Source organism: Xiphophorus maculatus, chromosome 18, assembly GCF_002775205.1.
Source record: "Xiphophorus maculatus strain JP 163 A chromosome 18, X_maculatus-5.0-male, whole genome shotgun sequence".
Lineage (NCBI taxonomy): Eukaryota > Metazoa > Chordata > Actinopteri > Cyprinodontiformes > Poeciliidae > Xiphophorus > Xiphophorus maculatus.
In genome coordinates, this window is record NC_036460.1 from 10,161,438 (window position 1) to 10,233,040 (window position 71,603).

General features: G+C 40.0%; 4 protein-coding genes across 12 annotated transcripts; 1 reads left to right on the plus strand and 3 right to left on the minus strand.

Moving 5' to 3' along the window:
* Positions 1-3,407: 3,407 nt before the first annotated feature.
* On the minus strand, positions 3,408-32,761 carry pax3 (paired box 3). Of its 9 annotated transcripts, none has more exons than XM_023352045.1 (9): positions 32,323-32,761; positions 31,673-31,908; positions 31,481-31,535; positions 30,941-31,084; positions 16,025-16,224; positions 15,306-15,471; positions 13,627-13,853; positions 10,841-11,120; positions 3,408-6,701 (listed from the first exon to the last, which is right to left on the minus strand). In XM_023352045.1, exons 1-9 carry the CDS (start codon positions 32,405-32,407, stop codon positions 6,667-6,669), a joined length of 1,428 nt encoding a protein of 475 aa, XP_023207813.1. In that variant the 5' UTR covers positions 32,408-32,761; the 3' UTR covers positions 3,408-6,666. The 9 variants fall into 9 exon arrangements, with proteins under 9 accessions (XP_023207813.1, XP_023207811.1, XP_023207809.1 ...); XM_023352043.1 differs by having other exon boundaries at positions 13,639-13,853; positions 31,409-31,535; XM_023352041.1 differs by having other exon boundaries at positions 31,409-31,535.
* A 5,771-nt stretch (positions 32,762-38,532) lies between these two features.
* On the minus strand, positions 38,533-43,652 carry LOC106699825 (probable E3 ubiquitin-protein ligase RNF183). The gene has a single exon (XM_023351840.1). It carries the CDS (start codon positions 42,972-42,974, stop codon positions 42,204-42,206), a length of 771 nt encoding a protein of 256 aa, XP_023207608.1. The 5' UTR covers positions 42,975-43,652; the 3' UTR covers positions 38,533-42,203.
* A 1,941-nt stretch (positions 43,653-45,593) lies between these two features.
* Positions 45,594-57,727, plus strand: sgpp2 (sphingosine-1-phosphate phosphatase 2). The gene is made up of 5 exons (XM_005805890.2): positions 45,594-45,913; positions 47,776-47,937; positions 51,992-52,171; positions 56,110-56,199; positions 56,871-57,727. The coding sequence occupies exons 1-5, from the start codon at positions 45,707-45,709 to the stop codon at positions 57,414-57,416; spliced, it is 1,185 nt and encodes a 394-aa protein (XP_005805947.1). The 5' UTR covers positions 45,594-45,706; the 3' UTR covers positions 57,417-57,727.
* An 834-nt stretch (positions 57,728-58,561) lies between these two features.
* On the minus strand, positions 58,562-71,464 carry farsb (phenylalanyl-tRNA synthetase beta subunit). The gene is made up of 18 exons (XM_005805877.2): positions 71,356-71,464; positions 70,888-70,943; positions 70,501-70,655; positions 70,256-70,328; positions 70,042-70,157; positions 69,037-69,187; positions 68,836-68,944; positions 68,659-68,729; positions 68,507-68,568; positions 67,525-67,576; positions 67,370-67,431; positions 66,904-67,111; positions 66,733-66,813; positions 66,553-66,645; positions 65,563-65,680; positions 65,234-65,386; positions 59,846-59,993; positions 58,562-59,502 (listed from the first exon to the last, which is right to left on the minus strand). The coding sequence occupies exons 1-18, from the start codon at positions 71,411-71,413 to the stop codon at positions 58,725-58,727; spliced, it is 2,544 nt and encodes an 847-aa protein (XP_005805934.1). The 5' UTR covers positions 71,414-71,464; the 3' UTR covers positions 58,562-58,724.
* Positions 71,465-71,603: the final 139 nt, after the last annotated feature.

Sequence of the window (71,603 nt, forward strand, 5' to 3'; positions counted from 1 at the left end):
ATAATTTCCCCATTCCTAAACTTATTATCACTTATTGTGCAATCCTCTTTCTTTCTACTCCTTTGACAATGCTTTTACAAAATTACAAAAACTACAAAACATCTTTGACCAGTTACAGAAAATACAACTTAGAAACATTCAATATTTTTGGCTGGTACATTTGTATGTGAGGAGTTTGGACAACAGATGTTGAGATTTTCTACTGATGCATAAAATGAAATCAGATGATAACATGGATACCAGTACTCAGCCTCTGCTCAAGCATCTCTTTCTCTGCCTGATCCCCTCGCCTCCTCCTCTTCATCCTCCTCCTCCTGCCCTGTCCTCTGTCAATCTGTTTTTCTGTCTGGAGGTCCAGAGGTTAAGTTGTCCCCAGCATGTGTTAGTGCTCAGGTCAACAGCAGCCGGGACCTGCGATGACAGAGTGTGTGAATGCAGGGGGGCTGTCAGGGGTTAAGTGTGTGTACAGGGGTAAAGCTGGAGGACGTGTCCCTGTACTTCCTTCCACCTGGTGCAGACGCAGAACAGGAATGAGGATTCAACGGGGTTGAGGAGAACAATTAAATAAAGACAGGAAGAGGTGCGTTAAGCTAATGTTCATTTAGATATAACAAAACCAGAAAATGAAGATAAATGAAGATAAATTGATTAATTCATCTTAATCATATTGCCACTTTAAGAGGAGGGTGCATGATGATGATTTTCCCATGTAAATGTGAGAGGTGCTATCAGATGTTTACTGTGCCCAGGAAGGAGACCAGAACATCTGGGCTAAACCCACACAAGCAGAGAGAGAAACCGTCCAAGCAGCAGCTGGTCAGAAACGTATGGAGAAACCTGGGCCATCAGAACCAGTCCTCACACACATCCAACATGGTGGGAATGACAGAGGCAGCTGCTAGCCTCATTTGGAGGTCATGTCGGATCACAACACCGAGAGAAAAACAAATTCCTTAACCCGGGGGCCTGTCTGCTGCGATGTGAAACACTGGATCACTTGGTGCAACGTGGCTGTGAGAGCTTCACTGACTATCTGGCTGGCTGAGAACAAAAGCGAGAGTGTGTTAGGCTTTTCATATCAAATATTTTGCTTCTCTGATTTCTGCAGAGGGTTCTACAGATTCAAATCTGTCTTCTTGTTGCAGCAACACTATGAGTGCAATAGCAAAGTGTCAAAACACTGATCTAAATATTTTGAATATTGGTGGAACTCGATTTAAATTTTTAATCAAGTGGATTGCATCGTCAGTAATTTATTAATTGCAACTTAATCGAAAACCGTACATCGACAAAGTAAGCCACATTTTCAATTCAAAAACCCCTTATTCAGCTAAATTATTAGATATACAGGCACATGAACATGAGAACAAAGATGTTTATTGTTCAGATGGTATTTTAGCCTTGAAGGGCTTTACTAATAGGCTAACTCCTTTTAGCACATTACAGTGGTCTTTTCCAGCATCTCATCAGTTTTTTCAAGTAAAAATGAACCCCAAGAAGGCCCAGAGAAGTTTGTCACTTTTCTGTTACACAAATGTAAACGTGGAGTTTGCTAAACTGCTGGGTTCTTAACTGGAACTGTCTTCTTTGGTCAGATAATAATAAAATTAAGCTTTAAGCAACAAATGCTCCTGTTGAATTTGGTTTGAACCAAAGGACTTTTTGGAAAATTGCTGTTGAGCGTGGTGGAGGAGCCACGGGAAGACAGAGAGAGTGTGTGTGAGCGCTTTCAAATACCTGGTGATTTCAAATATTCCAGGAAAATGAAAATGTATTTTCCTCTGGGTCTTTCAACAGGATAATGACCCAAAACACCATGCCAACACTCCTCCCCTGGCCATAGAAAAGCTGCTGGGTGAGCTGAAGAGAGGAGAGGAAAAAGGCAGGACTCAGGATCTACAGAGATTGTCTCCAGATCCCTTTGTATGCCTTAATACCAAAACAAAAGTGCAGAAGGGGTACCAACAAGTGTGCCTGCAGCAAAACAAGGATTATTTTCTCAACCTGGGTATGTTTCCTAACTGAATGAAATGAACTCAAACAAAAATCTTTATTTTTCAGCATTTTTTTTAATCTGAGATTATGGCACTGGAATACAATGAACTGAGAAGATATTTACACATAGTTAGAAGGGATGCCAACACATCCGTCTGTTTGTTTATGCCTCAGACATACTGAACTCAGACTGTGATAAATCAGTCAAGCAAACAGTAAACAGCTCATAGAGTTTGCCAACTACAATTTTTTTTTTCTTTTTGGAATTTCCTAAAAAAAAAAAAAAAAATACACACAAATGTATGAAACAGCCGTTGGGACAGAGCATGTGTTGTTTCACAATATTGATATTAAGATCTAATGAAAGGGGAAATTTAGTTTGTTTGATTTGGATTTCTGTCTAAAATATTTATCATTATGTGGCGGTTTGAGACGTCATTAAAATACGTCTCAAACCGCCCGGGGGTGCATTAATGAAATAATGGGCTTCTCAGTGCAGGAAAGTGTTCATTAATTAAAATAATGTCTCAATTTAGGAACCCAACAGGTGTGATTTGTCTTCATCTTTAATGGTATGGACTGATTAAGAAAGCAAACAGTGTGTGTGTGTGTGTGTGTGTGTGCGTGGGCGTGTGTGTGTGTGTGTGTGCGTGTGTGTGTGTGTGTGTGTGCGTGTGTGTGCGTGTGTGTCTCAAGTGTTCTCACATTAGCTGAATTACTCAGGCTCAGCAAACAGAGCTGACAAGACTATGAGTGATCCTCGGCGTTGTTATTGACTCAGACTTTATTTATAGAGTGTGTGGTCCTGCTGCACAAGCTGCGCGCGGCGGCGCCGCCCCTCCGAGGCCGGCCGGCCGGCGAGCAGACGCAATTAATCAGAAGAATGTTATAATTAGGCTCAACACCCTTGGGCTGCATGAACACATGCGCTCACAGAAACAACACTATAAGTGAATAGAAAGTATGAATGCATGTGGAGCACAAACACACACAGAGGGGGCCTTGTGGATGTGAGCTCGGTGTATGGGGTTTTGGGGGGTTTCGGAGGGTGCTGGCGGTTTGTACAATATGCTTTAAGGCTCGCTCTCTGCATTGAGAGGCTGCTAAACAAAAGTTAGTTTGTTACAGTAAGTATGGGGAGAGGAGTATTAATAAACACCATTGCAGATGTCTGCATCCGCGAGAAAGCCTGCTGTGTCCAGTGGCAACTCTAATGTCTGTTGATACCAGGCCTATTTCGGTTTGAAAGCTTCACATGAGCCGCCTTCAAAAGTACACATTTATCTCTGAGTGCACTTTCATTCGTCCTTACAGGGGAATCTCATTCGCTCGCCTTTCTTCTTCTGCTGCTGCAGCAGGAAACGAAGATAGCACAAAGAGTCCATTTAGCAAAAGAAGACCAAAACATCAGCTATTTTCAGGGGTTTTCTTTTATTATAAATAGAAATTATAATGCGCTTGTACACATGACATGACGTCACATCGCTTTGTCAAGTAATACAAAAAATATATATCATGGGAATGAAAGGGCTGTGTCAGTCTGTGCAGACCGAAGGACAAAAACAAAAGCTCTTCTGGAAGTTTTATAGGTGAAGTACTTTTGAAGCCGCCACTTTGTTGGACAGCGGTGAATAGTTTTCCATAACACTGCTGTCACACACCACATAAAAACAATAGATATGTACAGCTCTGCTCAAAAATGTGCACCCACTTATCAGGACATGAATACCATTTTAGTTTGGATTTTTTTCATGATGCAGCCCAATCGTTCTTTTTCAGGGAAGGAATATTTCTCTAAATGACACCAAGATACAGAGAAACCAAACACTTTTTATACCCACCAACATACTCCCCTCTTACATGAGGCTGAATATTTGGCCACTCTTCTAACTCTGCTTAATTTTATAGCACAATCAAGTCACTATGCTACCTTCAGTTGTTATGAAAATGGAGTATAGAAATTTGACTTTCTGTTATAACTGAATCTGACGCCTTAAAATGGGCCTCCGTCTCTTTAAGATGCTCCAACTCTTTCCATACTGCTTTCTGTACGTCATCACTGCAATTCTTCTCTATGATGTTGTTTACAACCAGTCTTAGCTCAGCAGACGTGAGGTTACACCAGGTGTTTGCTAATTGCTGCTGCCGCTAGTCTGAAGGAGTGGGAGAGATTTTGTGTGAGAGGTGTTTAGACTTTCCCAAATGGCTGCCATGGGAGATTCAATGATTTGTTAAAAATGCATAACAGAATCAAAGCAATTTTTTGGGAGGTATGTTGATTTTACATAAGAGACCCCCCTTATATTCAAACACTCAATGAAAGTTGGACACATGAAATTAAACAAACATTCCATTGGCTTCTGAATAAAGGCAGCAAATACTAGGCTTGTGTGATGGTGCCACCCTAAGCCTAGAGAAAGTATGAACTATGCTGAAAAGCCGAGTCTGCGCCAATTTAAATGACCATTATCATTAGGGGAGTGGTCAAGTTCCCAGTCTCTGTTGTAGCTGGAAGTAGAGGATATTTCTCTGGTTTCTCTGCAACCTGTTGTGGGACTATGACCAAATATTAGGTTGGATGTACAACTGGGGCCTTGATGTATATTTTTGACCCAGTTTGGACTGAAGAAAATTTGCAATAAATTCAAAGTAGTGCACCCAGTTCTTGTGAACAGTTCAGTTTCCCAAAATGAATCAGACATTCATATCCACAAGTGCATACGTAAAGCTACAGTAGGCAACTTTACTAAAAATATTTTTATTTATACTTATTTTGTTAAAACTGTCACTATGTATCGACAGTAAAATATGAGTTAAGACAATCTGAGAAAAATATTGATCTAATCTGCATCCTCAATGTGGTCCTACTGCCATCTGAAAATAATACACCGCTCGGTAAGAAACAACCAATCAGAGTCAGGTGAAGGATCTTAGCGCTGTCAATCATGCTCTTCTATGCACTGTTCACACCCTCCCTCTTGCTCTCTGCTAGGCTACAGCTCCTTCTTCACAGTGGGGCCTGCCATGTATACACAGGCTAGTTAGCATGGCCTCCAATGACGGCAAATAAACATAATGTTAGATTGTTTTGCCGCCAGTAGTGCAGCTGCATACACTAGCATGATTGACATCGTTAAGATCCTCCTCTTGGCTCTAACTGGTTGTTTCTGACAAAGATGTGTATTTCTGCAGATGGCAGTCAAACCACAGGGAGGAGGCAGAGGAGCTTCATTTTTTCCCACGGATCATCTGTCTCATAGTCATGACAAAATGACTGTTTTAACAAATGCATAAAGAATATATTTTTATAAAAGTTATATACTGCAGCTTTAAGACCAGGACTTTATGCATCAGAAATCGAATCAGCATTTATTTCCTTTGCAAACTGCAAGAAAACAAATAAGTCAGAATCAACACAAAGTGATAAACTGAAGAATTTTGGCTTTGTGTTTCTTCCATTTTACCCCTTAGTCCTTTTTGAAACGTTGCCCTTCAGTGTTAGAAGTGTTGCCTATTTGTTTTGGACCCAAAAGCTTTTAAGGCACACATGTTCAAAATTTGATCCAAGGTATGAATCCAAAGTGTTTCTTAAGACTCCCAGACATGTATCTTATGCATGTATTTGTCTTCAAACAGCTTTTAATGGGAGGGTGGTCTCTAAGATATGTGATATTGCACTTTTGGTCAGCTGGGCAAACGGCTGCCTTCAGTCTTTAACGCTTTCTGTTTCTCAAATGTCCCTCAGTCGTGACTTGTGACCCGTTTGCTTTCTCTGAGCAAGACGGGACCTTTAAAGGTTTTCTTTTACGCTGTGATCGATCTTGCTTGTCCCCTCCACCCCTCCCCACTCTTCTTTAAAGCTACTTCTTTTGCTGCCCTCCACTGCCAGCTCTCTCATCTGTCACTCTCGCCTAAGTCACCCTTTGACCTCCTCTGAGTTGCTCTGAAAAACTACAAAAGGCCGGGACTTTCGGCTTGGCGTCCAAAAACACCAGCAAGACAGAGGGACGAATGGAAGCGGAGACAGAGAGAGACGGGGGACTTGAGGGGGCAGGGGGGACGCTTGACCGAACTCTGCCTGTTGTACAGCTGGAGTGTACATTAGGGCGTCTGATACTGTAGAAGAAGAAAAAAATCCCCAGATTCATTAGCTTGTGTTTGTTTTCATTCTCTCTGGAATTTCTCTCCATGTGTGGGGTGTGGACATCTCAAATGAGTGAATGTAACAAAAATCAACTGAGCCCCTTCCTTTTCCTGCTACGACTGGGGGGGATTGATTTGAAGATGATATGTGGAATTTTACAAGTGATGATGCAACGTTCAGGTATGTAAACAGTTCCCATTAAGGTAGGCTGCCATACCGAGTCGGGTTTGGGGTCTTTCCAAAGATGCCACAAGCAGAGACACTTTGTGATCTTTGCTAATGTCAGTGGAAAGTGCCTCTCTGCGGCAGATGCAGGAATGTCTACTATCAGTGTGCAGTCTTTGCTCTAATATTCTATCTTATGATCCCTTCTTTTACGTTTTTAAAATAGTCTGTCGCTCCACAGAGAAGATCCTGCAGCAGGGAAGGTGTCCTAATAAACGAAAGCAGTTTTTGGTCCAAACGTTAAGGCTTTTCAGTCGCTGTACACAGACACCCGTGGACGTGTCCCTCTGTGAAGGGGCTGATCAGGTGATCTCAGGCCTCAAATAAGGAAGGGCACCTGTGAAAGAGAATGGAGAAAGCAAGTGTTAAAGAATTCCCTGTGCAAAGGAAATATTAGGCAGAAAGATGATAAAAGAGATATATGGCTGCCATAAATTCTGGGCATGTGTTTTAGTTCCGCTGACATGTGGCTGTTGTTAGCATAGCATCTGACAAATGTGATTTGGAGGGGAAGGTCAGAGCAGGGTGATGGAAGAGTTGTGAGGAAGAGGGAAAAATAGACAGCACAGCACCTTACATAAAGTATTCACACCCATGTTTTGCTAAATTACAACCAGAAGCTTCAATGTATTTTATTTGGGTTTTATGTGACACACCAACACAAAGCAGTTCAAAAAGTGGAGCTAAAACAACACAAAGGACTAAATACAAACACAAGCCTCACTTTTCAGTTCTATATTTGTACAAATTTTTGGAAACCATGTAACCTTTTTCTTCCACTTCATAAATTTGAGCTGTTTTTGCCTATCATAAAATTTGTGTTTAGAATTAAAGTTTGTGGTTATAATTAAAGCATCAACTATGAGGAACTTCAAGCGGTGTGAATACTTTTTCAGAGCACTGTGGAATTGATGAAGTTTGGGTTCGTTTTATGTGCAATAGACGAATTAAATATTAAATTTAATGCATCATCATTTATTAATCCTGACGCATGTATTTAAATTCTTCTAGTAGAATACAGTAATTAGGTTATTCAGTAAAGGCTGTATATTTATGCATTCTACGTCAAGCAATAGTGACGTCCAATAGTACCAGACCTCAGATACATGACTGGAACGTCATTGATTTAATCTGTATTCCAATTTTTCATTATTTTTCCATATTATGCAATAGAAGGCTATGTTTTCTCTGATGTTTCCATCTTGTAAAGCACTTTGAAGTTTGTATAGCTGAAATGTGCTCTACAAACTAGCTATACAAACTAGCTAAAAAGGCTCCTGCTGTGCCTTTTCAGGAGAAGTGAGCTGTTTCTCTACAAAACATTGGAAATGATGGTGGGAAGATTTTTATAAATCTAAGAAGCTGCAAAATGTTTACAGTTTTTTATATTGTTCAATTGTACTTCACCATTTTGAGAAGATAACTGGTGTAAGTCATTATCTTATGAGGATCATGTTAGCCCACTGATGAATATGACTAAATGTTTTTTGGAAATGTTGATCTGTACATTCAGAACATTTGATACTATGTTCAATTCTACAGTTTGTATGAATGCATAGAAAACCGTCTGCTTATTTGTTCAGGTCCAGGTTTTGTTTTAATAACTTTATTAGAACAAAAATCCGACTGATTTATTTAAAGTAATAAAATATACATAAACCTCATGAGTTTTAGAAGAAATGTCTCAAATGATTGGTTCGAAAATCTTGTTTGATAATTTGGGTAATTGCTTTATGAAAATTGCACAACTTCACAAATTAAGCATAGACAAAATATCTAATGGCTGCCCTAACAGGAAGGTAACCTTTGCAAAAGACTCACTGTAGAGGAAAAAAAAAGACATCTATTTGGCAACAGTGACATTGCCTGACTAAAAACAAACAAGTGTTTCATGGATTGCCGCTGTGTTTTCCATGAGGCAGCCCAGTGAGAGCTCAGTTATGGTCCAGTTTCTGACGGAGTATTGGAACCTGGAGCGGCGCTGCTTCCCCAGCTGACCTCAGTCCGACCACCTGTTTCCAATAGTCGACCTGCCAGAGGCTGTTAGGATCTGTCCACCCCCAGAAAAGACCTTTTCCTACACAGCTCCAAGAGCCGCGCACCAGCTATCCAGTCGCACTGATTAATCACATCAAGATGGACCGCTCAGCCATGCAACGCTGCGGAGAAGTGTGCGAGTGTGTGTGCTGTCCTTTATGCACACACGGCCACACTCTCATTCTCTTTCTTCTGTCCACATTAAGATATCTGACCGAGATATTTCATTAGACATTTGCTGCTCTCGGATATTAAGTTAGTTATTCATTTGATACCTGCAGCCACATGGAGGCAGGCGGAGGCGAGCTCCCCACTCTCTTTGAAGGTCCCGGTTTTGTTGAGGTTGCTATGGGGTCAGTGGATGAACCTGATTGGCCAACCCCCTGCGGACCACAATTGGAAACGCCGGCCGTTGTAATCATGCTGTGACGGAGAGTGACGTTGTCCTCCGAAGTTAGACGGAGGCTTGTTTGAAGTTGATTTGAGTCCTTTAGCATGTGAGTAATGTGATGTGAGGGAGCCTCTGGCTGCAGGGATTCTCTGGGGGGAAATGCTCTAAGGGGGGCCAGCAGACAGAGCTGCAGCCTCGCTTCACCCTGATGGGAGCTGACTCTGCCGTGTAACCGAGCGTGGAGCTCACTAACAGCGCCGGGACGTTTACAGCTTATATTGAATCAGCTCTGCACAATTAACTCCAACACTTGAGAGCACATGACAGGGTGGAGGAAGAGGTACAGGCAACGCGGTGGACGCAGACGATAGAACTGAGGCACATGATCACACTTTCCCCCGGCTGGTTTGCTTCAAATATTTTATTTTCAAGATCTGCAGATTTCAGCAGAAAGCTGGACCACAGTGTCATAAACAACAGAAACAATTGGCTCAATATTGATGTTGTTACATAATCTCTGAGGACTGAGAAAAGTACTTTGTTGATTTATGTTGGTGGAAGCACAATTATTAATTAATCAGAACTACAATCTGACTTCAAGACATCAAAATGCACCATTCACTGCGGTCACTGGTCTACAAAAAAACAAATCTGATTAAAAATGAAACAGCAGATCTTATTATGGCACTGCATACATTTTGTCTTTGGCTCTGCTTTCTCCATGTAAATTTAAATAAAATTAGGCTACGATTTATATACAGAATCAACATGACTGGAAAGAACTAAACGCAGCAGTCGTTTCAACCTAATTTAATTTAGCTGTTAAATTAGCATTTTTACTTTAAATAAATGTACGGGTTTGGCATACAATTTTACTCAGCTTTGTTTTACTTTCATATTTCTAAAAGTTACATTTTAGTCTTTTGTAGGAAAAAAAGAAGAAATAATCTAATCATCAAACCAAGAGTGATTGAAACGGTTCAGGTTGAAGAAGCCGTGATTTCCTCCAATAAACTAGGCTACAGGAGGAAAATGAAAATTCTGCTTTTATCAGTTTACAATTTGCAGATTCACCATGGAACAAGGCGATTCAAGCATTGGCCTAAACAAAGAACTCAACATGTTTAATTTTTACTTTTAACTCACTTTTGAAGGAATTAAGCTTCTTTTTCTCATCAGAAAGAATTTAAGGTTTGCAGAGTTTTCTGTTCCTCCTCAAAGGAACATCAGTTAACGTCTGCCACTGAAACTGATATCTTACAAATGTGTCCTGATATTTAGTTTTTATAGACTTCCTTTACGTTCATGCTTAGTTTGGTTTGGAACAACTAAAGGGATGATTCAGAAGAATATTGTTTTTAACGTTATTTGAGCAACATAAAAATGCATTAATCCTGAAATTTTTAAGGCATTTATTTTAAGAAAGAAGCAGTCCTGTAGCAGTCCTTACATTGCATTATGAAAGATGGATTTGTGATTGATTTATGTATTTCCACAAACTTATAAGGAACAAGAACTGCATGATATCAGGGAATCTTGTAATTCTGAATTTATTGCTGAATATTGCAATGGAGAAACTGATTATAATTAGCCCACATTTTCTTGACACATATTGATATTGAAATAACAAATGCTAACTGTAAAATTGTATAGCACTGTATGAAAATACACGTTTTTAATACAACCTAATTAGTCAATTAACATTCATTATATACTAATGATTCACCTAAATAGAAAATAAATAATTTCTCGTTATTTTTAAATCCATGTTTCATTTTTCTTCTGCTTCACAAGAATCAATTACTTTGTGTTAGTTTATCACATAAATTTCCAATAAAATACGTCACAATTCAGGATTCTTACATCAATACTTTAACGAGAAATTTGCTTGCATCTTTTTTCCTCTTTGATTTTTTGATTTTTTTTTTTTACACATCAATGAATGTACAAGAAAATCTTCTTATATGTTGATTATGTATTTATTTGAATTTGCCAATGCAGATGTCAAGGTATGTAGAGTTAAAAAAGGGGACGTTTATTGACCTTACTTTGCCCGTACTGGCTGTACTGGTAGGACGCGACGTGGTCCACTGTGTAGCCTGGTGAGCTGTAGGACGGGGTGCAGTAAGACTGGGAGCTGGGCAGGGAGGGCAGTGCTGACATGGAGGGAACACTGGAGAGACCCTCCAGACCCTTGATGTGGTCCATGCGTTGGCTGCAGCTGGCGGCCATGCCACTGGGGGGCTCCAGGCCGCCTGTCAGGGGGGAGATGGCGTAGTCGCTTTGGGGCTGGTGTGGCACGCCGCCTGGGTTCAGCAGACCCATCACCTGATTTTCAGAGAAAACAATTACGAGATGTAAAAAAAAAACCCTTTTTTTTTTTGCTGGTTTTGATGGTTCTGATACACTTAATATATTTATTTGTAAATATACAAGCACAGAAGTGAGTGTACGTATCATAAGCACTTGGATACACAAAGGAAACCCCCTGCCGAGGACATCAAAAGACTCCCAGTGAGTCAGTTCCAGACAGAGATCGCACCAGAGAGGAGGAATTAAACAATTTGTCTCTGATCCATGGCTCCACTTATTCTAACATTCCTTTTTGACGCTGCTCCAAAAAGCCGTGGCACAAGATAGAGACTTATCTCTGAGAGAGATACGCTAGGAGAGATAAGATAAAAGCAAAGATCTGTGTGAGCTGGGCTTTGTTAACCAAAGAATAGATTTGCAGTTTGGAGAAATCCTTTAGCTCTTGACCTGGTCTTTATTAGCGAGCAGATAATCAAATTTAAGGAAACAGTCTTGGCCCGCAAAGGACGGAAAATAGCCGTGGGTCAAAGCATTACAGCTGCTTCAAAACAGACCTGAAAAACCACCAATGACCCAGTGTCACTTATCAAATCTACCTGTCCTTCATTAAGGCGCTCTGTGTACCATTATTAAGGAAGTGAGACCAACTCTGTCTTATTTAAAGCTGAATCTTCTACCTTCAAATGTAAAATATCCCACCTTTTTCTAGCAAAGCAAAGGCCTCCAGGCTGACCTAATGAGAAGCAGGTACGCTGCTCTTTGCGTCCTCTCAGCCCCTCTAAGTGACACATTATTCAACATCCACACACACACATGGTCCTGCTTAAATCATTTCCCTAGCAGGGGAGGTGAGTGGAGCAGTCCATGTTGATTTTGAGAGCAGAGTTGTGTTTCCTCCCATGCCTGCTAACATTTTCCTTAAAAATTACCAAAATTTTGAGGGGTTTGTTTAAGCAAAAAAGCCAGCAGGAAAAACTGCTACTTAAAATGATGGGTGCTTGTATGCTGCCTTTCGTTTTATCTCTCTCTAGCTAAACCCTTACCCATCATGCCTCTCTACCTGTGAGCCTCTCTCTTTCTCTCCCAACATTCAGGGTGTTTCGTTTTGGAACGATGCCGTTGCCAGCGGCCTAAATCGACACAGCTTAGCAGGGAAGAATGTTGGTATGGAGGGGGGGAAATATCTGAGACAGGATATTCCTTCTTTGCTGTATGAAACATATACAAATAAATTAGAACTTTCTGCTTTCACGAGGAAAAATGCTGAGGCAAAAATTCTAAGAATGCCATCAGGAGAACTTTCCCTTGAGGCTGCAGAAAATGTTCAGCTGTTTGTCCATTCACAACATGGCCTTCAAGCTCTTACAGTGCCTTGAATGTTTTATACTTACGGTTGTCAGATTACACACCGCAACATCATGCTCTGATGTATTTTCTTGAGATTTTGTGTCATTAATACCAACAAAACAGTATTTAATTGTGAAGTGAGAGGAAAATGATGCATAGTGTGTTGTGCATGTAGAGTATTTTTTTTGCCTCCTACAGCTCCTTTGTAGAATTGTCTTTGCTCATGTTTTCACTGCTTCCAAAAGTTTTTCCTTTAAAGCACTGAAAATGCTGAAAAAGCATTACTGAACAAGCAGAAGTACATGGAAACAAATGACTTTTTAAACTAATCTATTCATGAATGATTGGTTTTATTTGTAAAACATTTGAAAGCCTTGTTTTGATACCTCTTAACAATTATGCACTACCTTTTTGTGATCGAAAAACCAGCAAAAAATGTTGAGACTTGTGGGAAAATGTAAAAAAGATCAACAGATGTAGATACTTTTCCAATGAAGAGGAGAATGTTTTAGAAGTATGCAGGAACACTCGCATAATCAAATCTTTGAACAAAGTTTGCTTGGCTTGTTGGCATGCTAGAAAGAAAAAAAACAGTTGCTGAAAAGTAGTCTCAGCCGTGGCGCTCAACCATGTCGTGTAATATTTGTGTTAGAGATGTTGCGAAACCCTTAACTGATCCTGTGAATGTTATGGAGATGATCAATTATCCCCAGAATGTGGATGTTTGTCCCTGTAACTATGCCAATCTGCATGAGTGTGTCGCTGTCCTCAAACTCTGTGGAGTCAGACCGCGCCGAACTGAAATCTCATTTTCTGCCTGTTAGGGTCCCAACCTCTCTGCCTCCTCTGCTGCACCCGTTGTCTAGGTGCCGAGACCTTGGGACTTCAAGCCTGGATAATTGACTGTAATTGTCTTTTCACTTCTCATTTGTCACACAGTGATTTGTCCTCTGTCCTATAAGAGTCATTGCACTTTTCTCCTCCACAGGGGAAGTGCTAATCAGTCAGTGAGTTCAGGACTTATTCTGCTAACTTGTTGTGTGACACAATCACAAGTCTGGAAAAACACCCAACATAATTCTTTTATGTGCTTCCAAGCTCAGATTATACTTTAAAACTGTTGAGCATGACATTTTTCGTTTTATGACATGAAGCAGCTCATACATATTTGTACCTGGTGTCTCACCTGTGGAGAGAGGCCGTTTCCTAATGCGGAGTTCATGGGATTCGTCGGCCCTCCTGGGCTCACGAAGCTGTCCGAGTAGCCTGAGAAGGAGTGACGTCCGGAGGCGAGGCAGTAGGCAGAGCCGCCGTCTGCCTGCACTCCGCCAGCGGAGGCCTGATGGCCGGAGGAAGGAGGCAGGGGCTGGGGACGGTGCACCGTGCTGGGAGGCTCCGACACTACAATCAGAGATTAACTGTAAGGATTTTGGAAAAACATGCACTTTCTTGTCTATCTTGCCAATTAAAACAGTGCAGATAAAAATATATAACATAGCTTCTAAATTAAATAAAGATGCAATGACGCTGCAGCATCTCTTCAGAATAGTTTTCAGTTGTCCAGACTGCCACAGGATCTGCGAGATTAGTCAGGTGTCTACAGGGAGCCTAAAGGATATTAAAAAGAAAAAGTTTTCCCCAGCTGCAGTCTGGTCACTGTGCTGGCATCCCATAACACCACACAGCAGACATATCAGAGGCTACGTGCACAAAACAGGCAAATTCAGCCCAAATACGCTTTTTTTGTCCAACTTTGAACGGCAATCTGAACGGCCCAATTCTGATCTTTTCACACACAAAAAAAATCTGATTTCAGCCACTTCCATATGTTGTACTAAATTGAATACGTATATAGTTTTCAAAGCGTCTGCAGTCCCAACGGTCATGTCACATTTTATCCGACTTTTATGTTATTGATATGAGACATGAATCATAATTCTGCTCCAGAAGAAGCCAGATGCAGTGAATCTGGTAGTTAACACTGGCTGAAAATTATAATAATGAAAATTTGAAACTTATTAAAGAAATCTGTCACTCAAGTAAATCACATCACAAACAGACATCTCAACATAAGTTTGCAGTCAATACTAGGCCTGCCAAGATAACAAATTTTACTGGATGAGAAATTGTTCCTGACATTCTTGCAATAAACGATAATATTGTTTTGAGACCATTTTCAAATAATACATTAAATATAGTGTAGTAATGCTAGCTCACCCTCTCAAAGACCAATAAACTATCATTTTGAAAATAACTCATAATACTGGAACTAGAAGACATTTTAAATATCCAGAATAAAACATAACCAAAAAAACAAATTAAACAAAAGAATAATTTTATAAATTACCACATAAATTATGGTTTCACACAACTGTAAACATAAACTAAATGGATTATGATATCTCTGTAAATAAAATTGCCCTTCAAAAAATATTAATTATCAGAATGGAAATTATTGAGCTTGTTTTAATTTATCATGTGATTAATTAATTAATTGCTGATTTGACATTCTTAGTCAATAGTACTCAAAAGGCCATTGGTATTAGTTATTAGTCTTTATTAGCCTCCTTCATCTTGTTATGATATTGTAAAAATACTTCTGCTAAGCAAACTGTTCAAATTCAACAATATTTCTGCACATTTTAGAAAGCCAAAAAAACGGACACTGCATATCACCCTGAAAAACAACATCCACATGGGTTACATGCAGCATCATACAAATTCTAAAACACTATTAAAAACTGTCATTATTTTGTGTTGGTCTATCAGAATCACAAATTATGAAAAAATTAAAGAAGTGTGAAACTTTCCACAAAAATCAAAAGCCAGTGATTGTTAACAGTTGTCTCATACCCTGTGCTATAGATGATGGGGAGTAGGTGCTGTCAGAGAGCTGGTACGGTGGGATGCTGGACATGGCTGTGGGGGGGAATCCACCCGGGATCAGGTGGTTGAATGCCATCAGCTGATTGGCTCCAGCTTGCTTCCTCCACCTCGCTCGCCTGTTGCTGAACCACACCTGGAAAGGACGGGCAGTTATTTCACTTATATTTGAGTTTTATTTGCTGTTGAGTGTGTAATGCTTTCATACTTCTCAGAGAGTGAGAAGCTGAAAGGGAAAGTGTAAGACTGTGTGAGAGAGAAAGTGTGTATCATGGCTGGCTGCACTGACTGACATGCTGAGCCCATATGGGTGTAGCTCCTGCTGGGCCTGTTTATGTTTCCCATATGGAGCCTGTGGAGGAGAATTTTCTGGACCCTAGATCATAAATAGGAAGGTCCAGATTGGGCCCCTGAGACATCAGGACCAGAACCTGACTGTGATTTAATGTGATGGAGCACATAGAGCGCAGCAGGTTGTCCTTAAATGCTGACAGAGTAAATAAAGCCACATTGCTTATGTCTGAATGTGTGTGATAGCAATGCCTGCCATCAACAAGTGTGTGTTGGTGTTAAAAGCTGGAGATATATTTGCAATCTTTCGGTTTATACTAGAATTATTCATATAAATTTAATTACTTCTGAGTTTAGATGTGTCTTATTGTCCCAGAAATAGTTAGAAAAGTTCCTACCTGTACCCTGGCTTCAGTGAGCTTGGCCCTCTGAGCCAGCTCCTCCCTGGTGTAGATGTCTGGGTAGTGGGTTCTCTCGAAGGCCCTCTCCAGCTCCTCCAGCTGCTCGGCTGTGAAGGTGGTCCGACTGCGCCGCTGTTTCCTCTTAAGTGGTAGATCGGGCTCCGACTCCACGTCGGAGCCTTCGTCTGAGTGACTTGCTGTTCAGGAGAGAGGAAAACGGATTATCTCTCAAATATCAGATGTTTAATGAGCAGAAGGTGACTGCTTCTGAACTGGTACGACATTTAGTGCTCCTCACTTTAAAAGAAAAAAAATTAGTTTAAAATTTCAGTGTGCATTTACTCTGTCCCTTTTGGTAGTTGGGAGTTAAAACTAATCTAATCCAATAAAAAATAAATTTGTTCTGTGTTACACACATGCCCAAACACCTAATAAAAATACTGTATATTCCCAACCTCAAGATTAATCCCATTGACCCAAATAATGTCAGCACAACAGGTGGATTGAAAACCTTACAGAAAGACAAATTATTTTAATCCTGTATGACAGGAATAAAATTGTGACTTCAATATTTAGGGGTTTATGATCTAAAGCACACAGACTAAATCCAATTTGCCTCTCATATTAAAGATAATCTGTCCAAATCTTACAGGTTTGTAGATTTCTCATCATTTAATATTGAGGCAACAGTTTTCACTTAGTATAATTTAATAATTCAGGTATGAAGTTCGGATTAGGATGAAATCTACCCTCTGATTAATGACTACACTGCAAAAACACAAAATATTTTTTACGTATTTTTGGTCTAGTTTCTAATGCAAATATATTAGCACACTTGAAATTGGATAGAACTAACGTACAAGTAACTTTTCAGAAAGATATAGGCTCTTGTTTTAAAGAAATAATTCCTTAATATTGATGCAAAAGTACTGGTTCTACTGGCAGATTATTTGACGTAAGTAACATATCTTATATTCTATGTCCTATGTTAATCTTGTCTTATTTCAAGTGCACTGAGATATAGGCACCAGAAACTAGACAAAAATTAAGATTTAGTGTTTTGGAAGTGTCCATTTACACTGTATGTTACTAGGGTTAAGTTAAAGCATGGCCTCTAACCCATTGTGAGATTCACGCACTGGGTATGTATTGTGCGTCTTATTTCAGTATCTCTAGTACTTTGATCAGCTTTGGTTACTGGTTTAAAGTGTTTTACATATAAAGTGTTGTGTTATGAGATGGATGGATAACAAAGCACACAGATGGACCACAGGACTGGAATTTTAGAGATATTTCTCCATAATTATGATCATTTCATCTCTACAAGAAATTTTCTATCCAGACTTTTCCAGATTGTGTAAGACCGCTGCTACATTTTTTTTTTACCAAAACAAAAACTTTATACCAATTTTAAAACAAAAGATTGTCACTGAACAAAACTTCTAATTTATGGTTGATAAAAAAAAAAATAACAGATGCAATATAACCTGAGGCTTGGTGATGTAATGTGCCTTGGCAGCTTTTGTGTTTTATTTCTTTTCATTTCTGACTCAGATCTGTGTTAACACTATTGTGAGATCTTCTCTGTAATCCAGCAGTTTGGTTTTTAACTACTTGAAACACTCCATTGGCTTCCTTCTCAGCTCACCGTGGCCAAAGCGCCCACTTTTTGTGCTACACTTAATTAATTCCCCCTCAGCACAGGGGAAGTTTTGTGTGCAACACTGTATTAGTTCCCCCCTTGGAAGCAACAATAAAATACAAGAGAATCCAAATAGCTCGGGGCCCCTCATGTGAAACTGATCCTCTCTTCCCCTTTGGCGATTTTCTCCTCACAACACCAAAAGCTGTGGGAGTCAACTTAACTTGTATTAGGAGCAAATTGGTAAAGAAACTTTCAAGCATGAGCGGCCAATACGTAAAATATTTTTGAGGTGGGAGGAGGGACAAAATTGAGACATTGGCTTAAGCCTCCTGCAGGATGTTTTTGTTGTGGTTTTAGCTGCGTTATGCTGCCTGAACATGTCGGCATTTTAACAGGAAGGACAAATGAGCAGAGACTCCAACAGGTGCAAAGAAAAGACAATTTGAAATCACCGCAGCGGTTTACGGTTTCATCTCTACGCTATCAGCTGTTTCTGGATCTGTTTCAGATGTGGTCATCACAGAGCGCCTGTAAAACCTCTGATGTGTGGGGGCCAAATTTTTCCTCGACTTCTGAATGACTAGGCTTTGTGCTTTAGATGGTGAGGAAGGAATTCAGGGTGTGGAGTTTTGGACAGGACGACCGAAAAACAAGAGATGAGGCCTTTTGTAGGCTCCCCCTCCAGTGCCTGCATAGAGGAAGGTCGCAAGGAATGTCCACCCTGTCCTACTCCTCCTCCCCCAATCCCACCCCAGCATGCACGTTCCTCAGCATTTCACAGGGATTTGGGCCTTGGGAAAGCCGAGGCAGCCCAGGAAAATCCTTAATCGCTTTGGAATTACCCATTCGGTTATGACAGCTACCGGGGTTTCTAGAACTTTTCAAAAGAAGCGACAGAGTGGCACCTCTCAAGTCTTGGGAGACTAGCAGTGATAAAGTGCTTTAGGGAGAACCAAAGCGGGCTCATTAGTTTCATTTCACTTGACTTTGGATTGCTGCATCATGTGATGTCAAGAGGCAGCATTTATACAAGAGGCTGAGCTGAAAGGAAAACGATCTGTGGCAGGAAGCCGAGCACCAGACACAACAAATACTGCAAAACGAACAGAAAAAGAATCGGAGCAGTATCGCATTCACCGGACAAACACTTTGTGTGCTTTGGTGCACAACCCTCCTTAAACAAGCACCACCTTCTCCTCTCTTATTCTCCCCCCTCCTTGTCACCCTGTCTTTGTCCCCCCCCAATCTCCCTCTTTTCCACCCATATTTCTCTCTCCGACTCTCGGGCTCTTTGTTGCTCTACAGAGCTGAGGTCTTTGCCGTCGATTTCCACGCTCCATCTGTGGAATCCGTCATGGCTCCCTCAGCCCTTCACAGTGGAGGCCTGTCACCTGCCCCATGGGGGAGCTTGGGAGGTGTTGGAGGGGGCTCGGGGGGAGAAACATAAAGAGGCTTCGCAAAGAGGGTTAGGGTGGGGTAGATGGGGGCATAGCCTGGGGCATTGAAACCCCTGCCTTACTGCCCCCCACCCCACCCAAAAGAGAAAATTCTCTGCTAGCAGAGGGAACTGTAAGAGCACCTGAGGGGGGGAGTTGTGGAGTAAGAGGGGGTTTTGTTATGGTTGTAAATGTACCCATGAGGATAGACTGTCAGGGCATCTGTGTTGGTTTTAATTGAGCATTTAGACACTAAACAGGGAGAAGCTATACTTTGTGTATTTTCTTTAAAACTTCCAAATATTTATCTTTCAGTATTTAAAGAAAACATTGGAACATGTTAGCTTAAATGTGCATTAATACCCCTTGAGCCTTTCCTAATTGTTGTCACATTACACCAACTAACTCCTAAGCTTTTTATTGAAATTTTGCGATAATATTTATGTGAGAAAATTAAAGAGTGACATTTCTATTTAGCTCCATTCAGTTAATTTTCTTTAGGAGCAATTTTGGCTGCAATTGCTACTTTAACTCTTTAGGATCACTAAGACTCTTAAACATTGCTCCAGAAATAAAGATAAAATTAAATAAAAAAATTGTTGAATCTTTTTCATGAGAACCAAAAAAACTTAAGCCCACACATAACAAATAATTCTAAATTTTCAGAATTTTTAACACCCTAAATGCCAAACAAAATATACATAAAATACTTTTTGCATCATAAAAGATAATGACAAATACATAAAATAAAAGCAACTGCATTTGAATGGGAGTCAAAAACAACATAAAATACTGCACGGCCAAAGGTCGACATTACTTCAAATGGCCCACGAAATTAAGAAAAAACACCACGAACACACACTCCTTCACAGAGTTTGTGCAATTTCAATAAACACAGTGAAAGTAAAACTAAAATGTAATTTGACAAACTCTAGTTTATAAAATAGCTGAAGCTCAGTAAGATTGGATTGAGAACATCCGTGAACACCTTCAAAGCAGTCTAGTCACTGATTTTCAAATGGGATGGAATTAGATCTGGTACTTGACTGATCCAGTCTGACACGTGGAAATGCATTTATAAATCTTTCCATTACAACTTTGGATGCATGACAGGAGCATGGAGTTGGTTCTCTGCCCCAGTTTCAGGTCTTTTACAGCCACCAGCAGGATTTTTCCCCAGGATTGCTCTATATTTCCTCTATCTACTATATTCCCATCAACTCTGAACAGATTCTCCATTCCTACTGAAGGAGAGCATCGATACAGCATGATGCTGCCACCGTCATGCTTCACTGAAGGGACCAAGTATTCAGTGTGATATGAATGACTGGCTTTAAACCACACATTGTGATGAATATTATGATTAGCTATAAAGACCAACAAAATGCCGAAGCCACAACCAAAGATAGAATGGAAATTTATGCTAAAACAAAATTAACACTAAAAAGGAGTGTGTGCTAAAACAGAATTTAATATATATATACTGTTAAATATTGTTATAAGCTTTATGGAATTCATACTAAAACAGAGAATGTATGCTAAACCTCTATTTATGCTAAACGAATTTTGATAAAATGGAATTCATGTCAAACACAATTCCTGAAAAATTGAATTTATGCTAAACAGAGGTTATGTCAAATGTTATTTTTATCAAAAGGAATTGATATTAAAATGGAATTCCTGCTAAAAAGGAGCTTATGCAAAAACGGTAGTTATGATAAACGTGCAAGCATGATTTCTGCAAACCTTCTGTTGTGGCTTTAGTTCTTGTCATGCGGCTTTTACATTTTGTTGACTCTTTTAGGCCATTGTGAATTACAAACAACACATTTTAAATTATAATTTGTAAAATAATTGTGACTTCGCAATTATTCATCACTTGATGTTAGTTTATTACTATGAAAAGTTTGGTTGTACCTTAAGAAAACCATATGAATTCCTTAAAATACAGCAAATGTTAAAGCTGGTTGTGACAAGGAAGCAACCTAATCAACCCAAAAGCTTGAAGTTCTCTACAACTTGCTTAAACGGGTAAAAGACACAAGGAGTGCAATACTCCACATCTATTACACAACACAGCATGCAACAGTTTTCCCCTCATCCTGCATGCACTTTAGGGCTACGATAATCATGTCAGCCCTGAGGCGTCTACTATCAATTAAGTCTCTCCCTTTTGAACACATCTTTACCCTTATTGATAATGGAGTGTGATGTTGAATCAGCAGCAGTATATTAGCCTGCTTACTCCAACATGGAGGAGATGAAGTTTAGCTAAAGATATAGTGGTGAAAGCTTTTCTAACTTATGGTTTCACAGAGACCTGCATGCCATCATCGTCTCGCTATCCCTGAGATCTGATTGTATCACTTTGGCACCGCCACATAGCCACGGCGAATCAAATTATCCACTCTATAGTTTATATCACTTCCTGCATGTATATACACCCTAAATCTTAAAATGCTGTATTTACACAGCTATATATATATATTTCTTCTCCAGGAAAGAGCATATGATTCTCTCGTCAGTTCATCCAAATATGAGAAAATATGGGCCTTAAAAGAGTCAAATGATCTGAGTACGAAAGGGCCTGGAGAGACGGCCTGGGTGAGCTGCGGAGCATTAAGCTGCAAATAAAAAAGGAGGTTGCTGTTGGGGGTTGGAGGAGAAAAGAAAACTGTTTAATTTAACCAAACTGAGGACCTGAGAGGCACACAGCACGAGGGGCTCTGAGCCAAAACAACCTCTCCTGAGCCAAGGAAGCCCAAAATGGCTCCCACCATGCTACGCCATCCCAAAGGAGAGGAAAACAAGGAGGAGAAGTAAGAGGCGAGGATTTAGCTGCAACAGTCTATTGGAAAGACTTTCAGCATTGACAAATTTCTGAGAGGCAGAGTGGGGGGGTCGAACAGGGACACAAAGGCTTAAATATGTCCACTGAGACACGAGACAGTACAGACCGAGCATAAATGCATGTGTGCATGATTGTGGGGCCGCTGGGAATTGGCCGACCATATGCGTGTTATTTACACCACAGTTTGGACGTACGGCTAACTCATCAGAGGCAAAGGTTGGAGGTGGTGGGGGGGGGGGGGTATCTTGGTTAATAGTGAGGGTAAATCAAGCTTCTGACACATCTCCCCCTTCTCTCCACCTACTTCTCTCAAAAAACACAGAAAACAAAAGGCAGAGGAGACAAACGCAGCATTTATTTGGGCGGAGACGACCATGCTGCCTCCATTCAGGAGCTGTGGGACTAAGTGACTGGTCGACTGCATTAAACAGTACATAGAAGTCAAGGCAGGCAGATGCTGGCCTGGATAATGGCTTTGCTGACAGCTTACGGACCCATCTGTGACGCTTTCTGCTGGGTTAAGAAAAACATGGTGCGTGTGGGTCTACATGAATTGTTGTGTGTGAGTGGGTGTGTGGGAGGAGGAGTGGTAGGATGGTAAACTCACTTGACTTGCTAAGAAGTTGCTACATTGACAGCTGCGCTGAAAATGAGAGAATATGCATCCTGCATGGAAGATGAATATGCAGAAAACAGTTTTCATAACTTCGAGGCATTTTCACGTATATCACTTTACAACCAGAAACCTCTGAGTACTTTGTTAAGATTTTATGTGACAGACCAATATAGAGGATAACTGTGAAGTAGGAGAAAACCAACTAATGATTTTCTAAACGTTTCAGATAAATCAGAAAAGTGTGACATGCATTTGTATTTCACTCCCTTTAGTTTGATACTTCCAAACAAACTTCTGTCCCATCAACTGTGTTCATAACAGTCCACCTATGCGTGAATTCACCTTATAAATATAAATGCAGCTGTGCTGTGAAGGCCTCAAAAGCTTAGTAGAGAACATTAGTGAACAAACAACAGCATAAGGGATATAAAAAAGCAGCCGACAGGTCAGAGAGGAAGTGATGGGGAAGTTGAAATCAGGGCTATGTTGTAAAACCATATCCCAAGCTTTGAACAGAGAGGGCTCTGTTCAATCTACCCATCTGAAAATGAAAGTAGGACGGCACAACAACAAATCGACCAAGATCAAATACCTTGCCTGGTGAAAAACAAACAGTGCACATCAACTTGAACCAGGGCTGCACCTAATGTCATATGAAAGCTTCATGTTGAGGGGCTGGGATGTTGGATGGATGAATACAACTATGGCCACACTTTTCAGATTTCCCTCTGTAAAAATTATCAAAAGTAATGAATAATTTCCATCTTTTTCAGAGTTATGCACTACTTTGTGTTGATTTAAAATAAAAAAAAATGTTTGTGGTTGTTATGTGAAAAGATTTGGAAAAGTTCATGTAGTGCAACTGCTTGGAAAACGCTGCACATGTCCTCACACACACAAAGGCAAACTCTCATCAATCAAAGCCTTGTTACATGACGACAGTCTTAAAGAGTCTGCTGCTGTTAGCGGGGACTTCAGGGAGTGTGCTTGAGGATGTTGAAGGGTATGAGGAGGTGGTTACCTGTCATTTGTAGCTAAATGTGTTTCTAACCCTGTTTCCTGTGCAGCGCTGGGGGAGAGTGACCTTACCGGGACCCAATGACCCCAAAGACTTCTTCTATCTAAACTACAAAAAAAAACATCCCAGCAGCAGACAGAGGGGGACATGTCACAAATCCAGTTTGCTATCACTGCCATTTTTATTTGTTGATAGATATAAAGGATGTTTGACTTTTTCTCCCTTTATTCCAGAGCCTATAGGCGATCTTTTTTATGCAGCAGAGTTATCTCCCACAGGCATTTGCTTGAACAGCAACATACTTAAAACAGAGCAATGTGCTGCAAAGTGGTGCGTTCATTTCATATGGGTGAGGGGAATTCTGATTTTCCTATTTTTTCTACCTCTGGTCTCAGATGGTAAATATTACCAAGGAACTCCTGGTTTGGCAACAAATGTTGGAACAAGAAAGTTCCTGTAATCAAGTTTCAGAGAGTGGTGAAACTCTAGATTCAACTGATTTAATTCTTCTTCACAGCATTTTGTACCTAGGTTTATAAACAAATAATGGCATAAATATGACTGTTTGAGAGTACACCTATGGGTTATCGGAGAAGATATTCCCACATGGGATGACTACTACATAAACATGCTTTTTAACCACCGTTCTCCCACACCCTCAGAAGGCTTTAGGCTAATTAGTTAACAAAGCTCTGAAAGAAAGTCAGGCTTCATCAGTCAGATGATTGACAGCTGCCTGTCCCCCCATCAGCTACGTGGATGCTGCGTTTACTGCCCCCTCGTTGGCCTCTGCCATCTCTTGACACTCAACCCTGACCCCGGTAAGCTCACTTGCACGTATGCACACGTTAGAAACAATTGAGCTCACAAACAAGCAAACGGATACATGCAAGAGAGATTCTGCCTTACTTTTTCTGAAACACACACTCACCCAGATGTAAAAACAACCTCTCTCCCCCGTCCACCCCCCCAACTGAACTGTTGGGCCTATGGTGCATACTTGCAGCAGATAAAGAGGGGCCTTATTTGAAAGCCAGCCATTCTACTTGACCTTCGCCGAGCCTTTTCACTCTTTCACTCCCTTCAAACCATCTTTGGGGCGCGCTCGCCGCTCAATGTGGCTCAGTCCGTCGCGGGTGAAGACTGGGGGCACTACTGCAAATTTATTTGGGAGGGGGTGCCCCCAAATACTCCCTCAAACACGCACATGCGCCTAAACACACGCAACCTCTCTGGGCCCCACCCTTTCAGAAAATCGTTCTGACTTCAAAGTTGGTGTGCATTCATTAATTGCCCTTTGAATTGATATCAGAAGGTCACAATAAGAGTGTGAAAGCAAAAAGAGGCTTTAATGAAGCATAGAGCAGCCATTCATTTGCAGATAACTATGTTTTCATGCTTGGATAGTCATCATGCAAGGCCTTATTAGAAGAGAGGGAGGGGTGCAGAGGGCTAGGGAGACGGAGAGAGCCCCAGGGTAGAGGAGAGTGATTTGGTGCTCGCCACTTGGCCCCTGTGCCCCCCTTGCCCTTGTGCCCAGGGACTCTCTGAGTGACACATTCATCCGTTCCTTGGACAGACAGAGCCCTCTTCACAACACATTTGGTGGAGTCCAGTAATAGCCAATAGCTATTATAGGACTCATCAAGATCTTCTTTTTTCCTGTCTTTGTCAAATTTTGTTGGGACAAAAACAGCAACACTAAAAATACCAGGGCCATCAGTTTTAATATAAGTTCATTTGCTGACAGCTGTCCCAATTACACAAATGATTGGTCTGAAAAGTGCTTCGAAATGTCAAATAAACTTTTCTCTTGTCTGAAACCCAAACATATTTGTTTAAAAAAAAAGCTTCACGGTAAAAAAAGCTAAAGGCAGAAAACTGCAAACATGTTTTCAGACTGACAAATTCCACATTAAACAGTTTAAAAAGGTTGTTTTTTTTTCTTATTCCAAACTTGGAATGCAGTTCCACTGACCTACAGCTTTTGATGCAGAACAAATGTTCAAAAACTAAAGGATTATTACATGTTCAGAACTCCAGAATAGCTGCATATGTTTGTCATTTCAAACCCGGTGGCATGACAATGTAATATGTATACCATTATCATATTTTTCTATTTCCAAAAACCTCCACTGTGCACATTTTTCTTTCCAATTTGTACCATTAAATTATCATATTTCTATACCCTAAAACTTTTTTGATGATATGACAGATAACGTGTAGAAGGGAACTGATTTTTGTGGCTGTGTAGAGAAATGACTAATGCCGTGATTCCCCTCCTCCACCTGTTGCTGAGTATTGCTGTTTAAATAGCTGCAGACAAGTCGCTTCATTTTTTCTTGCTTAAAGGGAAGGCAAATTCATATAGATTCGTACAAATATTGTAGGTTGCAAAAAGTGATGCGGAAACTAAAGAGAGCCATCCATCAGTATTAACAAGAAAGAATTATTTTAAAACTGCAGAGAGGATAGCCTAAAAGCTGATATAAAGTTAGACTTGTGTTACAGTATAAAGAGCAGAAAATATATATGTAGTAATAAGTACTTGAAAAGTACAACACAGTTTTTTTATTCTAAAGTTTCTGTATCAGAATCAAAGTAAAATGTTATAGTTAGCCTTATAACCACTGTAATGCTCTGCTTGGTATTTTACTATTGCAACAGCAGTAAAAATGTATTGCTTTACTATTTTAAATTAAATCAATTAAATCAGTGTGTTTTAAATCATTGTGTAAAATACTGCTATACCCTATGCAGTTGGAAATTTTGATTTTGACTTAGTTGTTTGCTGTATAACGGCTACAAATTAGTCTACAAATGCATCCATTATACTGTATATGTTCTTGGGTGGCTGGGTTTATGATTCTTAATGTTTTTTATATAGATCATTTCTGTGTCAAAAACTATGGAAAAAATGCTCCCAGAAAACAACCATTCATTAGCAATATCATCAATCAAAATTGAGGTTTAAATGTCTCCTGTAAACTTTTTCATCACTAAAATAAATCTCCTCACTTAGCTCTAAACCTAATCTTTGCCTCCTTGTCTGCTCCTTCCTCCTCTAGTTCTGCAGGTTCTTCATATTATTTCATCTCCTCTGCTGTGGCACCAATGTGGACTGTGCCCCCCTCGTACCATTTGCAGCTCAAGGTCCCACACCCCAAGTGGCAGAGGAACCTAAGTTTCTCATTCAGTTGCATTATTTACACAAACAAAGTCCCGCTCTGTTTCTGTGACAAAGCTGGCTAAATCTTTATAGCTCTTTCATGTATTGTCTGTGCACGGTTCCCTTTTGTCCCTGAGCTACTGGCCTGGGGTTGTGGACACAATGAGGCCGGCAGAATGGAGGCAGATTGAAGGAATGTGCCTCAATAAACCTAATTATGACATGATGACTGCGCTCACCATGGTAGGGGTTTTTCAAAGATCCTGGGCTTATTCAATTAGCCCTTTCCAGGATCCTCTTTCACCAAAATAAAGTTATCCCTTTGACTGTTTGCATTGCAGAGTGGAATGTGTGGACATGTGTGTGCATACAAACGGCCGGGGTAAATGTAAGTGTATTGGCGCTCGACAAGGCTCCTCTGTATTATCGGGCTAATTTCACCTAAGTAAGTTCGGACTCTCAAAGATACACTGTGAATATGTGAGGCAGGAGGAGGGTGGAGAAGGGTGGAGGCGGGTACACCATGTCTGTTTTAATCATTAACTTTGTCTTCAGGGTTAATTACCATGATGTTAACAGTTTGCCAGGGCCCTAAAAGTGGGCCTGGAGGGCCAAAACTGTTGTCAAATAAATCTAAAAATGAAGCGGGGTATATAGGTTTTTGAGACCTAAAGTCTTCCTGTTTAACGCTTAAAGAATTTGTAAGATGTTACTGTTAAATACATTTATATTATTTAAGTTTAAAAGCAAACTTTGTATTATTTAGATATTTTTTTACTTAACATAAAAAATTATTTGTAAAAAAGTATTGTTTCTAATAAAAAAAATCAACAAGTGACTTTCAGACCATGATGTTTACACATTCTGATGACTATTTAGGCCACTGTGTATCTCTTTAATTATGTACAGCTGGTATTCCATTGCCTAAAGGAGAGAATATGCTAGTTATCATCTGGGAAGATAATAGGCTCCTTGTTCCAAAGTAAACAGTTTGAGCTCTCGATGTAAAATCAGTCCCAGTGAAACAAAACATATGCATAATTAACCCGCAAATTGACAATACACGCCCTAATAAGGTTCCTTTACAAACTAGATTGACTTTGCTTTGTGCGCCGTGGAGGATGCAGCGCAAATATAACCCGAGCTGTGCGCCGCAGGCTCCGAGAGACACACGGAGAGCGAAAGAAACAGAGGGAGAGGGGCGGTGTCGCTCTCCAGATGAAAGTGCGATGAAATAAAAGAGTCGATTTAATCTGCTTGAAGAGATTTAGGAGAGCAAGTGGGGGTAGAGGGGAAAAGGAGCGGCTGGGAGGAGAGGGGAGGGCAAGCGGCTGAGTTTTCGGAGCTGTGCGCATGCAGCGCAGAGGACGGGCTGCCCGGGGCCCCCATTGTCAAGCTGTGCTACGGGCCAGACTGGGGTTCTCCCCGGGAGAACATTGGTCCCTATTCACCGAAAACACTCGGTAATGCCCCCACCCCCCTCGGTCATTAAAACGAGACATGGCACAATATCGACATCATTTAGAGGACATTATTAATGTTTGAGAGGCCAAGGCCAGGGCACCATCAAAGGATCAATGATAGCTCACGAGTTACATCAGGCTGGAGAAGTTCTCTTTGTTTTGTGGACCAGTTGAGAATGGCTAACTGTGCAATTATAGTGTTTATTAAAAGCCACGAGGGCAATAATGTCTTTTTTTCTTCTGCAATTGCTTTATTTTATCGAATTTTATTGGTGTCTCACAATGAATTATATACACTCTAAATAAGTTCGTGTTGGCTTTTAGAAACAGCCTTCTTGTTAAAGCTTTGTGGCCGATTTCACCAGCTGGGATTTTCATGCGCGCCACTGTTTTAGGGGGTGAGCGCGCATCTTCGGGCTGTAGGTGGCTTTCACAAGTCTGAATTGCCTAACTGAATGGCAGCGGGCTTCTTAAGGCGAACCCTAAAAGAAAACATTTTGTAGATGAAAATAGCCGGTGAACGGGTCCTCCGAGCCGTGCCGGGGCAGCCGGAGCGCTTCCTGAATAATTCATCCTTCATTGCGGCCTCATAATGTCTTGCGTCGGGTTTTTTCTCTCCCTCTTTCTGTGAAACTCTCCTTTTCCTTTCTATTCCTCTGGCTGAATATTAAGCAGGTCGCCTTCTTCTCCTTCTACTTTAGCGGCGGCCAAAGCTGTTTCCAAGCTGGCCTTTTGTCCGCGCGCAGCCCAAGCGTGAGCCTCAAATGGACTCGCGAGCCTTTGTCTCCCAAGTTCATCCGCGAGCGTCCCGTTGTGCGCGCGAGGCGTGTCTTTGTGAGGAGATGGAGACCGTTGAACAAATGTTTGATCAACTCATCTGGGGGACATTTTGTCTCTTCGAACCAAGGACCTTTATCTCTCCTCCCCTACTGACGCAGGAGCAAGCGGCAGCAAATGCTGACATTTGGCGCCTTAAACATATTTGACCAACAGATCAATATTTTGGGAACAATATAGTCTTCACTTTGTTGCTGACAGGGGGATCTGCTTGCACCATAAGCTTATTAAGCTACGTGTTAAAAGTTTTTTTTCTAAGCTACTAGTCATACACTAAAAAATCTGAGTGTTACAGTTAAACCAACAAAATTGTGGACAATTTGCATGTATTTTATTTGAGAATGATGTACATCAATATTTCAGAATGGGAAAAAAGAGGAAATGTGATTCTTAGAAAAAACTAGTAAAAGTTTGACAAATTCTAATTATCAAAGTAATTGTGTTCATTTATCTTGTTGAAAACAGACAGAATTAATATTTGATGTGAAACTGACAATTTCACCTAGTTTTGAAACTATCAGTGAAATAGGGCTAAACTATTTAAACGTATTCTAAAATGTAAACTTCAAAGCTAGGAAGCACGATATGCTAGCAAGCTTGACATTAGCACTGTGGCTTACTAAACTGACAGATTCTTATAAATATAAAAGCCTTACTGTTCTATACACAACATTTGATAAATTACATTTAACTTGAGTGAAATTCAAAAGATTTAAGTAGGACCTGTTATCAAAATAAAGACGCGGTGAAAACTAAATAATTATTTAACAAAACATTTATAAACTAATATTTAAATAGTGTCATAATCTTGCTTAAATTTCACAGAGCTGATTTTTTTTCCCCCAGCTGGATATAAACTAAATTAAATTATTTTAAGCTAGCAAACTCTGACAGACTCATTACCCTAACAGTTTTCCCTCTGTCAGTCACAGCAAGGTGTACATGTTAAAAGATGTATGTTTGTAGAACTGTAATATAATATGGAAATTACAGAATGCCATCAGGCAACACAAATTTCCACTCTAGTGGTGCAAGCCAAGCATAAAAAAACAACGCAATGACATTCAAAAACAATCTAATTTGCCCTAATGTAGCAAAGTTTGACGAAATGAGTGCAAAATGTCAAAATATCCCACAAATCTGGAATAGCTACTTGTATTCAGCAAAAGGTTCAATCTGCAATTTCTGAGGGTTTTCTCTGGCATTTTACTTGTTAATTTTTTACTCCTCATAAAAACTTACTACTTAGAGTCACTAGCATTAGCAAATATTTTCTTTCATGAAAACAGTTCTGCCTTTAAAACTTTTTCCACTGCTTGTAACAGTTTGCAGCCCTAATAAAAATTGATCTGGTCTTCAATATGGATTTCAAACTATATAAGCACAGCAATAAAGAGCAGTGTGATTAGTTTTAATAATGAATGAGGAAATTAAATGGTTGATGGGTTTATAATGCCACACTAGAACATTACAGAATATATGCTGAAAGGCTATACAGACTTACTGTAAAGGCCATTCATTTACTGCTTTTAAACCACTGCTCAACACACTCACACAGACAATCACGCACATGCATTCTCCTCCTTCCCGCACAGAGCCATCGCCTGCTGTTTGATTTACGGTATAGGGCCTCATGGGAAAAGCATTAGTGAAGAGAAATGATCGATAAAGAATTCCTCACAAAGGTTGACCCACACTCTTTACCAACATCCAGCAACTTTAAGCCACAGCTAGTGAAATATTACTAGTCAAATATTCTTCTTCAAACTGCTTTGCTAAATGTGGTGAAGTTTCACAGAAGCCTCTCCAATAATTAAATTGCAAAACAAACGTGAACATTTCGCCAAGCCAAAATATAAACTCAAGAAGTAAACTCACATCTGTCTCCCAAGATGCCTTCAATGCTGTGTTTGGCTCTCCGTTCACTGTCCTCCAGCTCCTTCTTCTCGATCTCGTCTTCCTCTTCTTCTTCCTCACCTTTCCCCCCAAACTTAGTCCTCATGATGCGACTGATGGAGCTCACTGCAAAAGCGGAGGTTTCAAACAAATTGATGATGTCACCATGAAAATAAAGATTAGGTGAATATATATGTAAAAGTAAAGAATTGTGCTGACAATTGGATTTACACTGACGAAGAATTATCTAAAATGTGTATATATTTATGTAAAAACGATCCTTTCAATACTTTACTGTTTTATTTGTATTATTATTTTTTTTGAAACAAACAAATTTTAAAAAGTAAGATAAAAACAGGTACTTAAATTATGAAAAATAAATTAGGCTACATAACTTTAAAAATTCTGCCAAAAATTACGTGAAATTCTTCTCTTTTTTTCCCTTTTTACCTGAAGGAACGTTGTTGCGGTCACATATCCCATCCTTCAGTAATTTATCCCGAATCTCCCAGCTAAACATACCCGGGTTTTCCCGCTTGTATTCCTCTATTCTCCTCTCGACGTCCGGCGTTGTTCCCTGCTTTAAACACAAGAGTTGTTTTATTTGCTGACCAAACAAGTAAGCCGTTTTACAAAATCAACAGGTTATTACGCAAGTGCATGCATAAGTTTTACTTTGATAGACTGGAGGTAAGAAAATATAAATGAAATTACCTTGGGTTTGCTGCCTCCGATGGCTCCGGGTCTGATAGAGCCCGTCTCCTGGTACCTGCACAGAATTTTGGACACGCAGCCGTGGGAGACCCGGAGCTGTCGGGAGATGACGCACGGCCTGATCCCGTGGTGGGCCATCTCCACGATCTTGTGTCGGATGTGGTTGGGCAGAGGTCTGCCGTTGATGAAAACCCCTCCGAGCTGGTTGACTCGGCCTTGACCCAGCGGGGTAGACACTGTAAATTTAAATATTAAAAATATGAGGGGAACTTCTCAGGATAGAGCCCGGTCACTTCGGGATCTCTAATAAAAAGCTATTTATTTTGGAATAGGAAACTACTTGTAGCACTTGGAGTAATAGATGTTTCGTCAGTGTGTAAAAATGTAGCTTATCTAAAATCTCAGCAAAGCAAACTGTAAAACAAGGTGGACAGAACTGGCACGAAGTTTCCACAGTTATACCAATCTGAAAAAGTGTATTTAAGAAATAAAGAATCGACTTAACCGACACGTTTTAGTTCACTTAAGTCCTTCTTTTAGTCTTTACATAACCATTTAGGCACAGAGTCCATGACTGACTTCTCAATAGAAAGTTTTTAAAAGTCAATTTTTTTCCGACGTCACTAAATCGACATTTTGACGCGCTTTACCTTCCAGTGGGAAGCCGCTGCGGGGGTAGTTCTGAGCCAGCGTGGGTCGCATCATCCTGGGTATTGACCCCGCCAACGCAGTCATACCTCCACCACCCCCACCGTCTGCACCGACCTCCTCTTTTCCCGGGGAGGGCTCTCTCCTGCGGCGAACAGCAGCAGGAGTCGGTCGGTAAATGGAAAAATCTCCGTCCTTGTGAGAAGTTAGCACCGGTTAGCCTCGGTAGGGCTTAGCTGAGCTCCGGGCTACAGCTAAGCACCGGAGTATCCCGGGACAGCAACAGCCCCCGAAGGAGTCAAAAACTGACGTCAAAAAGATGAAATTTGGTTTTAAGGGACTTGAAGGGCGTGTGTTTCTCAGCTTAACGGGTTCTGTTTTTAAAGACCACATCAACCAGGGCGTCGTTTCTATGGCGAGGATGTTGTTGTTGTTTGTTGACACCGGTTCGAAGTGAGAGTGGGCAATCAAAAGTAGTGGAGGTTCTCCCCTGCTTGTCCAGCGCTCACGGTTGTGATTGGCTGAGAGACTTACGAACGTTACGCAGGGGAACGCTAGGATTGGCTGAGGCATAAAACTTTTTTGTCCTATCAGAAACGCAGTCATAGTTGCGCTGGACAGGACAGGGGCGGCAATTCACAGAGCGCAGATCTATACATAAAGTTCACTTTTCAAGGCACTGGGATACTAGAAAAAAAGATATTAGGCTTGTGCTGTGTAAAATGATACAGCACAAGAGATGATAAATCAATTAAATGTTTGTTTAAATAACTAAAATAATGTCTCAAGTGTCGTGGAGTATTTTTTTACTCAATTTAGATGTTGTGAATTGATCTTTTTTTTATGTAATTGCTTTATGGTGAAAAGCAATAATCATTAAAAACAATTTTTTTTGTTGATTTACAAAGAATGGTAGAATACATGTCTTCTTTTGTGAATTTTGTCTCTAACTCTCCGATACTACACACATGGGTCATGTATGGAATTTCTACCAACTAAAAATTGGAACAGATCAACGTTTTAAAGTCCAACAAAATTAATGATTTAGTCCCAGAGTTAACATTTAGACCAATAATTACTGCTGCAAATTATTTATATACATTAACATGAGCGCAAATTGCAATATTTTCTCATTGAACACCACGTAGCTTTGTGAACTGATTTATGAACGCAAAAAAGAGAAAAAAACATAAATCAATTAGAATTCCATGCCGCCAATCTGTGCGTAATATCATCTCCGAAGTGTTTACGCGTGCTATTGCCCGCGACCTCTAATTTGTTTCCTCCCCGTGGCCTCACATATATGACACAAATGGCGACAAAGAGCGTGCACTTCAAGGAATTTATTGTGGTTCTTCAGAGTGCAGCACCAACCAGCGAGGAACAGTCTGATGGGGACCATGCGCCTCAGCAGGGTATGACGCCAGGGCGGCCGTAAAGCCTGTCTGGCGCAGTGCCACTTTGGAAAGGAGGATTTATTTTTACGCCCTTGCAACTTGCCCCCGAAAGATGTCTAATAATCAATATCGTCACAAACAAAGAAGTTGTCTTGCGTTTGATGGGGGTCACGGGTCACAGCATCCTGTATCTTTCGCGGGATCTGACTGATGCAGTGGAGTGCTCTCGTACATGCTCTGAACTGGCACAAAGGCTTGCTTTAATTCACAAAAAGGCAAATTTATGAACAGCAATAAAAAAAAATAAAGTAAGATTCAAGCTTACTTACCAACAAGCTTATAAACCAACATTTTTAATGAAAAATGTTTGTTGGACTGAGCCTGACTGAGCCGGTCCAAAGCTGTCTGGGAAATTAATCAAAGTTTTATTTCAGCGTCCGTCAGTAACTCCGCACCGTATTGTATTTTATTCGATTCATGTTCGGACTTTCCTACATAATTTAGTTTATAACCAAAAAAGTAACATCAGCCACACAATTCATATATATAGCCCAGAGCCAGGACTTTAAAAGTTGCATGTTATCAAGGTAGTATATGACATTATAAATAAATACGAAAATAAATGAAATAAGCAATATTTCAAATCAATGCGTTCACTGAGACTGAGGCTATTGCCCCCCGGCCCCTTTCGATGATGCCACCGATGTGTTGAGACGTCTGCAGCCTGTAGAAAACTGGAGATTAAATGCATCTATTACCCCGTTCAGTGCCATCATCTTATACACTGAAGCATATCTTAAACAATCGATGACAAGTTTGCATTATTGCCACTGACTTGTTCAGTGGCAGTCTTCCCTGAATAGTCACAGTTATGCACATTGTGTCGTGAGATCCTGCAAAACCCAAACACCTGATCGAGTCTCTCCGCTCACCTGTGGAGAGTCTACAAAGGCCTCTGTCATTCACCCTCATTTACCTAGAGGAGGTAGTGTCCCCCAGACTCAGTGGGTTTCAGTCAACACAGCCCCGGTTTGTTGGATCTGGGTAGAGAGCAACTTTTAACTTGTTATGTTCGCTGTCAAAAACCTGCGCGGATAATGGAAGGAGAGTTAAAACTATATAGGACTAGGCGCTCTTCATCTGCTAAACGGAATCTCATCGCGTTTTATTTTCACGGGTGGAGTGCTTTATCGTGTGCGCTTGTTTTTAATTTCACATTTTGTTTGATAATGTTACGGTGCTTGAGCGTCATTTCACTTTAACCTTTTGAACGAACGATAAACGCAACATTTAAAAGCTAAACGGTAAGAATGGTTTGTAAAAAAAAAAAAAATCAAAGAGAAATTTTCTAAATTATCTTAATATTACAAAAAGAGGGAACCGTGACTGTGTAGGCTGACGAGTGTGGCGATCTGAGAGGGATTTGACTGAAACTAGATATTGTACGAACTGAAAAACACGCACATGCAAAGGGGGCAAATAGAAAACAGAGATAGAGGCTTGATGCTCTTTTAAAAAGCGACACTGAATCTCCGTGTCCAATCCATTACCGGGGGACGAAACTCAAAGTCAGAAATCTCTGCTGATGAGAAATAAATGAGTTGCATCACATGCTCCGCGGAGGAGGACATTCAAAGAATGCTGATTGAATAAATCAATTTCTTTTACACATGCTAATAATAATTCACAAAAAAAAGGCAGGAAGCGGACGTCGTAAAACTGTAACTTCTCAAAGTTTACCTAAAAATATTTTTTCTCTCTCTCTTAGAGGTCGATATTTGTGGTCTTCTAAATTTTTAGCCTGTTAATACTGACCATGATGCGTTTACTTTTTTAAGAGTAAGAAACGAACATGGGTGTCTATCAAAGCAGAACACCAAATATTGGTCTAAAAACTATAAATCACTATATGATGCGTTTAGATCAAATCATTAAAACCTGTTCAAGTCAGTTTCTTCATTACACCTCATAGTTGTGGTCTCATATATTTCGCCCCTACAAAAAATAATTGAACAAGAACATATAAAAGATAGTCAAATCTAGAATTATGATGATTTTTGACAAAGCGTTAAATAAATACCAAGTTTATTTGTTGCACTGTGAGCCATGAAGCTCTCACATCTACCATATAATCATGAGGTGAAGCATTATTTGCTAGCCAAAGTTAGAGGTGGAGGATGTAGGAGTATAAGGAAACAAGTTAATTTCAATTTACATGTTGAGACTTGCAAGTGAATGTGAACAGCTAGTAAATATATCATTTCATATATTTTCTAGTATTGACGTAGATACGACTTTCAGTTCAACTCATGTAACGAGCATATAAAAACTTTGCAAATGTAACAATTTCACTACTTATTATTATTGTAATGTTATGCTTTTTCAAGTCTGAATCCTAGAAAAATGTATTTTGCTGCTTTAGTCACATCTGCTTAATTTTCTCTCTCAGCACGTTTTAGTATTTGGATCATGAGAACCCCATTATGAAAAAACAGGATTGGTTCTTTGATCTTATTATTATTATTATTAAAAGAAATCTATCAAATAGTTTTATATTTTGGGACCAAGACAGATAAGTAGAATGCAATTTAATTCTAATTTAATTTTAAGAATAATTAGGACATTTAAAAAAAAACTGCAACGAGAAACAATTAGCATTCTTTTCACATCCCAATTACATTTTACTGTGACTGTAGAAGGCGCTGTTTCAACCATACAGATCAACTTTGTTGTCCCATTTACTTTTGACAAAAGAAAACAAATGAACAAGAAAATATTAAATAAACACATAAGTAAAATATTGAGTTGGAAGAGAATAAATATTTGCTTTTTAAAATGTATCATAGTTGATATACTTACTACTCGTGGGAGGTGTCAGAATAGTTGAAGATGGACAGACTTAATTTGCTTCTGCAGGTGATTATATAATTTTATTAAACACATTTTTTTTGTTAAGTTTTGTTGACTATTCTGCAGGAAAGCTAATTTCATGTTTGAATGAATTTTAGCTAGCTATCTATGTTTTTAGAGAGACAGACAGACGGACGGACGGATGGATGGATGGATGGATGGATGGATGGATGGATGGATGGATGGATGGATGGATGGATGGATGGATAGATAGATAGATAGATAGATAGATAGATAGATAGATAGATAGATAGATAGATAGATAGATAGATAGATAGATAGATAGATAGATAGATAGATAGATAGATAGATAGATAGATAGATAGATAGATAGATAGATAGATAGATAGATAGATAGATAGATAGATAGATAGATAGATAGATAGATAGATAGATAGATAGATAGATAGATAGATAGATAGATAGATAGATAGATAGATAGATAGATAGATAGATAGATAGATAGATAGATAGATAGATAGATAGATAGATAGATAGATAGATAGATAGATAGATAGATAGATAGATAGATGGGTGGGTGGGTGGGTGGGTGGATGGATGGATGGATGGATGGATGGATGGATGGATGGATGGATGGATGGATGGATGGATGGATGGATGGACGGACGGATGGATGGATGGACAGAAGGACGGACGGACGGACAGAAGTTAATGGCTTTACATGCCAGAGGTTCAAAATAACAGGGCCTAGAATAAAAACTTGGGGGACTCCACAGGAAAAAAGGCAATGCTTTAAACTGTACATTTCCAACATGTGTATTAAGCATAAATAATCACTGACATTTTATTGAGAACTACTTTTAATAATTTAACACTGTCCTAGAGTTTATTCATTTGGTTTACCTCACAGACTTTCACATGGTTCCTTTCATTTATCTTTTTACAGATAGTTTGTAACCTACACAGTAAAACAGTGGTTCTCAAACTTTTTAGAGCAAGTATTACGTCGTCGTCTGATATGTTTTTCAAAGTAGGATCATGTTGTCAAGAAATTCCATTTGTTCTAAATTCACTGTAGTTGGCTTCATTTTCTTCAGAGAGTTCTCGAAAGATCTTCCAAAACACTCCCTTCTATTTGTATCTTTTTGTAGCAAAGATTGATGTGCTTGAACAACTCATCTTTTATTTTTTTGAACATCAAGTCCAAATAATTATTAACTTGCTTGCTATTTATTTTCTTAATAGCCTTCAGCAACATTTTATTTTGCGTATCTCAAAAATGGCAGCCTTACTTGCACCACAGTTTGAGAGCCTGATCACACACTATTTTCTTGCAAACATACCTGGATACAACAGCCCCCACTTCCAGTAAATACAGACTTGCTTATACACGGTTGATATATCATGAATGTGGCATCTTTAATAAATGCGTCATGCTGGTTTTGGAACTTTTCGGTTAAGCCCGAGATGTGACGCATGCATGCATCCGCAGTTAGCTGCTGAATAGTCCACCCAGGCTTTTATCTGTCCTGCTCATGAAAAGCTTGTTTTATTTCAGCCAACAGGGAGGCCTTGTATGAACAAGTATGACTAATCTAAGAGATATTAATGGAAAATTAGCATTTAGCTCACTCTGAAAAAAAATCTGTTTGCACTTCATCAAGCTTGTACCACCAGAAGTTTACTCTGCATGAAAAATGCAACCACCCTGTTGCCTGACACTAGAAAGGGATTTAACTTTTTTTTGTTTTTTTTGTTTACTAGCATGTAACATCCTTAGTCATCCAGTAGGGGGCACATTTGATGCACAGCAGGGAGCTTAATGTGTCAAGTTGGATCATACTCAGTTTATTGTGAACCACATTATGTAAGAGCTAACATGAGAGAAAAAACTGCCTAAGTAACAGGCCTCTCCAACAGCTGTTGTTTTCATTCTGTGGAGAGACAAATGAAACCAATGTGACTGGTATGCATGTTTCCTTTATTACTGAAATGTGTTAATGCATGTAAATCAGCACATAAAGAACATTTCTCTGTGCAAATACAATTGGAACTTGAACGACAACCACAGACTCTCATAAAAACTGACAATGTTTTCTAGGTCCTCAGAAATAAATACATTATGCTTACATTGGTCAAAGGTTTTTACCCCATTACTTGTGTAAAATAAGAGGGTGAAAGTGCATCGTACTTGTTGGGGAAAGGTCGAGCAGGCTGATTGAAGCAATAGGATTGGCAGGGCTCTAGCTCAATAACCATCAATAACCATGGGAAACTGGCTTTGCTGTTTCTCTCCTCCACTGCAGCCAGGAATACTTTCAAACAGAAAGGCTCAGAGAAAAACATGTTAGTCTCACAATTTCTCAGTTTTACATTAATACAGTTCATGTTGACATTTTGTTTTAGATTATGAAGCATCAGAATTGTACAATCACAAAAATAACACCCTCCGGTTTAGCCCACTTCCATCATACTACACTGTCTGATCCTGATCCTGTTGTATTCCATGGAGACTCAAAGTGTATTCCAGCATGCAAACATTTAAGGTGGAAATATTTTCATTTCACCATCTGCAGGGTGTTTTTATAGTTACCTACCAGCTTTCAACATCCATAATCCTACTGCATTTATCTAAACTCAGCCACATTCACTATAAAAATGTTTTGGGAAGGTATTACCTATTAAATTTTATATAATATATAGCTATAGTTCAATCAAGGAAATTAGTTTGTAAATGTAATGGACGATAATAGCAAAATGCTAACATTATCTAGTTTATTTTGGTAGCAAAGCCTACATAGTCATTTTAAACTCAATTTTACTAAATATTTTGATTAAGCTAACTCTTCTTCTTCATCTGGTTCAGTATCTAGAAGATACCTATCTGGAAGGGTGTTACAAATTGTGTTGTCAATTAAATGTTAAAAACTGCAATAAGACTGGTGTTGGAGCAAGAATTAAATATTGCATCCTGCTAAACTAGGTCAGCCACAGTGCTAATGCTAAAGCTAAGTAGCTAGCATGATGAATTTTGTCTTGAGGCAGTCTTTGCCAATGAGTGACACAATGAGGCGTGGTTGTAAATGAAAGCCACAGCATTTACAATGTTTTCAAGTGTTTGATTACATTTAAAATGTATCACTACTTCAATAACATTTTATGCCTGAATCTTATATTAATGTGTTAAAATTATATTAATGTGAACATGTGTGTGAATGGAAATGACTGATTTCATGTAAAGGGTCTTTGAATGTCCTGCTAAAATAAGTCCGATGCCATTTCATAATCCAATTTATTTGTTTGTAAGCTTCTTTTTAAAATTGGAGAACAAAAAAGGGGAGCAAAATGATGTAACTGGTTAGAACGCAACTCATTTAGTGGATCGACTACATTTTCTATCTACGTGACGTCTGCTCAGAAATATTCATTTAGATTTACACAAATCAAGTTCAATTTTACCAGTTTTTTTTAAAAAAAATCATTGCAGGTAACGGCTCCTCATTTAGCTGAATGATAAAGCTGAGTTTCTAATCCTGAGGTTACGACGCAAATTAGAGAAAAGCTTTATATATCACCTTAAGAGAACGGATTCAAAATGTTTATTACCATTTTATGCTTTAATAAAAAAGTATAGTTATTTGTGGTTTCTTATTAGCAAGGTGGACAAACCAGAAGAGCAAAACAATCTAAGCAATTAGTTACAATTAATCAAATTTAACTGTAGATTTTAGAACATGTTTGGAAGTTGTTTTTTTGGCAGTAGAACTTACATGATTTCTATTCAGAAATACTCTATTACACAAATTGTTTACAAATTGTTCAATTAATTTTACGAGCCAATTTGACCAATGGAGGTGATTAGGCTCCCTTAATACAGATCAAAGTGGCTGCATTGATAATACGATCTGTGTTATGGATAAATATTTATAACACAAACCATCAATTTTTTTTAAAGTCAAGAGCTTTTTTTATTTTAGCTACTATGATTACGCTGATGATAAAGTCCAACTTGTAAGCTGAGCTTTCTAACCTCAGCTTTCTAACCTTTCTAACCGCATTGTCAACAAAAGGCTGGTCTTAGCTGGGGTGGTCAAGGGAAAGGACGACCTACCATTTAAACAAGTTTATCTTAAAAATTAGTTACAATTTTGCCAATATAATTCAATAAAATAAATTCAAAAATTGTATTTTGTTTGATAATTTGGGGATAGAAAAAATCTTCTAGCTAGCCCAGACATAAGGGTCAGGTCGGAGAATCTCTTTGTTTTCAGACAAATTCAAAGAAATTAATTCTAACATTTAAAGCCGCAATTTAACAAATTGAAGAGTTTTTTGTAACCACAAAAATTAAACCTGTTGAATCAAAAGTTATCAGTTGTATTCTAACAGTCTGTTGTTTGAGTATAGCTAATAGGGTTCCAGACCTACTGGGGAGTGAACCAATTCAAAACCGGCTCACTGCACCTGTAAAGGTGACACAATTCTTAATTATGGCTTTGGAGAAAAAGAAGAGAGGTGAACTTGGAAGCAGCTGAAGTGGGAATCTTGACTGCACCTGCCCAACATGTCTCTCCTCGGAAACAGCTTTTACATTAGTAAAGCTTTTACATTATTCTAACATACAAAAGGGTGCTATACGTCGGAAAACCCTGTCTTTAACTTCCAGAGTGTGAGTAACAGATGAGAGCAGATGAGGGAATCCCCATTTACACCCGAGCTTAGACGCTGTCTGATTCTGATAGCAGTGAAGTTTAACTTCATTTAGAAACACGGTGAGGCACAAAAGTCAGGAGACAACCTGTCTCTTTCATTATAAAGTAAAGAAAGGAATAGAATGACCTCACATGCACTAAAGTAGCAAAACACGGGTTCAAATTCACAAGTTGTCTCTTCGTTTTCCTTTGCTTGGAAGAAGTGGGCAGTAAAAACAGTACCATCCTGCAAGATAAAGGTAAAGCACAAAGGAAGGTCTCTTAAAAAAAAGGCTGATCACGTCAAACATCCTGCAGCAGTTGTCCATACCTCTGACCTATTTACATGATTCCGTTGTGGATGCAGCTTAGCTGAGATCCGATTTAAAGATGCACCACATAAACACACAGTAAGCATCCATCAAAACCAAACCCTTTCAATCAAAACCCCTAAAGTGAGCGTATCTGTACAATAACACTGGTGGGTGTTTCTGAGATGTGACTGAATCACTGTGGACAGTTATCATACAGTGAGTGGCATAGTGGGGGTAAATGCATATTATATAGCTAGACAGTGACGGGAAGGGTACCAAACCCAAATCTAAGTACTTCATGGTTTTTTTATCAAACCAAATACACCCCAAAAATCTCATCAAAGTAAGAAGTTCAAGCAGCAACACGTCCAGTCAGCTACCACCTCAAAGTCCAGTGCATAAGCTTAGGAAAAATGATTATCAAGGATCAAGTTGGCCTATATTGCTCCAAACAACATGAAGGCCTTTGGGTGTTTGCTATACTGATAAAAGGCCATTTCCCCTAAAAAAAGTAAAGGGAGCAAGAAAAAAAAAATTGTTGCCTCCTATGTACATGGTCTCACAAACACACACACACACACAGCTCTGGTACATCAGAGCCAGCAGCCAATCAGGCGTTCCTCCTGGAGTTACTGGTAGCGGACGCGCGGCCTGTCTCATGGTCAGGTCTGTATTTGAGCCAGCAGATGAGCCACGTGACGACCACAGAGAACATGGCCAGGATACTGGCGACCGACAAACAGATGGGTCCGGCCGGAGAAGGGGGGATGCTGTGGCTGTGCACAAAAATCAGGCCCATGAACAGCAGCACCAGCATGGACAGGAACGAGAAAATCACGCACACGCAGCCGGTGGTCAGCGCCACCCTCTTGCAGCTCTGACAGCTGTCGTAGCGCACCGAGTCCTGAGAGAGGGTAGTGGCCGTGGACACCGTGGTGGAAGCGGTCGCCTGGCTGGCGCCGGACGCGCCCGACGCCTCCTCACGGCGGAGGGCGACCAGAGCCGGGTGCAGAGGCGGAGGGTACGGCGGCAGGGCGTCCTGCGGCAAGGGGTCCGAGTCGATGTAGAGCGGGAAATCCTCCGTCACCTTGGTGTTGTTGGGCAGGTTCTGGATCCGGTAGTCCGGGACAGGCGTCCGGTGGCGACACACTGGGCAGCTGATGCGCCATGGCCGCTCCTCCCGGAGGTGAAGCGTGTTCAGGCACTCCTCGCAGAACGTGTGCAAACACTCCAAGATCTTCGGAGCCCGCCGGTCAAGGTCGAAGTAATTGTAACAGATTTTACACTCGTACTCCTCATAGGGGAACGCCGGGGAGGCCTCACCGGGGGGCTCCGCTCCGTTTGATGGCAAGTCTACCTCTGCCATGTCATCTCTCGCCATTCACGTTCTCCGGTGAAAACAAAGGGAGCTGGCGGACAGATGCTGATGACGGTGCACGTCTCTCCTGCTCTCTCCCTCCCCTCCACTGCTTTCATTGAAACGCCATCGTCGCGCGTTTCATTAATCCCCGCTGCTCGATCCAAACGGCCGGGATCCCAGTTAGAGACGGTGATTAAACGGCTCTCGAGCGGGGGAAGATGATGTAATGGCGGTGACTCCTGCGGAGCGCGGGGCGCATCATCCACTGGGTCCCAGCAGCATCCCTCAGTCCCGAGTGCGTGTTGTTGTTCTCAGAGCTCCAGCAGCCAGATTACGTAGACGCTGCGTACAGTGGGATGCGCTCATTTGGGGGTGGGGGGAGCCACTTCATTGTTTCCTGGAACAAAGAGCGTCAAAACTCACCCGACTGTATGGCAGCAGAACGTCAGCTTCGTCCAGCTGTTTCTCCGACACCTTCTCACTTTGACAGTCAGCGTGCCTCTGTTTACTGTGTTGACGAAGCGCAAACACCAACTGAAAATGAAAATGAGCAATTAATCAAATTGTTTATTCCGTTAGAATAATTTCCTCTCAAATTAAATGGTAATTCATATGACTGAATATGTAAACATCCCAGTCTTTTAAGCCATGAAACCTAAATATTATATGCGTTACATGGCAAAGAAACCCCTTTAATCTTTTCATATTTTGTCCCAGGACAGAAATTTCAAAAGAGGCAAGAAGCACATTATTGAGAAATACATGGATATATTTTTACATCATTTTCAAAGTATTTTTTTCTTGCAGTGTAAATCTGAAAAGTGTGGTGTGAATTTGTATGCATTTTACTGCAATTTGCAATAAACTTTATATGATAGCTTCCTTCACGGTCAAACTGGGGCTTCATAGGTCACTGGCAAACATTAGCGACTGGGTAGGTTTTATTTAAAGGTATCAGACTGAAAGTGTTTGAATAAATATGTACCATTTTCAGATTTCCATTTGCAACAAAAAAAGGAAAATAGATGATCATTTTCTCTGTACTTCCTTATCTCCCCTTTATTTAGTCTGTCTCATAAAATCCCTATAACACACACAGAAGTTTGTGGTTGTAGACTGAAGGTGTGAAAAAGTGCAAGGGTACAAACACTTTTTCAAAGTACCATGGCTTACAACAACACCTCTGGGGGTTAACAGATGCTGGAGCAAAGGACAGCTGCAGCCAGTTGAATTCTGATCTGTTTAGGGACAGAAGAAATACAGCCGAGCAAATCTAAAAGGACAAATGGATGATCACTCGAAGGAACACTGCAGCCATTTTAGAAGCTAGAGAAGCTGATTATTCTACAGAAACTGAGTTTGTGGTCTGATCCGATTAAACTGTCCTCCAAAATAATATCGAGTCATAACTTATGTTGTGGTAAGCAGCTGTGCGTGACGTGTGCACACCCAGCTGTTCGTGCTGAGGTTTATTCTTGGGGACAGAGAGGACGTGTTATAAATAGTTATTAGTGTCTGATATGAGGCTTCACACTCTGAGGTTAAAGTTCTTTGCTGATATAAAGCCTGAAAAGGGTAGGAGTAGTTCTGCTGCTGTTAAAACAATGAAATAATGAATAATGAAACAAAGATGCTTTGCTTTAGTATCTGCAACATTCTATTGTGATAGCACATGCATAAAAACAAACAAAAAACTTTACAAAGTGTAACATTTAATGCTGACAGTACTTCAGCTGAATAACAGTCTAAAGTACAAACCTGTTCTGGTGATTCTCTTTTTCTGATGCTTTGATTTTGGATGGGTTTGTATTTATTGGAGAAGGCTAAGAGACATATGGTGACGTTGGAAGAGTTGCTCAGATCCACTGCATCTGTCCTAAGGACAACTGTGAGTTATACATGCAATAAATCTGTCCTTTTCTGGACGTGTGGCACGAAGGTAGCAATGCTGAAAGTAAGCCAAAGGAAGTTCCATTAAAGTTTAAGCCAGATAAATTTGAGTGCTCTCTATAAATGTAGAATTCAAACCTTTTGGCTAACACTGTCTGTGTTGGAAAAATACTTCTCATCACTTTGAGCACATTATACCTTCTGTGAAACATGGTGGTGGGAGCATCATGCAGTTGGGAAGGTTTAATTCTGCAGGCAGCTGGATAAGAGGATGGGAAAAGAAAAAACAGAGGCAGAGAAAGACGTGAGACTGGGGTGAAGTTTCAGCTTCCAACAACACTAAACAGGACAGGGAAATTAGTTATGGATGGATGGGAAATAAAATAAAATAAAACAAACTTGAGACTGGGTTGACAGAACACATTCCTGCAATACAACCCAAAACAAACAATCACAGCTACAATGGGGGAGCTTAAGAGTAAAGCATCTTTATGTTATATAGTAGAATAGTCAAAGTTCAGACCTAAATCCAATTAAGAATTTGCAGCAAAACTATCAGTCATTGGCGTATGTTTATGAATTCCCACGAATCCCTGCAGCAATATTAGGCTATAAATACTTTCCACTTGCTACATATACAGTTTATGACATCACCTGAACCAGCCTGGTATAAAGGTCACATAATCACAACTACAGACTCACAGCTACTGGTTGATCCCTGTTGTGGCCCCGCCCCCGCTGAGCTCACCTGTGACACAGCAGCCGCACCTACCCGGGATGTTCGCTCTCACTCTCCGTGATCTCCTCTACGTAAGGTAGATCACCCGCATCGCTCACCGACACTTCCTGCCTTCTCACCTGACATGCAGGAGCTGATGGCCTACCTCCAGGATCCGGAGCTTGTGGCCCGGTTCCAGAGAAAATGCGGGCTGTACCTAGTCGAAGGGTCGAATCCGGGCCCCGGCAGGAGCCGATCTGCGAACGGAGCCCCTATCACCCAGGAGAAACCACGTGGGCAGCTGCAGGGAAGCTGGGACCGGCAAGACAGCAACTCAAACTATGAATACAAGGTCATTAGATGTCTCTGCTAATATGTGTTTCATTAGAAAAGAAGAGAACTTGAGTTTGTTTACACGTAGATCCTGCATCGGGTACATTAGAATAAAAAAAGAATAAACCAACCGGAGAACACATGCTTAAACAAAGAGTCAGGTTTTGCAAGCCAAAGTTTGACTGGCTTTTCTTGTTTGTCAGGTGTTTGCTCCTCCTGCGCAGCAAGGCAAGTTGTGTACGGGATGTTTATACTTTTTACTTTCATATAAAAGGCTATGTGGTCTATATTAGATGTATTAAGCAAACATTTAGAATTGAGTCAATAGAACTCAAGTATTAGGTGTATAGATTTTACTTGGGCAGATTTTCTGAGGATTTCTGAGAAGACACTTAAGTAGAATGAGATTTTAAAACTGTGCTTACTAAGCAACACCAATTATGGTTCCAATAATGTTCAGATGAACTGAGTGAAAATAAGAAAACACAAATTTGATGGTAGTTGTGTTTTTTTAATCGATACTCTGTTGGGCAATCCACACAACCAATTATAATAACCATTATTGTGATACAAATTGAAGTCATTTGAAGGAATTGTTGAATTAAACACCATAGTAAATTAATTTTTGTGGTGCGTGTACAAAATGAGGAAAAAGGAAAAGGGTGTAGCCACCAGACCGTGGGCTGGTTGCAAAATTGGATTAATGGATCTAATCTTATTCCAATGATTCCTCTGCTGGCTTTAGCTGCAGAGTTCTATTATGATTTATGTCAGTCTGTGTAGGCAGGGCCAAATTTGAGTTTCTCCTGGTGTAACAAATATTGTACATATTTACAAAATCACTGTATTAACATTATTAATTAAAACAATATATTTCTTATGCAGCTAAGCATGTAGCACATTGTTGACTTCCCTGGTATATAATGGCGTGTAAAACTTGCATAAAATGTGATTTTGATTGGGCTACATAGACCCAATCAAAATGACATAGCTTCTCTGCCGTACTCATAGAAGTGTTATAACAGGTGACTTTTCTGTTCGGAAAACACAGCCGATGATTGTCCTTTATTTTCAAAACAGAAATATTCCTTAACGCCCAAAATTGTCTTTCTTTTGAGAGAAAAGTATGGTATTTGTCTCTCAACCAGCTGACTGGCAGTGCACAGCAAGGAGAATTTGTGTATAGGACAGAATTTGGAGATTGACGTTGTGTAAGAATTACATACAGGAAAAAAGCCGTTTTTATTAGGCAATTTTTCTTGGAGTCAGATCATGTAGCAGTGTTGCAACTATTGAGTGCTAGTTTTGGTTGATAAATCTAGTACATTTTTGCTTTTCTTTAACAGACACACCAACATAATAGACATTGACAGCCAGATTAAATAATAATAATAATAAAAGAACAGTTTTCAAAAGGTAACATCGCACATTTGTCAAAAGACATCTTAATGATCCCCAAGAGTACTGGAAAAATATTCTGATACATTTGGCATAAAACTAATGCAGAAGTTCAGAAAAAAAGAACATCAACAGTCAAACATGGTGGTAGCAGTGTGATGATCTGGGAGCAGGAAGTCTCCCTTTGAAAGAAACAAAAGGAAGGTTTTGAAAAATCAAAAGTCAAATTCTGGAATGAAATCTAATTCCATAATTCTTCCAAAGAGATGGTAACAAATTAAATCATCATTTTAAAACTCTGGAAGGTTACTTGGGTTATCTTTGTTAAAATGTTTTATCAATCTAAAGCATTAAACTGGGATCAAAACAGTAAAATTTACTTCTTCACAGAAACATTATGAACTGGAAGTCAGTGATTTCTAAACCTCAACTACCTAATAGTGGGTAACAACCCAAACCTAAATGTGTGTTTCCTCTGTGTAGGACTGCAAAAAGCCTCAGTATGAGGTAAGAAACCGGCTGCTCCACTTCCTCTTCCTGTTCTCGGCTGCTCTAGGTCATGAAGTGTTTTACATCACCTGCTTGCCCTGCATACACTGGAATCTGGACCCGTTCCTCTGCCGCCGCCTTGTCAACATGTGGACCGTAAGTTTCAGCCAAAGAGAGATCACCTCTGGCCGTGTGTATCTGTGAGATAACCTTAGCAGGCACAAACACAAACCATCAGGATGATGTTCTCCTCCTTTACAATGCTGCCTTTCTTCTTGTGTTGCTCTGTCTCCTTCTCTTCACCTTTAAACCTCCTTTCATCATTTGACCTCCTTCCAGTGACCTGTCTCTGACACCATCAAGGCCATATATCCCCAGGCCAGTAGGCAGGGACACAAGGGCCAGCTAGTCCAGGGCCCCTGACATAGCAAGACGCATATGAGGACACATCAGTGCCAAAAGACCGCTTGGCTCTCTCTTTTAGATGTTTATTGAGACAGTGTCCTGCCCTGTATGACAGGAGACCTTGGAAACATGTCAGATGAAACCTTCATGACATTTTCAGTGACACACAGGCAGTCATACTGCCTCACTCCCTCAATGTGTGTGATGGGCAGCGTGTTTTTGTGCCCTTCATGTCCCTGCCTCAAGCGCTTGGTGGGTGCCCTGTGTCTGAACCCCTTGTTTGGCCCCCCAGGAGGAAGAGAGACCATTCTTCTGGTGCACCACGGCCCCGTGTGACTCCATTTCAAACACACATAAACTCCAACACACATATATACTTGCAATCTCTCTGTCGCCTGCTAAACACACTCATTGCCCTCCCTCTAGTTAGGCATTACCAGCCTCTCTCTGTAGAGCGTTTTATTGGCCTCATCAGCGTTTGAGCTTTCTCTCTCTGGACCAGCCATTTGCTCTGTTCTGCCCTGGGGGCTCATCACCCTGCACCTCTCACTCGCTACAGCGCCTTGCTATTGTGATGTTGGAGTTATCTAAGGTTAAAGCTGAGCTACAGCTACACACACAAACACACACACACACACACACATTTCTCTACTGTCCTTTAATGTTCTTTCTTGGTTTTCATCACAGGTCGACTTTGGTTGACTTAGAAAACAGTAGTCATGAGAAACTATATAGTCAAGAATTGCATTGTAGTTTTGTTACTTTAGCATAATGCAATTGAAATCATGCAAATACTCTGCCAGAGGGAATATTTCAAAGTATGCTTGCAGGTAGTGACACTAGAGGCCAGATATATTAAGAAAAGCCAACATTAATCCAGGATTCTGGTGTATTTAAAAAAAAAACAATTCTAAGCAAATCTAAGGGATTTTATAAATATGATTTCTAAGTAGTGTATTTATTTATACAGTGGCCCAGAAGGGCCAACAAAAATAAAAAGCCACAACGGTCAGAAGTTATGGTAAAACACAAGTTATAATAAACTTGCTGGCATAACTTTGATTTTACCATAACAGTCAGAAAATGTCGGAAAACTTCGCTGTATTTCCTGCAGCACTCCATGTAAAATTTTCCTCAAGCAGATTGTCTTATGCTCCTGTTTCTACTTTTATGTTTTTTCTTTGTGCTTTGCAGTGCTGTCTTTTTCTTTCTATATCACAATGACGTGGTCGGACTTTTAAGAGACAAACTCAGAACTTTGAGAAAGAAAGCGTGTTTTCTGGAGTAAAATCCAGTTTCACCATGGATTCTGTAGTAATCCATAGTGTTTTGCTTTTCGTAACAGTTGTTAAAAGAAATGCACTTATTGTTTTACAAATGTCAAGGATTATTGGAGAAATGCACAAAAGCAACTGAGAAAAACCGTAGTCATGTCTCATGTCTCATGTCACTGTGGAAGAAAAAAACACCCATCACACATAGCGTGTCTCCAGCCTTACAAATAACGACCTGTTCACCCCCCCCCCACCGTCTCAAAATATACACACCCGACAGTCCTATCCAAACGCGGAAAGATCAAAGTCTGAATCTGCTCTCGGCTCGATCAATATACTTATTCACAAAGTCAGACAGTCTTTAACTCTTCCCTTAATGTGCGGAGTCTGTCTGTGGGGTCAGGCCTTTTGATGTGAATGTCACAGAGCCATCAATGAGGCAGCTCAATGTGATGTTTGTGTGGAAGATAAGGGTGTCGCATCATGCTTTTACTCGAGCTGGCCGCCAGATTCAGTGTGTGAGGACAGAGACACACTGTCGTATGGATTATCGTATGAATACACAGTGGCAATGTGTGTGCTGAATGGGCTTGCCATTGTCCGTCCCTTGTTTATTGTCTGTTTTCTGTTAGGAGTTGTGCATGTAAAGTACAGATGAATATGGTAATAGGACATTTTATATTCAGAAATGACCCAAGGGCAACAAAAAATGGAAAACAGCATCTGTACATAACAAGGCTGCAGTGAATAAAAGTGCAACATTATTTTTTTCCCCTTTAGTTTCAGTTAGATTGTCAGTGTTGTGATTTTACTGCAAATTTATGGTCATTGCAGTTCCTTAAAAGATTTGTAGGTGTTAGCTAGAGTGTCATAAGTTTAGATTGGTGTTGTAACAACAACTGTCACCATCAAATTTGAGGGTAAAGTCATTTTGAATCTTTATTGTTGCCACACACTGCTTACACATACCACTACAGAGTAACAGACTGGAAGGAGAGAGGAAAAGCATATTACTTTTTCATTTCATACATGAAAACAAATGGAGAAGACACTCTGTCTCAGAAATATTTGTACTTTTGTTTACATTTTGGACTTTAATCTGAGCAATTTTACATGGTAAATTGTCCTGCATTTGGTACCTGCTTAATAAGGTAGCACCTTATTAAGTCAGAGGACTCCAAAGCGCTTTATGCTGTCCATGACAGAGTTTCCTTCCTGGAACTCCTCTTCATAAGATCCAACACAGGCAATTTTGTTTTGCAGTTTATGGAAACTGTAAAACTCAGACTCTGATTTTCCATTGTTAGTTTTTGTGATCATTTATTTTTTAGCTGACTTAGTCTATATCATAACTGTAAACTCCAATGGTTAAAATGTTATCCCCTCTACTGTCTTCAATTTCTAGCACTGACCCTGCATGACAAGATTTTTTATAGCTATAAAAGACGGAGATTGGTTTGTGAAAAAAATAAATCTGGCTGTAGTCCCATCTAGTATTTATGCGAGGAGTCAAGCTGAAGTGTGCTATTTTTCAGGTTTTGTTTCCTATCATCATCGCTTACCCTCAGTAATGCCCTTGTGGCTAAAACAGAACGAATCTCTGCAGCCTGCCTTCCTCCTGTTCGGTGTCTGCCTCAAGTCCTAAAAAGCTCATTGTGTCTCCACATGAGCAGAAACAGTGGATCAGTCGAGGTACTTTAATGTCTCCTTTGCCATGGTAACAAAATCTCGCTGATTGCTGTGTCAAATGGGATTGTAATAACAACCTCTCTGTTCTTCTCCTTAAACACATACATTACTATCCTGCTCCCTCTGTACTCACTGCCTTCCTGCTCCTCAATAAGACAGCCATTCATTAAATATACAAGGCCTGGCTTTAAATAAACCTGGAGCCGGAGCGGGCCTGCCTATCCAGTGGCATATTCTCATGAAAGAGAATATGCATCAGATTTGACTGGGCGTAGATGCAGAGACGTACACCCACATCCACCCACACATGAATTCACCTTGCTCTGGTCTTTTGTCAGATGAAGAGCATAGTCTCACCCAAAGATGCTCAAAACGGTGTGTCAGCAAAGTCTCCTGTCTTCAACTCTGTTTCTTATAATAGATTTAGTTACTGCACATTTGCAGCATCAGCACTTTATACTGTGTGGGATCTGCACTTTTGTGCAGCTTAATCCTTGAGTCGGGATGTTGATTAGATATTTATGAGAACTGGAGGTTAGTTTCAAAGCAAATGGTCATCAGGATTTTTACTTTTTCAAAGATCTTTCTTCCTTCATTTCCGCTTTCTGCTTCTTTTTACTCCTTTATGGCCACTAGCCAGAAAGGTTAATTGTCAAAGAAATATGGAGGTATAAGTAACTAAAATGTGCAAGTTATTGGTTGGTAACAAGTATCATAATATACCAAGGTTATACCTTATAATATACCAATATCTTTTGGGTGTTGAAAGCTTAAATGGACGTGAACTGCTGCCATTAAGCATTAATAAAAACACTTTAAAAATATATATATCTCTGTTCCAGTTGGTGATGTACGTTGGCCAGGTGATGAAGGACCTGCTGAAGCTTCCTCGCCCGCCCTCGCCGCCTGTGGTCAAGCTTGAGACGCGCGTGGACGCGGAGTACGGACTGCCGTCCACCCACGCGATGGCCGCCACTGCCATCTCCTTCACACTTTTACTGAGTGCTCCCTCCAGAGTACAGGTGAGCGTACGTGTTTGTCTGCAGTGAAACATCACTGATTAGTACTTTGGTTTGGGCTTCATTCATATGTCAAAAATCCACATTACTTCCACAGGTTAATTGGAAAACAAATATAGTGGATATAATAGAGTGCGACTGCACACTATTGACAGCCAGATTAAATAATAAAATAAAAGCAATTTATGTGTTTTTATAGTTGATTTTACTTTTCGTTGAAATACAAACTAATTCATATTAAAGTTGCCAGAAAGACTTCATTATAAAATATGATCAAGCTCACTTTCAAAATAGCAAATCCTATCCAACATCTGTTGTCAAAGTGGAGTCTGTCTCACAGAGTGCTATCCAGCTGCAGTCGGCATGTGACTTTTATAGCTGCAATAGGCTTTTATTTTGAAGTAAGAAAGGAAACAGTTCTCAAGCTGTGCAGTTGTGGTAATGGGGTGACAAACACCTGGAGACAAACGGTTTGAAGAAGTCCATTGCACCGTTACAATGTGTTGTAGAAACATTGGTTCAGGAGGAGGATGGCTGCAAATTCAGTGACTCTATGCTGTCGGCTGGGTTTTCTTAGAAAACTTTTCACCATAAGGCGTAATAAACTGAACTTGATTGAACTGTTTTATTACTATGACTGAATTGAAATGAACATAATTGACTTTGGATGAGTCTGTATGACTAAGAAGTGCCTATTACGAGCATCTTCTCTACGTCACTGTTAATAAACAGCAGTCAAAGTGTTGAAGTGTTTCTAAAACCACACAATTCAGAATGGCTTCATCAGCCTCCATTAGAGTCTTTCACAGCTCCTTTGAGAAGTTCACATACACTCATTATGTGCATTAGTCTTTCATTTTGGGCTTTTAAGAACTTATTTGAATTGTTGTTTTGAAACCCAATTCAAAACAACATGTGTTCAATGTGTTGTAAAAACAAAAACAATGGGTGCACCAATTATATTAATCCTGGATCTATTTCAGTTGCACTGGCTTAAATGTTTGCAGACACGACACCAATATTTAGTTAAGAGTCTCTCAGTAAGCAGCACTTTGATCGCACACATTTAGTAGCCATCATCACTGTTACAACCTAAGAGCAGCCAGATTGTAAAACAAAGGATCCATCCTCCTCAGAGCTCAAGCAGGCACCACACACAGCTTGTGCCTGCTGGGATTTATTTAAAATGGTTTTGTTAACAAGAGATTTCACAACAAAAGAGGAGCTAGGTATAGCTTCAGAGTAAAGGTAGTGCTGAAAGTAGCAAACAGAAGGAGCCTATCTTAATATTAACCTAAATGTACCTATTTAAAAATTATTAAACCAAACGAAGAAAAAACAACAACTCCCTAACTAAAACAGAGAGGAGAAAGATCATTTTTAAATAACTGGCAGCTCATTTCTGCAAATTGCTCAACAAAAACAGACACTACTGGATGGTGGGGCTGGTTGGGATGAGAATATGGATGACAAAAACTCTGCTGTAGTATCTTTTATATGCGTTGTCTCCAGTTAGGCCACCGATCCATTGTCTCTGGTCTTCAGGATCTGCTGGTCACCAAAAGGCATCTGCTTGCTCAAATCTGGATAATACATCACAGCAACTTATGACACCAGCTGTATCAAGCAGGTCTCTGGCATTAATCTGCTGAATATTTGACCACATTTCATAGAATAAGTTTTTAAAGGCCATTTGGTTGCATGACTCAAAACCCACTTTTTTCTAGGCATAGTCCCCAGGTTTTGTTTATATATTTACAGTAAGGGTTTTGGGAAAGCCTTTCTGGGGCTTTTTCATTTATAAGACAAGTTTTGGTGAATGTGTGGAAGCATCGTCCACATATAAGATCTAATTTTTTCAAAATGTATTAATCTGTGGATTTGAAGTGAAGCCTTATGATTATATCAACTATGCACATTGCAACATTATACAGACAGAAAAACAGCCCACAGCATAATACTACCACCACCATGTACTTAGTTTGAAGATCTCGCATCAATTCCTAAAAATGTATTTCCTACCATTATGGCCTGACGGGTCAATCTTTGTATGACAATGTTATATTTCTCATTGTGAACACTTTTTACACAAGTTAAAGTAAAAAAGTGGTTTTCCAAGAAATTACTCAAGAGCAGAAAAGTATTTGGTAAAAAGGCAACTCAAGTACTGAGTAACTAATCATAAGATCTAGTTTTATATTTTAGCATAATGTCATCAAACAAATCATTTTATGAAGTTATGTTTAAGTTTTGGCATCTTATAAACCAAAATAGAAAGAATTACAACAAATAAATGCAAAATTACACACTGAAGCAGAAGAAACACTTTTTAAAATCCTTTTTTATCAATATTAAAATGCACATACAGTAACTAACATGACGTTATTACTTACAGTAGGTAATGCGTGTACAGGATAATGTACTTACAGTGACAATTTATAGTGTTTAATGTATCTTATAAAACTCCAAATGCCACAACATGCTCAGCAGCTAGAAAACAACATTAGAACAAAAAAGGTGGTATAAAAACAAGACGCAAGTGTGTGACTCTGTCTCATATATTTTTGGTTAAAATATGGTTGTTCTTTCTTCATTGAAGTTGCACAGAGTATTCTGAAATTTTACTCAACTAAGAGTAGCAATAGTTCATAAAAACATTCCTCAAGTCAAAGCAGTTGAGTAAATGTAACTAGTTACAAAGTTGCATACGTTGCAAACTGTATTTAAATCAGCTTAATCTATATAAGGTCCTTACTTTCAATGTTTGTCGTGTCATTACCATTATTATGGCTGCCACTGAATCACCTTCTATAATCAACGAGGCAGGGAATAGTGTTAAATCAGCATCCTTCCAGACTTGCATTACTTTGAGCCACGGGGTAACAGATTGAAATGAAGGGAGTGGTCCTGCTGTCCATCACATGCTGTCCTGCCTGCTGGACAATAGGCCGTGAAAGGCAGGAGCAGCCGTCACCATCAGTCACATATCAGCCACACCCATCGAGCTGCTGCTTCATCCTCTGATAGACTGCAATGAGTCAATGACTGTCAGACCACTTCTCCGCCTCCCTCCTCTTCACACTTCCTCTTTTTATTTCTCCATCTCAACTGCCAAGTCAATAAAACACTCAAGGAGCCAATCATTAGCTGTCTTAATCAAGCTCTGTATTGTCATGAAGACCAGGATGAACCAGAAATCGCCTTAGCCGGAAGGTTTTAAGCGGGCTGTGGAGCTGTCAGGCTGATTTGTGGTCGCATCATTTCCACTTGATCTCTGCTCAGAGGGTCAGAGAAATTGGACCAACAACTGAGACACCAAAGTACAGTAGAGCGCTTAACTGTGCCCTAAAATTCCTCCAGGAATCCCCTGACAGAGAAGAGCACACACAGATAAAGATGAGAAGCAGGCTGCTGCTCAAGTCCTCGGGGCAACTCAGCCTTTTCCCGAAGCAGGTCGGAGGTCACGGCAGTCAATCACAGATTGACTCCCGAACCCCCCGCCCCTCCTGTCCCTGGCATCCTTTGTGGCCATTCAGAAATAAAACCCCTCCCTCTTTATGAACTACCACTGAATAGGCTTCCAGCTGCAAAGGACAGGAAAAGACTAAAAAAAGGCACGGAGGTGGATGAATACAGGAGGCTTCTCTTCTCACTGTTATTTAAATGGGAATGGGGGATAAAAGCTGCCACCATAGGTAAAAGTGTGTGGGGGGGGGTGGGGGGGGGGGGGAATCTAGGGAGCAGGAAGAGAGAAACACTAGCAAGATAAAGGAGCAGTGAGGTGTTGTCAGGCAGGCTGACGCAGAGAGGAGTTACATGGGAATATGCAAAGATTTGATGAAAACATGAATATCTGGGGGAAAGTGTGTCATTTTGCCTTAGAATTAACTTGTGATTGTGTCAAAGTGACGCTTGGTGGTAAATGTGTGTTTCTGTGTCAGTTCTGCTTCCAGACAGGCCTGCTGATCGCTGCGACGTTCTCGTCTCTGGTGTCTCTGAGCCGACTCTACACTGGCATGCACTCAGTTCTGGTGAGCCAGTCACCACACACACACACATTATGTCTTTCTATCTTCACAGGGACTTAGTATTGACTTCCATTCATTTTTAATTTTTTTCTATAGTCTAACATATAGGCTATAGAAATATAAACATGCAGGATTTTAGCTATGTTACTGATTTAGCAGAAATATCCTTAACCAACTGGTCTTATTAGGTTGTGCTTTATTGGGGTACATATTTCTTTCAATAAAAAGGAAAAATCAACAATCCACAGGGAAATATTCATATAATGGAGGATCTTTAAAAATGACAAATTTAATTCAGCAAAGTCTGTTCAATATTTGGAAACCTGTCCAACACGGACTGAACAGCTTTGTTCACTTCCTCCGCTGCCATTGCTAAAACTACAACCATCATTTGCTTTATTACAAAAGCCTGGATCATTAATGATGCATCTTTTTTACTCTTTCTTGTCTTTACAAACAATGTAACTCAGCTGCCAACTGGTGAATGTCAGAAGGTGGCGTCGATGCAAAACCTTTGATTTGGACAATAATTATGCTAATAGCCACAAATAATAACATAGTCTCATACATCTCAGATTTGCAGAAATTGCTTGATTTTAGTTATTAAGAATCAAACCTAATGACACTACATCATCTGACATGCTGACTAAATGCTGCCATTGCTGTGCTTTCAGGATGTGGTTTGTGGCATTTTGATCACTGTCGTCCTGATTCTGCTCACCTACCCTTTCTGGGAATCCTTCGACAGCTTCCAGCTGACCAGCCCACTGTCCCCCATCATCGCTCTGTCACTGCTGCTCTTCCTAAGCTACACATACCCAGAGCTGGACCATTACACCACCACACGAGGAGACACCACCACCATTCTCGGCGCGTGCGCTGGTTGCTCAGTTGGATACTGGGCCAACGTGCAGCTGGGTGACACTTTTGAGCCCCGGGGGCCGTTACCTGTTCCTCTACCCACAGTAACGGCGCTGTCTGTGGCCAGAGGGGCTGGACGAAGCCTGGTGGGAGTTGTTGCCCTGGTGGGAACTCGGCAGATAGTGAAGAAACTGAGTTTGGAGGCGTTGTATTCTTGGTACAATGCTCCGAAAACGGATAAAAATGCCAGGAGGAGGAAGGAAATAGAAGTACCATCCAAGTTTGTCACATACACAGCTGTTGGACTGGTTAACTCTATATTGGTCAACAGAGTCTTTGCTCTGATTGGACTTCTATGATCATCTGGCATCCAGTAAGACTGATCTGTAATTACCTAAACAATGAACTTTATATTTATCTTACTGTACATTATTGAGCTTTTATAAACTGAAAAAGAAGTGAACGTGTGACTCCCCAGTGGAAATGATTTATATAAGACTGCATACAAGACATGTCGCTGATGTAAAGCTTAGCTGTAAATAAAAAAAGTTTGTCCACACACAAATAAAGCTTTCATGGTTCTAAATTTGATTGTTTGAATCAATGGTTAGAGAGTGCAGTTATTTATGTTTCAAACTGAACTGTAGCAACTTTACTTTACTTTATAGCCTTGAACTTTCTCACATTTTGCCAGACAACTACAAACTTCAATGTTTATAATTAGGTAACGAACAGGTATGTTGAAATTAAACAAGAAAGTTACGCTACGGAGGTGAAAAGAAGATCTATGCAGGTAAAACCTGTTGACAGGACAAGGTTGCCAGTCCATCACAGGAGAACAGAAAAAAACATGTGTTTATAAATACCAGCACCTATGAACAATTTATAAAGACCAACTAACTAAACAGTTATGTTTTTGAGAATATCAATTTAAAGAAAAAGTTTGATTAAATCATTTATATCCTTTGTAATTAATGCAACACTTTTTATTTGCTGGGAGGCCTCCTTTCTACAGATTCTCCCTCAGTTTGAAATCGGGAGTCAAGCTTGGCCACAATCACATCAAAACTTCCAGTAAAAAGAAACATATCAGAAAAACTTAAGACTAAGCGATATTAATCATTCAGAGATCACTGTATGCACTTTGTGTCACGTAAAAGCCCCCCAAAACACTAAAATTTGTGTTTGAAATGTGAAAAAGTTCAATGGGTATGAATACTGTAGTCTGCTTTCCCACTCAAAGACTCTCCATCTGCTGATTGGTTCAGACCATCTGTTGCTTCACCGCATGGTAAGTGATAAGATTTGCTTCAGTCGAGTTAGAAGGAATGCCGGCACACCTGTCAGACTTCATTTTCAAGATGGATTGCCTTCTGCGCAGGTTACTTTAATTTAACACTTCGCTGACTGCAAAAGTTTCCCTTTGAGAAGCCAATAAGACATCAACAGATTCAGTGAAAATGCTGAATTAGGCCATATGAAAAAGATGCACTCAGAAGAGAGCTCAGCCAGACATCAGAATGCTTTTATTTGACGTTTCAAAGCAACGGATCAAAGATTATTGAGTCTTTGATGCACCTGAGTTTCTATGGAAAGCTACCACACCGACTATAGCCGGGACCAGGTTACATTAAGCAATATCATTCAGTCGATTAATTCTGTCCGATTCAGATCTTATTGAAGGCAGCCACATCCACAGATTGAACGTATTCCTCGAAAGCAGTGATGGCTTCCTCCAGCAGATCCGTGCCCACTTTATCGTCCTCCACTACGCACCCTATCTGGAGCTTCTTGATCCCGTAGCCCACTGGCACCAGCTTGGACTGCCCCCACAGCAGGCCCTCCATAGCGACGCTACGGACGCACTCTTCCATCTTGGCCATGTCCGTCTCGTCATCCCACGGCTTAACATCGAGGAGGATGGAGGACTTGGCGACAAGCGCCGGCTTCTTAGACTTCTTGGCGGCATACTCGGACAGGCGCTGCTCTCGGATCCGAGCTGCCTCTGCGCTCTCTTCGTCGTCGTCGGAACCGAAAAGGTTCATGTCATCTTCGCTTGTGTTGTTTGGGGAGGCAGGCGAAGTGGGTGGGAGAACAAACTGACTCCTGGCTGACGGGAGCCGCGCTCTCTCCGTCTGGAAGGACTTGATGTGGCAGTACCAGCGCCGGAGGTGGCAGAAAGCCTGCGAGGGCGGAGAAGGGATGGCATCGAACACTGCGGCGTCAGCTTGGGACACCGTGAAACCCTCTATGTAGCTTCTGTCTGTCAGGAAATCATTAAGCGCCTTGAGGCCTGCCTGTGAGCTCAAATCGCCAAACACCGTTTTAGTTGAAGGCAGGCGAGATGGCAGAGTTGGCTGGGATTGGCTGGGAGCTGGAAACGGGTGCTTGAAGGTTTCCTGCATGGGAACGTCATGTGTGAGGAGGATTTCAGCAGTGTGGCCACTGAAAAAATCAAAGCAACACATAATAAGTCACTGAGTTTATTCACCATGCACCAATGATTGCGTGAGAAGCCAAAATTAAGGGCATGCATGCATGCATGCAAAACCCACACACAGACTCACAAACACAAAGAAGTCTTGTTAATTTTTAATTAATGAAAACAGTCGTGTTATTTAAAAACCACTGAATCAACACTACAAAGCTGTACACTCTGGTTGGTTCATGCACCAATTACATAGACAACCAAAATCACATCCCATAAACACAAAACCACATAAACTACATATCTGGTTGATTTAGCAACTCATGAATATTTGGTAGACGTTTAAGAAGGTGAAATCACAGGAAAGGTTCGAGATCCATCTCCAAAGCAGAGCAGGGCATGGTCAGATCGAAGCGGCTTATGACGTCGGGGTGAAGGACTCCGAGACGCCCTACACTCGTCCCACGGGCAAAGATCTCAGCACAGCGACCCGGGAAGAAGGTGGAATCTGAAAGAAACGTTTTTAAAAAATTTAAACTTGGAAAAACATATCAGAAAAAGACCAAAAGTTTTTACAGGTGTATTTTAACAACTCCTTTTTGTATAAAAGCAGCTCAAAGAAATCCAGCTCAATGGGAGAAATTTCAGACGGAGCACTGAAGAGAGATGAGAATCGTGAAAGAAGGCAGTGTTCCAGTAGCTCATTGTCTGCTGGCTTCATCTTGTCCAAGAATAGCCTTGAGGTGTGCTAAGGATTATTGTCCTGGTGGCACAGCAAAATATCTCCAAGTTTCAACGATAAGGTTTAAATTTAAGGTAAATTTTAGAAACATAGGTTTCGGCTACCACTGGATCAAAAGCATGACTTTCAGTCGCTAAGAGATTATTCTTGACACTGTGGCCAAACAACTCCATCTTTGTCATAAAACCTCTCTCTATAAAGGTTGAATATTCAGAACAATACACAATTTAGAGTTTCAACATTGAGCTTCTGTCATGGCCTCAACGTCAGCAAAATTGAAAAATTTGTGGAATTATTTCTGAAAAAATAATGCAACTCGCTATGGGATATTTCACTAAATATTAGTGGGACTGGATGCATATATGTGTGATTTTGACCCTTTTTGAATAAGAGAAAATCCAAAATAAATTTTACATTTTAATCATCCTTGTTTTTAAGAATGACTGAAACATGGTTATTATGTATATTTATCTAATCCACCATCAGTGGTCTCTATTATCTGCCAGTTTTTACTGCTGCCATTTGTCTCTCTTAGATGATTTTCCCTTTGAAAAACAAGGATTTCTTCCACATCACAGATGTGTGAGTAAATCACAGAGTGTGGGTAGAACTGTTCGGTTCAGGCTTAATGATCATCATTTGTTCGCCCACGTTCATCATCAACTCTCAGCTCTTCCGGACCCCAAAACGAGGCACAACTTCCTGTGTGCCACAAAACTGCCAGATAAAAATCGCCGTACTCCGTAAGTCCTCATAGACTCCAGTCATATTCAAACCTGAATGCTCAATTTTTTCGCAAACAGACTTGTCAAGAGATGACAGAAAGCAGTGGTTACTACAGTAACCCCCCCCCCCTTCCACACGTACATAAACGTGGCATGCTCCCATAATGCCTTGCTTCTTCCCACGCTGTCTTGCTAATGGGTTCCAGAGCCCACAGCCTGGACATTCTCTCATCACCGTGGGGGAATAATAAGAGTACCAGAGCGAGAGAGGATGACACAACGGCAGGGTAATTCTACCTCTCACTTTAGCCCCATGTCCATTAGCAGGACTACATCAGTGGGGTTGCTTGCGTTGGCAAGCACGTCATTAGCTTGCACCATAAATGGGAAGCCATGGCAACTATATAAATAGCACCGGGTATATCCTAAATAACTTAGCAGTCAATGAAAATCCTCCACTGGAGCCTGGCAACATTCCACACACTTCATCTTTCAGGAGCAGAAACGGCAAGCGGATCGATTATTTCCCAGCTGATGGTGCTGTTGGATTTGAGACTATTAAACAAAAATCCTATTTTCACTTTAAAACAACTCTAGCATCATTCCTGCAAACAGGCAACTTCAGGTTAGAAATAATAGACAATTAACTCGAGTATTTGCTATGACTTGAAGAAAAATAGGAGGAACATTTTATAGAAAGACCTAAAACAGTTTTTTAATAGCACTTAATGCAGACGTAAATAGTCAGTCCTTGTTCCTTGTTAGAAAAAATAAGGGAGCTTGAAAGTCTTTCTGCCATAATTTGCTTTCACTCAAAAATAGCAATTTAAAAAAAATAGAGAAATGGACACAATATATGATGTAATTTGCCTCTGGATGTTTCTATGCTTGTTCAGACTTTCTGGTACAAGTCTTATTTAAGAAAGAGAGAAACTTTGAGTCAGTGCGCAAGTTTCCATCAAAGTTGACAAAAATCCCATGCGGTGTACCCCAAGGTTCCAGCTTTGGGCCCCTGCTATTTAACAAATAAGACAAATTACCATAGTTATGCAGATGATGCACAGCTCTACATTACATTATCACCAGGCCGTTAAACCAATCCAAGAATGGAACAGATACTTAGAACAAATCAATGCGTGGATGTGCCATAAGTTTCTCCAGCTGAACAGAAATAAGTACCAACAGTGGTACCTGTACCACAACTTGAGAAACACTGATCTGAAGAATACCATATCTTAGGCTTGAATGAGCATGACGGATATGTTCAACAATTGTTTCTTTTGGTGAGACTAACCATTTTTATTTTCTCCTAAAATTTTAAATTCTATTTGAGTTCGAATATAAACCTTCTATGCTCTGGATACATTTCAAATAATGGAACTCATCCATTTTTTTAAATCAAGAGTATTCAGTGAGCCACATTTTAATCACACAAACTGTGACAACAGCAAATCGATATCTGAACAAATAAAAAACTTGATCCAGGTCAAAGTCCCTGCCTTGACAAATGGACCGGGTCTTTGCATTGGACACAGTTGTTAGGTGAAACATGGGCATCTGTCTCCTAAGTGATTCTGTCTGACTGTGGATCCCTCGGCTCGTCACGTCATCCCCTTTCTCCAGGTTTGGAAACGGAAGCTAACCTGACACGGACTCCCCTGGAGGGGTCCTGCCTCGCCCTTTGGATGGACATATCGTGAGGATGCCTGAAAGATTAGCTGGGGTCATGACCTTGTAATGGGGCTAAGGACACGCTGGCATATGTGGGGAGGCGCTAAAGGTGCAGAGTGCGTGTGGAAAAGTGAGAAAGAAAATTGTGTGCTGCGTTTCTGTCCCACTGCTGAGCACTGCAATGGCTGACGTGACTCCCATGCCCGATCTCCACACTGCAGGCGGTGCACACTCCTCCAGGCTTACGTCGCACTGTCACAATCTTTGGTCTCCTCTCATATTCTCCTCCACCTTCCTTAACTGCCTTCCCTGTATCCTCTCATCTCTCATCCAGTGATACTCAAGCGCATTGATTTGCAGTCTGAATGGGCCGTCTGAGACCGGAAGGATCTCCGACAGGGCGACCTTGGAGGCAGGCAAGGCAAGGGATGAAGAGAGTAAAAGGTAGGTAGAGATGGAGAAAAGGAGATGAGTGAGAAATCCAACACTGCGATGGATTTCACCATCGCAGTGCAAACAGAAGCCAAGACAAACACAAACCTTTCTGATTGCTAATTTCACAGGGCTGGAAGACAAAAATCAGCCCGACTCATTCTTCTGCTTTTTAAGTTAACATTCTTCCTCAGACATTATTGTTCCACCTCCACATTGAAAACATTCATCCTCTGCAGTGCATAACTGTGGCCATGGGTTTGAAAAATCTTGTGGTTCTGAGTTTCTTACTTCATCTCTCATCGTGACAGACAGCCTTTTGAAGGTCATTCTGACAGATTTCATCACAAAAGGAGAAGGTTGCATTTTGGCCCACAACCTCATAAACATTGAAGCTCATGTGACAAGTTCGAGTAAATGATAGCACAAACAAAGTCCAGTGTTGTTTCAGTTTATTTGACAAACTGTGATCCAACTGCTGTATTGGATGGACAAAATGAGACCCGTTTTTGCAAAATGATGTGAAAACATGCAACGCAGCCAGAAGCAACATTTTTTATTCTAACTCGAGTTCCTTGATACTGAAAAGCTGCTAACTTTCTTAAACTATCATAATTATTTTTGTTTTGCTATGTTTTGTTCTAACCACAGAACTTACACAGTACTGATTTATTCACAGGGTTCCAACATTTTATCCAATCAACAGAGTAGAATCTTATTCATGAAGGATAATTGATCCTCAGGCTGCAACAAAAGTCCACAGGTCTTTTTTTGAGTCGGAATACTCCAGTTAATGAATCGATTACTCAATTAGTTGACGATTAGTTCAATCGTTAATCATTTAATTAACGATTAATAGTAATAATCATTTCAGCCCTGATAACATGTACTCAGAACAATCTCAAAGAGGGTGGCGTCAATATTCCATCCTTTTCCTTTTCCAGAATCAAATTTCCAAAGTTTAGAATAATTTTGATCACTCCAATTATAATAAAGTACAAATGTTCCCAGTCCTCAGACTTTAAATATGGAACGTACATCCAAAATACTGGTCAGAGAACTGATGGAAGGAAGAGCTGATGAAAAAATAGACATATCTAATTCCAATGTTTAACATGTTCCAACATGATAAACATGAAACATGCAAGTCTGAAAGAATAATCACTTTTTGTTTTTTTATCCCACACCATTCCTAGTCTGGGAAATATTTTCTCAGACTCCTTAAAATTACCTTGTATTTAACATGTGTAATAACCATGTCACGTTCCTAATTTTGTTGCCTTGGATTAACGTGTTAAATCATTAATCGGTTGAGACAAAAATATTTTCAGCCTGAGTGATGCTATGTATCTCTCAGAGCAAGCTGAGGTCAGAAAGTGATCTGACCATCCACCATTATTCTCCACTCATCTGAGCTGGAGTCCTGAAAGCAATGGGTCCAGTTGGGAAACTCAGGGATCCCCCTCTGGAGAAATACTTTCCAAGTCTTCCAGAGAGTGTATACAGGGAACTCACTATTATCCAGGATCTTAATTCTTCAATCCTGAGCCATATCTTGTGACCACATGGGGTTGGAACTAGAAGTGCTTCCCTCTTTGTGATGGCATTGATTTTAAATGACTGGATGTAGATCCTCTGCCCATCTTTGCTCCTTAAACACAGAGCTTTTCATAAACGCTCTTCTTTTATCTAAATGACTATATCCGGCTCATGACATCACTTGGTCAAAATAACATTACTAGCCGCGTGTTGCTACTTTTTAAAAAATGTAATTGAAAAGACATAACAGGAAGCATCTTAAAATCAAACTGCATGAGTCATTAGGACTTTTGTTTGTAATTTATGTAGCCATCCAGATTTTAGGCTGCATTTACAAAGTAGACATGCTCACTAAACTACTTCCTCTTGCACCTCAAACCCCATCAGATTTCACCTACGCTAAGCTCCACAATTTACCATGGAAACAGAAAGATCAACAATCCTCTCCTAACAACCAATGCTGTTTAGGGATTTACATAATCCCAACGAAATCTGCCTTATATCACATTTCTGATCATTAAATTAAAAATCTAAAAAAATCCCCCCGTAAAACTGTGTTTTTCTGTTTTAATGGACTCTGAGCCAACAGAGCACACTCCTTATTGGATGTCCAGTCCTAGTTGAGTCCAGTTTGCTTACCGTCTGCAGCCTGGATGTGGTATCCCTCTCCACGAGCTGCTTTCACCTCCAGCAGCTGCATGGTTCGGTCCAGCAGGCCGTGGATCACCTCAAAGCCTGGAGTCTTGTTGTAATAAATGGCACAGAAACGCCGACTGTTCCTTGCCCCAACATCTGGATGAATGAAACAATGCTTAAATTCGTTGACAGTGTGTATTTGTGCACCTAAAAAGCATTCTAGCAAAATAAAATGTCCTCTAAAAAAATAAATATCAGATTTTACTCAGGCAACAGCAACCCCCAAATGGGCAATGTGTCATACATCGTTTCATGCTCAAGCATATTCACACCTTTGCTCTCATCCTTCAGCACCACATCAGATATCTCAAATAGTTTGAGAGGAAGGGGCATCTTCTTGTTGGCAGCTATGGTTTTCAGCAGGCCAGGAAGTAAAGTGGTGCGTGCCACCTGGTGGAGGAAGAAAAAAAAAAACATCGGAAAAGTCGAAAGCATGGCGGCAGTTTATTAAAGAGGAAAAGGGCACCACCCAGTGGAAGAATAACAGTACAAGTCGGATCGACATGGTTCATTCCGCTACAAGATAGGATGAAGGGAAGAGATTCACTGCAAAAAAGTTTTTACTCTTTATATTTGGCTCATGTAGTCAACCGTTACTGTACAGCTGGGTGCACAATTATAGGAGGAGATCTCTGGGCTGACCTGAACTACACTGGATGAATTTGAGAACGCCTAGAGATGACCCAGAATGAGCAGAAAGTGTCACCATAGTGATGACAGCTGTATCAAATTCTCAAAAAAATTTGTTTTAATAACATTTTATGCCGAGGAAAAATGATTTCAGAATTGACATTTTAAACTTTATGTAGCATCTACAACTAGCAATTAATTTTATAAATAGTTTTCACATTTTTAAATAGCTTTAAATGTGCTTCCTCGTACATTGCTTTGAACACCGTTACAGCATGTTCACATAAAAACATTTTCAGAATTAATTTTAAATTGTAGGGTAATCAGAAAACTATTTTATGTTTCCGGTCAAGTACAGTTTAAGTTTTAAAAAAAAAGGACAAATATTGATGCATCTCCAGTCAAATGGTAAAATCTGTACAGCACTCATCTTAAAGTTACATAGAAAACAGTTTTGAGAGACTTAACATTACAGTAGAGGACAGATGGTATAAAGCAAGATAATTCTCATAGATGCATTTTTATTCGATAAGTAATCTGCTTCATCCTTTATCCAAGAGAGAGTCTGTGCTCAGTGAGAAACTCAAAGTTTGTATGTAATTAGTCTGTGTTTCTGTCAAACTGTATCTCACCTGGAACTCTGCAGTCTTGGGGTTGGAAATGTGAATAGCTCGAGTCTCAGCGATCTTTTTTCCAAGCTTGTCTGCTGTATCTTCTTGAGAACACTACAAACAGTGAAATAATTTTTTAGGTTTACAGAAACAAAAAAAGCAAGGTAAGGTTTATATTAATGTAATTTTATCGTTTTTCACCAGAGCAAAGGTGAAAGCCTCTGTGAATCCAGCAGCTGCCAGGTCTTGTCTCAGCAGCTCTGTCAGTTTATTGAGAGGAAACTGCAAACAAACAAAAACAAGTCTCACACGATGTAACATTCTCTGGTGCTTCTAAAGACGAGTTGTTTATAGGAAACCAAAGCATGGCACCTGGGTGGCTATGGTGTAGGTGCTTGGCGTCGTGCGGGTGATTTTGTTAAACCCGTAGGCGATGGCGGCGTCCTCCATGATGTCACAGGCGTGGATGACGTCTGGACGGGTGGGGGGGATCTCCACCTCAATCTCATCACTGACGCCAGTGGGTTGGGAGAGGAGGCACATCCGGGTCAGGAGCTGAGCAATTCTCTCCGTTGATTCCCTGATGGGAGCAGGAATGAAGGAAAAATATCAGCATTTGTTTAAAAATAAAAAAAAACTTATTTGTGTTTGTTGAAAACAATTGGTGCAGTACAATAATTATTGCTAAAACATTGAAGGAGTACCTACACTTATTCTTTACCAAATCAACATCTGAGAAGATTCAATATTTACTTGAAAACTTTGAAACTGCATAAATGCTGTTTTGAATGCATGTGACTTGCATATTTTAACACATTGAGTAATCCAAATAAGTTACCTAATGCCAACTTTTTTGTTGATGAACTCGCCAGACAGCTTCTCCTTCCTGTAAGCCAGTTCCTGCAACACAAACCAGGAAACAGCAAAAACTTTGAAACCATGTCAGTAAAGTGATTATTGTTCAAAAAAAGAAAATAGAAGTAGAAACAGTACGGGGTATATGCAGGTCTTTCCATCTGGGTACACCACTTCAGCCTGCTCCACCCTGCAGAGGAGAAAAAAATGTATGAGAAATTGAACAATTTTCAATGAATTAATGAGCCTTTGTTGTGAAGCCAGTGAGTGTGAGCTTAGCAAAACAAAGCAAGCACAAACAAAGTCATCCAACTGCTTAAATCTAGAGAATATTTAAGGTTGCATTAAGAGGTCATTAAAAGATCAATGTTAATAAATAACTTTCTGGCAGCTGAATTTCGTTATGTTTCAGTAGGGCTGAACCAATTAATCGGATTAATTATGATGAAAAAGGCCATTTGCTCCGATATATGTACCATATAATAGAATTTTTTTTATTTGAATCTTTAATGTAGTTCTCATATTGTTAAAATGAAAAAAAAAAGTAGAATTACTAACTTTTTAATCTGATCAATTATCAGAAAAAATTATCAATTGAACAATCAGTTACTAAAATAATTGTTAGTTGCAGCCCTACTTTTCAGCCATCTCTAAATAACAGATTTTGCAACAACTTTATAAAATGTACACAGCCTTGGAGAAGTATTCATATAAATTCAACTACAACTGAATCTGTGGCAAGTCTTAAAAGCTGCTGTTCAAAGATGCTCTTCATCCAATGTGACTGAGCTCAAACTATTTAGAAAAACAGAAAGGACAGAAATTCTATGGATGGTTGTAAGTATCAAGCTAAATACAAATACACACTTTTTAGATTTTTGCATATTCAAAGAAATTTTAATATTCAACTTTTTTTATTTCACTTCCTCAATATCTTCTACTTTGTGCTGATCTATCAGCAAAATCAGCAGCAAATCAGCAACAGCAAATCCTAGTAACATATTTGTGGTTTTCATGCAGCAATACGTCCAAAAGTTTGAGGGGTGTGAATTATTTGGCAAAAACTAGAAGTGAGAACCTATTTTAGCAATCAGAGGTGGCTGACGGAACGGAGACTTACGTGAAAGGCTGAGCACAATACTCGCTGAACATGGTCACGATCATGTCCAACACGATCTTTCCCTGCAGGGAAGAACATGGCGAGGGTTGAGCCCGCTTCTTATGGCAACAGTAAGAGGTGATGAGTTTGTATTTGTCTTGTCTAGGTATTACCTTAGTAAGATCGGTTGCTGTGCACTCGATAAAGACGTTCTTTGTCTTTAAACTGATTTTTGAATGGTCCCCTGGAACCAAAGCAAACTTTCTAACTCAGTATTGTCTAAACTGTACAGTAGTTATGTTCATTTTCAAGTTTAAGTGACCACAAAAAAATAAAATAAAAAATCTCACCGTTGATTATAGGAGGCATTGACAGTACAATGCCGTTGCTGTCATAGATGACTGGATACACAGGCTTGTCTTCAATAATAGGGAGATAATGTTTCAAGTGACTGTCTGTCTGTGTGAACAACATGATTACGATTGGGTTAGCTGTTAGCATAATGAGCTGCTCTGAGAACCAAAATCCAGATATCTAAATCAGCTGTTTACCTTGTAGAGGCTCATGAGCTGAGTAGCCGTGTACTCTTTGGTCTGGTTTAGCGGTCTGAAGCAGATGTCTCCGGGAGCTTTGGCAGTGTAGGTGAACGGACCTGAGATGGTGTCCAGGTCATGGGTGCCAATGGCAACCAGGCTCCTCTTTCTGGATAAACACAGTTAATACTTGACTCAGTTAGAATAAATGAAAAGGATATATGTTTTTTTCTGTCTCTGAAAATCAGTTTTATTGGTTATTGTCTTGAAAAAGCCTAACTCGTTGCTCTACGTCAGCACTTTGAATTCATCTGTGGAGACTGGTTCATTAAGCCATTATGTTGAATGCTTTCCTCATTACTAATATGAAATGACAATTTCTCTACATTAAAATAAAATAAAAAATAAAAACATGGAGAACAAAAACAACCATTCAAAACCATGACTGTGATCTCAGTGCTTCCATGTTAGGGGTGGGCATTTATTTGTCAGTATCATTTATCAGTTATCGTGATAAATTTCTTATAATTTTGAATTAGCTGTGTCACAATAAATTCTAATTAATGATGAAAAAAAAAAAGGTCACTCTTGTCAGGTCTGTTACTTTTACTATTTTTTCCATAATTTGTTCAACTAAAGTATGAATAAAGACCAATATATTTGCAAATGTGCGAGCAGTTTGGCGATACAAATCACACTTCTTTGTGACTAATGTCCTAAAGAAGCATAGTGCAAATGCATATATTTTTCAAAAACTGTGTCTGTGGGGCTATGATTGCTGTGCCATGCAGTCAGAGCTGGAGAGTTACCTAAACAAAAAGTAATAACTACTTCTTGTTACCATTTTTACTGTTATGATAATAGTACTATAAGATATTGTGATAATTCCTATTGCAGGTGTTCCCGCCTAAGCTTAGCGCTGGCCAACAGTATACGTTGTGAGTGGATCAGCTCAGAAAAACACTACAGAAGTGATAGAAACCTTCACCTACTGCTCAGACTTCATTATTCTTCTGCACTGACCTGCAGATGTTCTGATGTAGCTTCTCCTGCAGCTCAATGAAACTGTCATAGCGCTCCTGAGTGAAAGTGATGTTCCTCAACACTGCTGCCACGGCATGGGGTCGCACTGCTGCTGTCTGGAAAAAAACACATCAAAAACACTTTATTCTCTACAAAAATTAAAATGAGTTGCAAAGGGAACTTCAGACAGCAAAACAAATCTCTTCTCACACACCTCTTTAGTGATGATCAACCTCTGAGGCTCCCCACTGTCTGGACTCAAGCGTCTGTATCGAGGCGCCTCGAGCCTGAAACAATGTTTTATTTGTATCAAAAGTAAAACAATTCAAGAAACAAAAAATGCATTTAACAACAATAATTGTTTGTATTCAAGTCAGAAATTCTTCATTTCTTTCCCCCAACAAACCATTTGATTATACTGGATAAGATTCCCATTAAATGAAGTAGGGTGTGACTCACTTATTCTTGAAGACCTGTAGACCACGGACAAGCCCCTCCAGACACAGCAGGTCGTAGCGGTTAGCTGGCACGTCGATCTTATACAGAATAACATCGGATGCGTCTGAAGCTTTAGAGTCGCCCTGCTCCTTGCTGATTATCTCCCTTTCTGAGGTCTAGGATAGAAACAGAGCAATGATGGTTTATAATTTTCTTCTTTTGTTATATTTACTCCTGTCTACAAATTATCTGTAACTTTATATTTTACTATTTGTTGAAAGAAAATTACAGATTCATTGTATTTGCCTGTAAGCAGTTGAACAATTCATGCCAGTAAAGCTACAGTGTTTTTGTTTATCAAATATAAACAAGCATTTTGGGTTTATGTAACCAAAATAAATCACTTACAATTTCATCCAACTCCAGCCCAAACTCAAAGCATAACTCGTCAAACTCCTCATCAGCTACAACAAGAGAAAAATTGTCAGTAATAATGTATATGCAGTTCATCAGCCATCTGATGATGTGTCTACAGCCAGAAGAGAGGAAATGATGCAACCACACAGACATAAGCTGAAGAGATGTGACGCGTTTTACTTTATTAAACTAACACAAACACTAGCGAAAATTAACTCATGTTTAAATAAACATAAATCTACCCTCAGGTAGTAGCATGTTTTTCATAAGCTAAAAAAGTTATGGAAAAAACTGGACGGTTAGCTAAAATTAGCTGTTAGCACTCAATCAATGAGCTGACAGGCAGCAAGTTCAGCTTTTGCTATTATGCTTTCTTGCTTCTTTCAAAGTCTAAAAAGCCCATAGAATCAAAGACAGACAATTGATCAGTTAATTATAAAAGCAAATGACAAAACTTACTGTATGTTCTGCCCAAAGCTTTAAAGAGAAAGTCTCTTTTAACCCCGACAGTCGGCATGTTTAGCTGCTAATCCTAGCCAGCTCAGAGGTAAAAGGACCCTACTAGTCGAATATAGCTGTCTGCTGCAGTGCCTGATTCAAAATCGGATCGCAAGCTATTTGAGTCCATACCGCCATCTACTGTACACATGACTGTGTAATATATCCTTATCGTCCACCCACTCGGTTTAGTTTTTTTTTTTGTCATG

What these genes read in the sequence shown, in the direction of transcription:
- pax3 (XM_023352040.1), bottom strand. Translation starts at nt 32,407, where the DNA reads ATGACTGCGTTGGCGGGGTCAATACCCAGGATGATGCGACCCACGCTG. An exon ending in CAGCGGCTTCCCACTGGAAG is followed by an intron (nt 31,909 to 32,322) that starts GTAAAGCGCGTC and finishes TTAAATTTACAG; the next exon opens with TGTCTACCCCGCTGGGTCAA. An exon ending in CCCATCATCTATAGCACAGG is followed by an intron (nt 13,854 to 15,305) that starts GTATGAGACAAC and finishes CTCTGATTGTAG; the next exon opens with TGTCGGAGCCTCCCAGCACG.
- LOC106699825 (XM_023351840.1), bottom strand. Translation starts at nt 42,974, where the DNA reads ATGGCGAGAGATGACATGGCAGAGGTAGACTTGCCATCAAACGGAGCG.
- sgpp2 (XM_005805890.2), top strand. Translation starts at nt 45,707, where the DNA reads ATGCAGGAGCTGATGGCCTACCTCCAGGATCCGGAGCTTGTGGCCCGG. An exon ending in GCCTTGTCAACATGTGGACC is followed by an intron (nt 47,938 to 51,991) that starts GTAAGTTTCAGC and finishes TCTCTGTTCCAG; the next exon opens with TTGGTGATGTACGTTGGCCA. An exon ending in GTGCTCCCTCCAGAGTACAG is followed by an intron (nt 52,172 to 56,109) that starts GTGAGCGTACGT and finishes TTTCTGTGTCAG; the next exon opens with TTCTGCTTCCAGACAGGCCT.
- farsb (XM_005805877.2), bottom strand. Translation starts at nt 71,413, where the DNA reads ATGCCGACTGTCGGGGTTAAAAGAGACTTTCTCTTTAAAGCTTTGGGC. An exon ending in AGCTTTGGGCAGAACATACA is followed by an intron (nt 70,944 to 71,355) that starts GTAAGTTTTGTC and finishes CTCTTGTTGTAG; the next exon opens with CTGATGAGGAGTTTGACGAG. An exon ending in GGCTGGAGTTGGATGAAATT is followed by an intron (nt 70,656 to 70,887) that starts GTAAGTGATTTA and finishes TTTCTATCCTAG; the next exon opens with ACCTCAGAAAGGGAGATAAT.